General features: G+C 43.3%; 2 protein-coding genes across 4 annotated transcripts; one reads left to right on the top strand and one right to left on the bottom strand.

The window, feature by feature from the left end:
* The first annotated feature begins 24,665 nt into the window (after positions 1-24,665).
* Positions 24,666-48,467, top strand: LOC115655317 (lysosomal acid lipase/cholesteryl ester hydrolase-like). 2 transcript variants are annotated; one of them, XM_030570630.1, is made up of 10 exons: positions 24,666-24,746; positions 24,925-25,019; positions 30,304-30,418; positions 31,516-31,714; positions 32,698-32,807; positions 34,837-34,973; positions 38,734-38,874; positions 41,348-41,419; positions 46,441-46,512; positions 48,146-48,467. In XM_030570630.1, the coding sequence occupies exons 2-10, from the start codon at positions 24,975-24,977 to the stop codon at positions 48,377-48,379; spliced, it is 1,125 nt and encodes a 374-aa protein (XP_030426490.1). In that variant the 5' UTR covers positions 24,666-24,746; positions 24,925-24,974; the 3' UTR covers positions 48,380-48,467. The 2 variants fall into 2 exon arrangements, with proteins under 2 accessions (XP_030426490.1, XP_030426488.1); XM_030570628.1 differs by having other exon boundaries at positions 24,675-24,746; positions 24,881-25,019.
* On the bottom strand, positions 24,688-69,350 carry ANKRD22 (ankyrin repeat domain 22). 2 transcript variants are annotated; one of them, XM_030570631.1, is made up of 7 exons: positions 69,153-69,350; positions 60,722-60,913; positions 58,725-58,832; positions 57,434-57,511; positions 54,050-54,148; positions 46,168-46,237; positions 24,688-24,784 (listed from the first exon to the last, which is right to left on the bottom strand). In XM_030570631.1, the coding sequence occupies exons 1-7, from the start codon at positions 69,171-69,173 to the stop codon at positions 24,762-24,764; spliced, it is 591 nt and encodes a 196-aa protein (XP_030426491.1). In that variant the 5' UTR covers positions 69,174-69,350; the 3' UTR covers positions 24,688-24,761. The 2 variants fall into 2 exon arrangements, with proteins under 2 accessions (XP_030426491.1, XP_030426492.1); XM_030570632.1 differs by lacking the exons at positions 24,688-24,784; positions 46,168-46,237 and adding an exon at positions 52,655-52,957.
* Positions 69,351-70,629: the final 1,279 nt, after the last annotated feature.

Here is a 70,629-nt window from a genome sequence, read left to right as displayed (position 1 = left end):
GGAAGAGGTGTCTGAGCTGATAGCTAAGAGTGAGCTATTGGTGTGGTGAGCAAAATAAGTTGTTTCCTGCTATTTGATTCCTCCTGTGCTCAGAGACATAGAACTTTGTACATTCATTGTAAATAAAAAGGAACTGCATCAAAGCAAATACTAGACTCCATTAATTTCTGCTTCTAACTGGGACATTCCTGGGGCCCAAAGCTTGACTAGCTGCTCAGGGTTGAAAAGGGCCAACAATATCATTAAGGGATCAGAAGTCTATTCCTCTCCTTTGTAGGCTGTTTCCTATGATGAATAAGATTTTTGTTGCTGATTTTCAGAGATGCTGAGTGTCCACTTCTTCGGTTGAAATTAGATGTTCAGCATCTCTGAAAATCAGGTGATGGATTTCCAAGAGGAATGATGCTCCAGCAGCTCTACTCAAGAATATTCAAATATTTTAGATTGTTTGCCGTCTAGCTGCTAGTTTAGGAAGATATTCTTCTTATAAACTGTCATAAACAGATAAGTAAGAGTTAATAGAACAAAAGTGCTTCATATCTCTTTTGCCTGAAAAGGGTTAACAAGAACAGTGAGCCTGGCTGTCACCTGACTAGAGGACCAATCAGAGGACAGGATACTTTCAAATCTTGAGGGAGGGAAGTTTGTGTGTGTGCTGTTAGTTTTTGGTGGTTGTTCACTCTGGGGGCTCAGAGGGACCAGACGTGCAACCAGGTTTCTCTCCAATCTCCCTGATACAGGTTCTTATAGATCCAGAATAGTGAGTACTAGGTAGATAAAGCGAGTTAGGCTTATGGTTGTTTTCTTTATTTGCAAATGTGTATTTGGTTGGAAGGAGTTTAAATTTATATTTTGCTGAAAAGATTTTAATTTGTACTTGAATACTTAGACTGGGAGGGTATTCCCAGTGTCTATAGCTGAAAGACCCTGTACTTATTCCATTTTTTAAATTTACAAAGGTAATTTTTACTCTTTTTTCTTTCTTTAATTAAAAGCTTTTCTTGTTTAAGAACCTGATTGTTTTTTTATTCTGGTGAGACCCCAGGGGACTGGGTCTGGATCCACCAGGGAATTGGTGGGGAGAAAGGAGGGAAGGGGGAGAGAGAGGTTAAATTTCTTGCTGTATTAGGATTACTTTCTCTCTCAGGGAGAGTCTGGGAGGGGGAGAGAGAAGGAGGGGGGAAGGTGAATTTTCCTCTCTATTTTAAGATTCAAGGAGTTTGAATCACAGTGATCTTTCAGGGTAACCCAGGGAGGGGAAGCCTGGGAGAGGCAACGGTGAGGGAAAGGCTTTACTTTCCTTGTGTTAAGATCCAGAGGGACTGGTCTTGGGGATCCCTGGGCAAGGTTTTGGGGGGACCAGAGTGTACCAGGCACTGGAATTCCTGGTTGGTGGCAGTGCTACAAGTACTAAGCTGGTAATTGAGCTTAGAGGAATTCATGCTGGTACCCCATCTTTTGGACGCTAAGGTTCAGAGTGGGGAATTATACCATGACACAGACAAAGGAGATTCTCCTCTAGCTTTGTTGAAAGCAGTCTGTGTTTATTGAAACAGAAAGTGCTGAATTTTATTGATGCCCAGAATTTTTATTTTATTTTTGCCCAGAAGCAAGATTTCATTAGTGCGTTGTGAATAATGCGTGAAGGCATCTGCAAAAACATGTTGGAACAGCAACCATTTAAATACAGGTTTTACTTAATCATTTTAGAGTACATAAGAAGTTAGGTTTAAGCAAGACTTGCACAATAAACATTGTAACTGCTTGTCTACAGGTCATTCACCATAAGAAATTGAGGGGAAGTGGGGTGAGTCATTGGTTTTTAGGGATCTGTCAGAATGATGATATGCTCAGCCCAAACCATTTTGCTGTGATGCGAGAAGTTTTGCTCAGGGTTGAAAAGGGCCAACAATATCATTAAGGGATAAGAAGTCTATTCCTCTCCTTTTTAAGCTGTTTCCTATGATAAATAAGATTTTTGTTGCTGATTTTCAGAGATGCTGAGTGTCCACCTCTCCCGTTGAAATTAGATGTTCAGCATCTCTGAAAATCAGGTGATGGATTTCCAGGAGGAATGATGCTCCAGCAGCTCTACTCAAGAATATTCAAATATTTTAGATTGTTTGCCATCTAGCAGCTAGTTTAGGAAGACATACTTCTTACAGACAAAGGAGATTCTCCTCTAGCTTTGTTGAAAGCAGTCTGTGTTTATTGAAACAGAAAGTGCTGAATTTTATTGATGCTGGTGAACATGCTGTTAAGTTGACAAATGTGAGTTCTGTACATGTGCAGCTACTGACTTTTATGGTGTGGATAGTAGATGGAGCAGAGAGCACAGAGGCTGTTATATGTAAATGCCCTGGCTGCCCAGGGAGACTGTGAATGACAACATGGGACACTTGAGATGTTTGTCCAGATCGAACTCACCTCACTTAAGAACTGAACTCTTTGTCTATCCAAGAGTATGCACCTTTGTTTTGCAGGTGAGAATTATTTCTGTGTTGAATGTGTCATTTTGATAGTGATTTGCATCAGAGTTTTTGCCCAGAAGCAAGATTTCATTAGTGCGTTGTGAATAATGCGTGAAGGCATCTGCAAAAACATGTTGGAACAGCAACCATTTAAATACAGGTTTTACTTAATCATTTTAGAGTACATAAGAAGTTAGGTTTAAGCAAGACTTGCACAATAAACATTGTAACTGCTAGTCCACAGATCAATCACCGTAAGAAATTGAGGGGAGGTGGGGTGAGTCATTGGTTTTTAGGGATCTGTCAGAAGGATGATATGCTCAGCCCAAACCATTTTGCTGTGATGCTTGTTTCCTATCGTGTGTGTGTGTGTGTGTGTGTGTGTGTGTGTGTGTGTGTGTGTGTGTGTGTGTGTGTGTGTGTGTGAGAGAGAGAGAATTTTTTTGGGGGGGTAGGGTTGGTGTTTGTTTTTAATCAAGTAGCAGATTAAATGCAGAAAAACAAAACTAAAAAGTTTGACCTTGTTAACTTGGATTTCACTGAAAGCAGATTTAGAAAGTTAAAAATAATCTATAAATAACACATTTTATTGTTAATTTTCCCATTGAATCCAGCACATGATTCGTGGTAGCTTATGATGGCAGTCAAAGACCTTGGAGAATTGGCTGAGTTGCTTCCTGTCCCCTCTTCCTGCAGGGCTCATATTTTGAGGTTACCGGGAACTGGAAGATTCTCAGTTACAGTGGGTTAGCTTGTTAAGATAAAGGGAAATTGTCTATTCTGGATAAACAGAAGTCAGTGGAGAGATCGGGGCAGGAGGGAAGAGAAGTAGTTAGTAAGTACTGTCCTGCACCTGGCTATTCTACCTGTTCAAGTTGACAACCTTCTTTTAATGTTTTGGTTGTTTGGTTCATGGGTAGGGGGTTGTTCTGGCTCTTTCCCCCCCATTTTGGGGAAGGGCAGAATATATAAAGAGCCTGTAATCTCTACCTAACTACCTGGAGCACTTAGGCAAGACTTACAAGCCAACCTCCCCATTACAATTTAGACTTGCTAACACTATTTCAACCAATCAGTGAAGGTCTGTTTCCTTGAGGAGCTGCTGCTGCTGCTGTTGTTGCATTAAATTGTGACTACTACAAATAGTTAGCAATGATCAATAGAAATAGTTGTAATTTAGTGACCTGCAGTCATCCTAATAGGTTTAAAACATTATAGTGATAAAATTATCGTAGTTTCTCTCAGTTTACATTAAGAAAAATTTGTCTGTACATTTCTTCAGTGATTATAGTGAGTTTTACTTGCTATCAACTTTCACTCTCAATTTCACATTTGTTTTATATCTTCATCAACCTAACATGGCACAGTCAAGCCCCAGTTCTGAAAAATGTTATTACTCCCAAGCCACTTTATCATGAGAAGGCCCCATTCTCTCTCATAGTCAAATTGAGAGGACCCCATGAACAAGCTATTTGATTCCTTTATGTAAACATGAATGATGACTTCTCTGTGCATTCTTTTTTTCCATATGACAGACCTTAACATGTTCTTTCACACCACAGCTTTGCACTGTGAGAAGCTGAAGATAGATCAGGTGACACGTTAGTACATTTCTTTTCTCCATGAACCTCAGAACATCCTTTCCCAATACACTGAAGCAGTGTAGACTCTTCGGGAAATTATCTGGTTTTAGAATTAATTACTCTAAGACAGAGGCTCTCTTTTTAGGCCTTGCCCAAGGGTATGTCTATACTGCAATAAAACACTCTCAGGTGGCCCATGTCAGCTGTCTTGGGCTCAGGCTGCGGGGCTATAAAGTTGCAGTACCGATGTTCAGGTGCAGGCTGGATCCCGGGCTCTGGGACCCTCAAGGGAGGGGTCTCTTGTCCTCCTTATTCAATAACCTCCGTGATACTCGAGAGACTGTGAATCCTTGTATGAAGGTTGGGATCTTGGTGGTTTTACTAGACTTCTTGATAGAATGTCAAATATAATTTATTTGGCCAATTTAAGGACACAATAGAATTTCAGAGATACACCTTTATTTCAATGCTTCCAAACTTTCATATTTTTACAGGTCAACAATTGATTAATGATCAGGCGCCTAGCAGGCTTTGGCATAATACCAGTTAATATAGCTAATGATAGCAGTAGCTCTTCTAAGATCTATACAACACTTTTGAAGGCTCAGAATCCCCAGCATGAAGGCAATAGAGATATTCAGGAATTGGATATTAATATCCTTGGTGAATTTAATTTTAAATCCTGAGGAAACATCTCAAGACAATTCTAAATCATCTTTATGTACTAACCATGTGGACACCAAATGCAAGCCATTACATAGAGAACCTAGTTGCCTCCACCTAGATTACATGACTGAGCTGAACTGAATCAGAGAGACGCCGTTCCCTGTAAGTCTGCTAATAGACCCTTTAAAAATATTGTGAGATTTTAGTTCCATACAAATCTGGTAAAAAGTGAGCAAATATGCAGATGGATTTTCCCATAGAACTAAAAATATCCATAGTCCTGTTGACAATGTCTTTCCTAAGAGGAGGGTAGTTCATCTTCTCTGTTTTTTTCTGATCACTGCAAGACATTCCTATGCTGTTCAGGATCATAATCCCTATGCTCCTTCTATGATCACTTGGTTAATTAAAATATGGTACATTCTTACTGCCCAAAGGAATAAAAATAATAATTATAATGTTACCTGGCCCCCTCAGAAATTGTTGCTGTAGATCATTTCCCTAATACCATGTATGAAATCCTGGGATTTTCATAGACAGAGCCACAATTTCATATCCTGTATCTTTTTATGGAATAATTTTATATCACTCTATAATTACATATTTTATCACTTATCTCTGTATGCTACTTTCAAAATCATAATTTGAAAATTTTTGCTTCTGAGACCATATCATGTTTTCATTGTTTTAATTACATCATCATTTCTTAGTGAATGTTTGGTAAAATCCATACAAAATAATCAGAAAAGTTTTTTTAAAATAATCCTAAAAGTTAGTATATGAAAATATACAACATAGAATCCATACAAAATAATCAGAAAAGTTTTTTTTAAATAATCCTAAAAGTCAGTATATGAAAATATACAACATGAAATCCCAACAGATTGATGCAGTCAGCCAGATAAGAATCGCAGCTAAGAGAGGACAGACTGTATTCCCCTCTCCACACACCCAATGAGCTGAAGGAAAAACAAATTTCATTATCATTTTGTTTTTACTTTTACATTACTATCTAATATGGCTTTAAACCATAGATGGGCAAACTACAGCCCGCGGGCCACATCCGGCCCGTGGGACCCTCCTGCCTGGCCCCTGAGCTCCTGGCCCAGAAGGCTCGCCCCTGACCCCTTCCCCTTTGTTCCCCCTCCCCTGCAGCCTCAGCTCACTGCACCACCAGCACAATGCTCTGGGCGGAGGGGCTGCGAGCTCCTGGGGCAGCGCAGCTGCAGAGCCCAGCCTGACCCAGGTGGCACGGTGGCAACGGCGTGGCTGGCTAGAGCCAGGCACTGCGGCTGTAGCACCGCCAGCCACCCGGTGCTCCAGGCAGTGCGGTAAGGGGGCAGGGAGCAGGGGGGGTTAGATAGAGGGCAGGGGAATTCAGGGGGGAAGTCAAGGAATGAGAGGAGGAGTTGGATGGGGCGGTGGGAGGCAGTCAGGGGAGGGGTTCCGGGGGCGGTTAGGGGATAGGGAGCTGGGGGTGGTGGATGGGGCAGGGGTTCTGGGGGGGAGTGGATGGGGGTGGGGCAGAGACGGGGTGGGAGCTGGGCCATGACCCCCTCCGCTAACCAGGCCTCCGTACAATTTGCAAAACCCAGTGCAGCCCTCAGGCCAAAAAGTTTGCCCGCCCCTGCCTTAAACACACCTACTACATGTGCTGGCAACACACAGCAATTGTGACTACTGGTCTTAAGTAATGAGTTCATTTTGATTACCTGTAACTGTTGCATGCTTCCCACAATGAATCAGTAGAGGTGAAGTCAGCCTGAGAGCTAGAGACGGAAGGAAGGACTGAGAGAACTAAAGCAAAGTTAAGTTTCTTGTATATGTGAGTTTGTGGTTTCTTTGTTTTGTCACCTATTTATGAATAAGAATAATCTGCAGGGAATACATAGTGTTTTTGTTTCTGATGCTGATTGTGAGTGTGTAATAAGAGCTCTCTGCTTGGTGATGTTGGCAAAGGAGATGTGTGTGTGTGAATTGCTACTTCTCCTGCTTGAAAGTGGTAAGAGAGATCAACAATTTCATCTACCTTGATTTATTTTTGTTTAAACCCTGAGAATTTCTCAGCATGCAGCTAAACTGGCAAAAAATGGACACACATTTTAACACTGGTAAAGTTGCTTTTGTGGTAACAAGTGGAAGATGTACTGTAAAGAGGGTTAGCATGTCCAGTTTTTGTGGTTATGCAGGCAGTCTAATGGTTTTTGTCTTTTGTGGTGGGTTTTTTGGGAACTTTACCATATAAGGAGATTATAGGATGGGAGATTCGGGCAGTAATCTGTAGAAGATGCCTTGTTTTATTTATTTATTTATTTATTTATTTGGCTCTTATTGAGAAATACTTATGAAGCCTGGATAGCAAGGGTCTTTTAGATCCCTACAGCATGGGTTTTAACGGCTGAGTAATGACAGTTCCGCTTGGGAATGGAGCTAAGAACCTTAATGTTTCTGTCAGTCAGTCACCTGGATAGTGCATGCATCTCTCAGAACTAGGTAAGTGATGGCGTGGGCCCAGAACTAGTGCTGCTTAGATATTCACTGACCCATTTCCTCCTCTAGTACTTCACTTAGAATTGCTTCGGAATTTTTGAAGTAACTTTTTCTTTGTCAGAAAATGCCAATTCATCAACACCAAAACTTTCTGCAGAAATGTACCTGTTTTGAGCAGGAGGTTTCTCAGGTCTAGGATGGAATTGCTGCGCAGGCATCTCTATACCCGCACCCCAGACTAGTGTAATGGAAATGTGCGCGACTGAGGTGCAATTCCCTGATCTCCCTGCTTCACGCCAGACAATTGAATCCAGATCGCTTACATCCCAGGTTAGTGCCCTAAGCACTAGGTATTTTGCAGTGGTGTCTCTTGCCCTTGTGTTTTCCCACGCAAAAAAAAAAAAAAAAATCAAATCAACAGGTCATAAGAACATACATAAGAACAGCCATTCTGTGTCAGACCAAAGGTGCATCTAGCCCAGTATCCTGTCTTCTGACAGTGGCCAATGCCAGGTGCCCCAGAGAGAATGAACAGAACAGGTAATCATCAAGTGATCCCCTGTCACCCGTTCCCAGCTTCTGGCAAACAGAGGCTAGGGACACCATCCCTGCCCATCCTGGCTAATAGCCATTGATGGACCTATCCTCCATGAACTTAACTAGTTCTTTTTTGAACCCTGTTATAGTCTTGGTCTTCACAACATCCTCTGGCAAGGAGTTCCACAGACTGACTGTGCATAGTGTGAAAAAATGCTTCCTTTGTTTGTTTTAAACCTGCTGCCTATTAATTTCATTTGGTGACCTCTGGTTCATGTGTTATAAGAAGGAGTAAATAACATTTACTTACTTACTTACTTACTTTCTCTACACCAGTCATGATTTTACAGACCTCAATCATATCCCCTCTTGTCTCTTTTTCAAGCTGAAAAGTCTGTCTTAGAATCTCTCCTCATACAGAAACCATTCCATACACCTAATCATTTTTGTTGATCTTTTCTGAACTTTTTCCAATTCCAATATATCTTTTCTGAGATGGGGTGACCACATCTACACGTAATATTTAAGATGTGGGTGTACCATGGATTTATATAGAGGCAATGTGATATTTTCTGTCTTATTATCTACCTCTTTCTTAATGATTCACAACATTCTGTTTGCTTTTTTATCTGCCAGTGCACATTAAAAATGGCCATACTGGGTCAGACGAAAGGTCGATCCAGCCCAGTATCCTCTCTACTGACAGTGACCAATGCCAGGTGTCCCAGAGGGAGTGAACCTAACAGGTAATGATCAATTGATCTCTCTCCTGCCATCCATCTCCACCCTCTGACAAACAGAGGCTAGGGACACCATTCCTTACTCATCTTGGCTAATAGCCATTAATGGACTTAACCTCCATGAATTTATCTAGTTCTCTTTTAAATCCTGTTATAGTCCTAGCCTTCACAACCTCCTCAGGCAAGGAGTTCCACAGGTTGACTGTGCGCTTTGTAAAGAACTTCCTTTTATTTGTTTTAAACCTGCTGTCCATTAATTTCATTTGGTGGCCCCTAGTTCTTATATTATGGGAACAAGTAAATAACTTTTCCTATTCACTTTCTCCATACCATTCATGATTTTATATACTCTATCACAGGCCTGCACAACTCATAAAGCCCAGCGAGGGCCATATTACTCCAAAGAAAACAGCTGAGGGCCGACCCCCCTCCCAGCCCCCTGAACTCCCCAGCGCCACCAAGCTCCCCCAAACACAACACCCCCCCAGCGCTGCTTGATAATATGTTATAGCAGGCCTCTAAGGTAGTATAATTAAGGTACAAGAAAAATGTCTTTTTGCTAGAAGTAGAATAAGATCTTCCCCCAACTTTGTAATCAATTGCCCTGTTGACTGAATGAGGTGTGAATGAGGAAGACGTGGAAAGCAGCACCTCCAGACAGCTGTAACTCTTGGAGAGGAGATGGGAGCCAGACCAGCAGAACAGGTCAGCCACTGACTCCTTGCTTACCTCCTCAGGCCTCCACTCCACCCCGGCTCGCCTACTCACCCACCGTCACTGCCCGCCCACTTGCCTCCTCAGCCCCCCCACCCCCTTGGCTCACCTATTCGCCCCCCGCCACTGCCCACCCACTCACCTCTTCAGCCCCCCACCCCCGGCTTGCCTCCTCAGCCCCCACTGCCCCAGTTCGCCTCCTCACCCCCTGCCCACCCACCTCTTCAGCCCCCCTCCCTCACCTACCGCTTGCCTACTCACCCACCGCGGGCCGCACAGTGAGCCCACGCGGGCTGCATGCGGCTCCCCGGGCCGCATGTTGTGCAGGCCTGCTCTATCATATCCCCCCTTAGTCTCCTCTTTTCCAAACTGAAAAGTCCTAGTCTCTTTAATCTCTCCTCATATAGGACCTGTTCCAAACCCGTAATCATTTTAGTTGCCCTTCTGTGAACCTTTTCTAATGCCAGTATATCTTTTTTGAGATGAGACCACATCTGTATGCAGTATTCAAGATGTGGGCATACCATGGATTTATATAAGGGCAATAAGATATTCGCTGTCTTATTCTCTATCCCTTTTATAATGATTCCTAACATCCTGTTTGCTTTTTTGACTGTCACTACACACTGTGTGGATGTCTCCAGAGAACTATCTATGATAACTCCAAGATCTCTTTCCTGATTTCTTGTAGCTAAATTAGTCCCCATCATATTGTATGTATAGTTGTTTTTTTTTTCCAATGTGCATTATTTTACGTTTATCCACATTAAATTTCATTTGCCATTTTGTTGCCCAATCACTTAATTTTGTGAGATCTTTTTGAAGTTCTTCACAGTCTGCTTTGGTCTTAACTATCTTGAGCAGTTTAATATCATCTGCAGACTTTATCACCTCACTTTTTACTCTTTTCTCCAGATCATGTATGAATAACTTGAAAAGGATTGGTCCTAGTATTGACCCTTCGGGAACACCATTAGTTACCCCCTCTCCATTCTGCAAATTTACCATTTATTCCTACCCTTTGTTTCCTGTCTTTTAACCAGTTCTCAATTCATGAAAGGATCTTCCTTCTTATCCCATGACAACTCAATTTACATAAGAGCCTTTGGTGAGGGACCTTGTCAAAGGCTTTCTGGAAATCTAAGTACACTATGTCCACTGGATCCCCCTTTGTCCACATGTTTGTTGACCCCTTCAAAGAACTCTAATAGATTACTAAAACATGAATTCCCTTTACAGAAACCATGTTGACTTTTGCCCAACAATTTATGTTCTTCTATGGGTCTGATAATTTTATTCTTTACCATTGTTTCAACTAATTTGCCAGGTACTGACATTAGACTTAGATTTGTCACCTAGAAAGAATGGCTCAGATTTGGGAATCTCCCTCACATCCTCAGCCGTGAAGACCGATGAAAAGAATTCTTTCAGTTTCTCTGCAATGGCTTTATCATCCTGGAGTGCTCCTTTAGCATCTCAATCGTCCAGTGGCCCCACTGGTTGTTTAGTAAGCTTCCTACTTCTGATGTATTTAAAAAAAGTTTTGCTATTACTTTTTGAGTCTTTATCTAGCTGTTTTTCAAACTCTTCCTAATAATATTTTTACACTTCATTTGCCAGAGTTTATGCTCCTTTCTATTTTCCTTAGTAGGATTTAACTTCCACTTTTTAAAGAATGCCTTTTTGCCTCTCACTGCTTTTTACTTTGTTGTTTAGCCATGGTGGCATTTTTTTGGTTTTCTTACATTGTTTTTTAATTTGGGGCATATAATTAAGTTGAGCCTTTGTTATGGTGTCAGGGATTTCACTTTTGGTACTGTACCTTTTAATTTCTGTTTAACTAAACCCAGGTCTACACTAGCTGGGGGGAGGGGGGTTGACCTAAGATATGCAACTTCAGCTATGCGAATAGGTCCCCCGTCGACTCCTCTTCCGCCTTTCGCAAGCTAGACGTGATAAATCGACCCCTGATAGACCTGCCCTAACTTCCTCATTTTTGTGTACTCTCCCTTTTAGAAATTAAATGCTACAGCGTTGGGCTTCTGTGGTGTTTTCCCTACCACAGGGATGTTAAATTTAATTATATTATGGTCATTATTACCAAGCAGTCAAGCTATAATCACTTATTGGACCAGATCGTGTGCTCCACTTAGGACTAAATTAAGAATTGCTTCTCCTCTTGTGGATTCCAGGACTAGCTTCTCCAAGAAGCAGTTATTTAAGGTATTGAGAAAGGTCTTGGTTTCATTCCTTGTTGTAATGGAAACAAATTTCAAAACCTCAACATTTTTCACAAAATGAAAATCTTGTTTCCATTCACATTGCGGTACATGGGATGCTCAGCCACAATTCAGTTTATTTCAGAATGTGCCCATTCCTTGTGCCTCTGGATTACAGTTTTTATAGTGTGTAAACAGATTTCATGGGGTTCTTTACAGCTGCACTCACTGAGCTGGTACTAGTGTGCTGGTTGGTGTCCTCACTGAGTACATGTATGCACCCCCTATCTTGGATGGACTGTCATGAGTTCCTAGAAAGGTTTTACCCAGAAGATGGAGGACAGCTGTCCCAAGGTTTTATTTCCAAAATGTTAGGAGTGGTCTCTGTGTGTTTGTGTGGTGGTCTTTTGTTTGATTTTTAATATAACTTGTTTCAGTCAATGCCCTGTGTGCCTTACAAATAAAATTCTGGGTGTTTTTGTTGGATTATTAAGGTGATTCTTGCTGATCCTCTGTGTGCTTGGTTAAAGAAATCTCTGCTGTACACCAAGGGCCCAAGTAATATTAGTTTACATTATTATTGTGCAAATGTAATTATAATTTCTATCAACTTTTAGCAAAATATGAACCAAGCGAACAGCAGAGCCAGACCCAGATGGAATTATTTCATTTAATGAGGGCATCAGTAGTAGGGCGTTGTAAGGAGGCCACCTTGATTTATTTATTCATGTGATCTTCCAGACTCATATTGTTGAGTCTTTGTTCCTGCAACTGGTAGGAGCGATGGCAGGTTAGTCCATTCAATACTGTGTATCTGATTTAAAAGGCAATCCAGAGCAGTGTATTGAGGTTTCCAGCATGTCAGCAAGGCAAAACAGTAATAGGATGAGCATTAAGGAAAATCTCTGTCTGTGGGGAAGGACTAATTCAGCCTCCTCAGGCCTGGTCTACACTAAACGTTTAAACCAATTTTAGCAGCGTTAAACCGATTTAACGCTGTACCCATCCACACAATGAGGCCCTTTATATCGATATAAAGGGCTCTTTAAATTGGTTTCTGTACTCCTCCCCAACAAGAGGAGTAGCGCTAAAATTGGTATTACCATATCGGATTAGGGTTAGTGTGGCCGCAAATCGACGGTATTGGCCTCTGGGCGGTATCCCACAGTGCTCCACTGTGACCGCTCTGGACAGCAATCTGAACTCGGATGCAGAGGCCAGGTAGGTAGGAAAAGCCCCGTGAACTTTTGAATTGCATTTCCTGTTTGCCCAGCGTGGAGCTCTGATCAGCACAGGTGGCCAAGCAGTCCCAAATCCAAAAAGAGCTCCAGCGTGGACCATACGGCAGATACTGGATCTGATTGCTGTATGCGGAGACAAATCTGTTCTATCAGAGCTCTGTTACAGAAGACGAAATGCCAAAGCATGTGAAAAAAATCTCAAGTCCATGATACAGAGTCTACAGCACACTGCTGCGTGACAAGCGTAACAGAAAGCCAAAGAATCAAATGGATGCTCATGGAGGGACGGAGGGGGTCCTGCAGTCCCTAGCAGTCTCCGAAAAGTATTTGCATTCTTAGCTGAGCTCCCAATGCCTGTAGGGTCAAACACATTGTCCAGGGTGGCTCAGGGAATAGCTCGTCAATTTACTCCTTCCCCCCCCCGTGAAAGAAAAGGGGGAAAAAATCGTTTCTTGACTTTTTTCAATGTCACCCTATGTCTACTGAATGCTGCTGGTAGACGCGATGCTGCAGCAGTGAACAGCAGTATCCACTCCTCTCCCCTCCCCGGTGGCAGACGGTACAATATGACTGATATCCGTTGTCACCATCAGCCCGTGAGTGCTTCTGGCTGGCCTCAGGTGAGGCTGGCCGGGGGCGCCTGAGTAAAAATAGGAATGATTCCCGGTCATTCCCAGTCGGTGGTACAGAATGGCTGGTAACTGTCCTCATCATAGCAACTGGGGGCTGAGCTTCATCAGCCCCCCCCTTTCATGTGTAAAGAAAAGATTCTGTACTGCCTGGACTATCATAGCAGTGGGATGCTGGGCTCCTCTCCCCTGCACCATTTAATGTCCTGCCTGGACTATCATAGCAGCTGGAGGCTGCCTCCCCGCCATTTTATCTCAGTAACAAGTCAGTGTTTCTTATTCCTGCATTCTTTATTACTTCATCACACAAATGGGGGGGACACTGCCACAGTAGCCCAGGAAGGTTTGGGGAGGAGGGAAGCAACGGGTGGGGTTGCTGCAAGGACACCCCCTAGAATGCCATGCAGCTCATCATTTCTGCGGGATCTGACACAGAGCAGCTGTGCTTTCTGGTTCTCTGATACACTGATTCTCTAGTACACTTGCCCCATATTCTAGGCAGGACTGACTCTATTTTTAGATACCATAAAGGAGAGAATGACCTGGGGGTTCATTCCGATTTTTGTCTTTGCGCCTCAGGCCGACCTCAGCCAGGGGCACCCATGACAGCAGCAGACAGTACAGAACGACAAATAACCGTCATCCCATTGCCAATTTACAATGGCGCAGCAGATAGTACAGAACAACTGATAACGGTCTCTGCTGTCAGGCAAAGGCAAATGAATGCTGCTGTGAAGCGCTGCAGTATCGCCTCTGTCAGCAGCATCCAGTACACATACGGTGACAGTAAAAAAAAGCTGAACGGGCTCCATGGTTGCCGTGCTATGGCATCTGCCAGGGCAATCCAGGGAAAAAGGGCGCGAAATGATTGTCTGCCGTTGCTTTCCCGGAGGAATGACTGACGACATTTACCCAGAACCACCCGCAACAATGATTTTTGCCCCATCAGGCACTGGGATCTCAACCCAGAATTCCAAGGGGCGGGGGAGACTGTGGGAACTATGGGATAGCTACGGAATAGCTACCCACAGTGCAACACTCCAGAAATCGACGCTAGCCTCGGACCATGGACGCACACCGCCAAATTAACGTGCTTAGTGTGGCCGCGTGCACTTTACTTTATACAATCTGTTTTACAAAACCGGTTTATGTAAAATCGGAATAATCCCGTAGTGTAGATGGACCCTCAGTCTCTCCAGCTGGGCCCCACAGTTAGGCAGAAAGAAGTTGGGACATCAGCAGAACCGCACAAGTTCTGCTACCAGAAAACACTCCACTCCCATAGAGAAGGAAACAGGATTTTCCCCTCAGAAATCACCATATAAATAAGCTAAAAGAGCACCAAAGAGTTAACAGTAACAGTATCCCATTACAGGATTCTGCTATTATATCTTTGCTGGTTATGCTGGTGTGGAGTGATTATTAGCGCTGATTGGGCATTTTTTGATTAAATATTTTTGTCTCAAACTTTGTTAGTTCAAGAGAGAGACCCCAGAATAGCCAATAACCTGATGGTTTGGACACTCATTTGGGCTGTAGGAGACATTGCTGCCTGATTCAGAGCAGGGACTTGAAACTGTTTCCTAACAGGATTGCCAACTTTCTAACTGCAGAAAACTGAACACTCTTGCCCTGCCCATTCCCCTAGGCCCTGTCCATACCCCATCCCTTTGCAAAGGCCCTGCCTCTTCTCCAGGGCCCTGCTCCCTGCTCACTTCATCTTCCCTCCCTCCATCGCTCACTTTCTCCCAAGCACGTTCACTCATTTTCACTGGGATGGGGCAGGATTTGCAGTGTGGGAGGGGCCTCAGGGCTGGGGCAGGGGGTTGGGGTGTGGAAGGAGGTGAGGGCTCCAGCTGGGGGGGTGGACTCTGGGGTGGGGCCAGGCATGAGGTGTTTGGGGTTCAGGAGGAGGCTCTGGGCTGGGGCCAAAGGGTTTGGAGTGTGGAAGGGGGCTTAGGGCTGTGGCATGGGGTTGGGGTACAAGAAGGGGGTACAGAGTGCAGACTCCAGGAGGGAGTTTGTTTGCGGGAGGTGGCTCCAAACTGGGGCAGGGGCTTGGGGTGTGTCATGGTGTAATTCCCCAATCTGAACCTTAGAGTCCAAAAGTTGGGGTACCAGCATGAATTCCTCTAAGCTCAATTACCAGTTTAGAACCTGTAGCGCTGCCACCAACCAGGAATTCCAGTGCCTGGTACACTCTGGTCCCCACAAAACCTTGCCCGGGGACCCCGAAGACCCAGACCCTCTGGATCTTAACACAAGGAAAGTAAACCCTTTCCCTCACCGTTGCCTCTCCCAGGCTTCCGCTCCCTGGGTTACCCTGGAAGATTACTGTGATTCAAACTCCTGGAATCACAACACAGAGAAATCAGGTTTGTTTTTCCCCCTTCTCTCCCCCCTCCTAGGCATTCCCTCCCTGGGCTATCCTGGAGAGATAGACAGATTCAAGCTCTGTGAATCTAAACAAAGGGATTCCCCCCTTCCCCCCTCCCTTCTTTCTCCCTGTCTCCCACCACTTTCCTGGTAAGTACAGACTCAATTCCCTTGAGCCTCAACAAGGGGAAAAAATCAAACAGGTCTTAAAAAGCAAAACTTTTAATAAAAAGAAAGAAAAAAAGTAAAAGTTGTCTCTGTAATTTAGATGGTAAAAGTTACAGGGTCTTTCAGCTTATAGACACTAGAGAGAAGCCTCCCTTCAGCAAAATACAATTTAAAATACTTCCAGCAAAATACACATTTGCAAATACAGAAAACAATCAAAAGACTATAACCGCCTTTCTACTTAATACTCACTATTCTGAATATATAAGAGACTGTAGCAGGGAGATTGGCAAGTAACCTGATTGCACGTCTAGTCCCTTTCAGGACCCAGAGAGAACAATGCAAAACCCAAAAAACACAGACAAAAGCTTCCCTCCACCGAGATTTTAAAGTATCTTGTTTCCTGATTGGTCCTCTGGTCAGGTGTTTTTGGTTCCTTGTTTGTTAACCCTTTACAGATAAAAGAGACATTAACCCTTAACTATCTGTTTATGACACACCCCCCAAATCGCAGACAGTGGGGAACCTCACTGGCTGTGATTTCTTCCTAGAACTTTAGAATAAACAGATTAATACAACACATGCACCTTTACATATACTACTAAGTATGTAAACTACAAGGCTTTCTACATTTCAAGGGCAAATTTTAACCAGTGGATTCTGGGAAACTTTCACGAGAGAGTGCATCAGCTATTTTGTTAGAAGCTCCTGAAATGTGTTGAATTTCAAAATCAAAATCTTGGAGACCTAAACTTGATCGAAGAAGTTTTTTGTCGTGCCCCTTGGCAGTATGAAGCCACTTTAGTGCCGCAGGGTCGGTTTGTAGCTGGAACCGCCGTCTCCAAACGTATGGGCATAGCTTTTCCAGGTGGTACACAATGGCGTAGCATTCCTTTTCACTGACTGACCAGTGGCTTTCCCTCTCAAACAGTTTCTTGCTGAGAAACACGACAGGATGGAAGTTGTGATCCGGTCCTTCCTGCATGAGAACTGCTCCTATACCACACTCAGATGCATCTGTGGTTACTAGGAATGGTTTGTCAGAGTCCGGGGCCCTTAGCACAGGATCAGATATGAGCGCCAGCTTAAGCTGGGTAAAGGCCTTCTGACACTTATTAGTCCACTTAACTGCATTCGGCTGGGTCTTTGGGGTCAGTGGGGCAGCGATTTGGCTGTAGTGTGGTACAAATTGCCTGTAATACCGGCCAAGCCTAAGAAGGATTGGACCTGTTCTTTGACTTTGGGACAGGCCACTTTTGGATAGCATCCACCTTGGCCTGTAGGGGATTTATGGTTCCTCGACCCACCTGATGTCCCAGGTAAGTCACTCTGTTTTGGCCTATTTGACACTTTTTGGCCTTAACAGTTAGTCCTGCCTGCCTGATGCGCTCAAAGACCTTTTCCAGGTGTTCTAGGTGTTCGGGCCAAGAGTCAGAAAAAATGGCCACATCATTGAGGTAGGCAACTGCACATTCTCCCAATCCTGCTAGTAGACCATCTACCAGCCTCTGGAAGGTGGCGGGTGCATTTCGCAGCCCGAAAGGAAGCACATTAAATTCATACACCCCCGCATGGGTGATGAATTCTGACCTCTCTTTGGCAGGTTCATCTAGCGGTACTTGCCAGTACCCCTTGGTTAAGTCTATTCTAGAGATGAACTGGGCACGTCCCAACTTCTCCAATAGCTCATTGGTGCGTGGCATTGGATAGTTGTCTGGACGAGTTACCGCATTTAGATTACGGTAGTCCACGCAAAAGCGTATTTCCCCATCTGGTTTGGGTACCAGAACCACTGGAGATGCCCAAGCACTGGTAGATGAGCGGATTATACCCATCTGTAGCATGTTCTGGATCTCCTGTTCTATAGCAGCTTGGGCATGAGGAGACACCCGGTAGGGTGGGGTTCTAATTGGGTGAGCATTACCTGTGTCAATGGAGTGGTATGCTCATTCAGTCCGTCCTACGGTGGCTGGAAACAATGGGGCGAAGCTAGTGCACAACTCCCTGATTTGTTGCCGCTGTAGACGTTCCAGGGTGGTGGAGAGGTTCACCTCTTCCTTGCCACCGTCACTTTTTCCTTTGTAGTAGACACCTTCCGGCCACTCAGTGTCATCTCCTCCCTGTGCTGTAAACTGGCAAACCTGTAAGTTTCTGGAATAAAAGGGCTTGAGAGAATTAACATGGTAAACTCTGGGCTTTAGGGAGGAATTGGGAAATGCTATGAGGTAGTTAACAGCTCCCAGGCGCTCTTGGACTGTGAATGGCCCTTCCCATGATGCTTCCATCTTATGGGCCTGTTGCGCCTTCAAGGCCATAACCTGGTCTCCTACCTTGAAGGAACGCTCCCTGGTATGTCTATCATACCAGGCCTTTTGTTCTTTTTGAGTATCCTTTAGGTTTTCTTTAGCAAGGGCTAAAGAATGTCGGAAGGTGTTTTGTAGGTTGCTTACAAAGTCTAGAATGTTAGTTCCTGGAGAAGGCGTAACCACCCCCCCTCCATTGCTGCCTCACCAACTGTAATGGCCCCTTAATCTCGTGGCCATACACAAGTTGAAACGGTGAAAACCCTAAACTGGGATGTGGTACAGCCCTGTGGGCAAAAAGCAACTGCTGCAACACTAGGTCCCAGTCATTGGAGTGTTCATTGACGAATTTACTTATCATGGCCCCCAAAAGTTCCATTAAACCTTTCCACCAGACCATTGGTTTGATGGTGGTAAGGGGTGGCAACTAACTGATTCACCCCATGAGTTTCCCACAGTTCTTTCATGGTTCCTGCTAGGAAATTAGATCTTGAATCTGTAAGGATGTCAGAGGGCCAACCTACTCTGGCAAAAATGTCTGTTAGGGCCTGGCACACAGCTTTAGCCCTGGTGTTGCCTAGAGCTACTGCTTCCGGCCATCGGGTAGCAAAGTCCACGAAAGTCAGTATGTACGGCATTCTTCTGCTAGCAGAGAGAAAAGAAAAGAAAAAAAATAATCTTACTGGCTTTTGGATTCCATCTTTCCCACACACTGCCACCATGTCATGGTATAATTCCCCAGTCTGAACCTTAGAGTCCAAAAGTTGGGGTACCAGCATGAATTCCTCTAAGCTTAATTACCAGCTTAGTACTTGTAAGTACTGCCACCAACCAGGAATTCCAGTGCCTAGTACACTCTGGTCCCCCCAAAACCTTGCCCAGGGACCAGTCCCTCTGGATCTTAACACAAGGAAAGTAAATCCTTTCCCTCACCGTTGCCTCTCCCAGGCTTCCCCTCCCTGGGTTACCCTGGAAGATTACTGTGATTCAAACTCCTTGAATCACAACATAGAGAAATCAGGTTTGTTTTTCCCCCCCTTTTCTCCCCCCTCCCAGGCGTTCCCTCCCTGGGCTACCTTGGAGAGATAGACAGATTCAAGCTCCATGAATCTAAACAAAGGGATTCTCCCCTTCCCCCCTCCCTTCTTTCTCCCTGTCTCCCACCACTTTCCTGGTAAGTACAGACTCAATTCCCTTGAGCCTCAACAAGGGGAAAAAATCAAACAGGTCTTAAAAAGCAAAACTTTTAATAAAAAGAAAGAAAAAAAGTAAAAGTTGTCTCTGTAATTTAGATGGTAAAAGTTACAGGGTCTTTCAGCTTATAGACACTAGAGAGAAGCCTCCCCCCAGCAAAATACAATTTAAAATACTTCCAGCAAAATACACATTTGCAAATACAGAAAACAATCAAAGGATTACAACTGCCTTTCTACTTAATACTCACTATTCTGAATATATAAGAGACTGTAGCAGGGAGATTGGCAAGAAACCTTGTTGCACGTCTATCCCTTTCAGGACCCAGAGGGAACAAAGCAAAACCCAAAAAACACAAACAAAGGCTTCCCTCCACCAAGATTTTAAAGAATCTTGTTTCCTGATTGGTCCTCTGGTCAGGTGTTTTTGGTTCCCTGTTTGTTAACTCTTTACAGGTAAAAGAGACATTAACCCTTAACTATCTGTTTATGACAGGGTGTGTGAAGGAGTTCGGGGTGTAGGCTCTGGGTGGCGCTGACCTCAGGCGGTTCCTGGGAAATGGAGACATGTCCCTTCACTCCTAGGCAGAGGGGCAGCCTGGGGGGGTCTGCATGCTTCTCACCCCCACAGGTGCCACCCCTGCAACTCCCATTGGCCATGATTCCCAACCAATGGGAGCTGCAGAGCCAGCGCTCAATGTGGGGGCAGTGCCTGGAGACCCCATGGCTGCCCCTCCACCTAGGAGCAGTGTTGAAGGGACCTAGGAGCTGGAGGGATAAGCTGGCTGCTTCCTGAGAGCTGTGCAGAGCTGAGCAGGGAGCCAGCCAGACCTGTTGCACCATCAAGCGGACTTTTAATAGCCTGGTCAGCAGCCTGGTCCCTTTTTGACCAGGGAATCATCCTACCCACTGGTTGGCTGTCTAAGGTGTGTCTCTTCCCTCTGTTTTTTAGCAAAAAGTTTCAGGTCTCTTTTTGTTGTTGTTGTTGTTGTTCCAATGTGGATTGAAAACAAATTCTGAAACCTCATTTATTTATTTATTTATTATTTTCTTTTTTGTAAAACAGATTTTTTTTCCCTCACACTCTTTATTGATTATAGAATAAATATGATGGTGGAGCTGTTTCCTGTTATACATCTTGAAGTCCAAGGTGCCCCCAACTGCATATATAGAGACCCTGCACTAGGCATGTATAAATCCTAAGAAATAATATAGTCATGGATTAGTACGTTTTTTTAAAATTTATTTACATTGCCCAACATTGTCTCTGAAATAAGAAGGACTGGTGCTGCAGGGTTGAGATAGCACTTGTATATTCTTTGCTCACAGAACAGTGGTCTACATGGGATTCCTTTCCAATCTTGGAGGAACTCACATGGCAGCTTGGGATACGTGCTGGTGCCAAGGGTTAGGCCATTTGCTGTTTTACAGCTCTTTTATTCCAGTCTAGCTTCTTGGTGGCTCAGGAAGACATTGCTGCTTCAGCACATTTGGAAAGTTATCCTGATACACGAGAGTGTCTTTCAAAGATTAGCTTATGTGGAAACTGTGTTGCACATCTCCTCCCCACCCCCACGACATGTCTTACTAGACTGATTTCCCACTGGGAGTGGCTTTGTCGAGTGTTGCCAGCTCTCATGGGTACTGCAATATTTCGTGTTTTGCATCTTGAATTAAAAAATTGCAAAAGAATCCTATCTTTGGTGTAAAAAAAGGAATTTTCTACCCTTCATGGTTGTGGAGAAAAACTTGAAAACATGAATCAAGTGCACCCAGGGCTCGGAAACTAGGAGGTAAATAAAAAGAACTCCACATTTACCGTTTTTTTAAATAATCTCATGCTTTTTAATAATCTTGCAACGTTAGGGCCTTGAGTCATGATTTTTGAAAGCTTGGGGTCGGGCGGCTAGTGTTTGGCCTCCTGCCACTCACTCATTGCAGTCCCCCTCTCCCCATTCACTCAGCCTTCCCCCTCACTGCTCTCCAGTTCCACCTACATTTCCTCTCCCTCGCTTGCCCTACCCCAGTTGCTCAGTTTAACATGTTGATGCTTTTTGTACTATACATTATTGTCATAAACAGATAGCTAAGGGTTAATGTCTCTTACACCTGGAAAGAAGTACCTGAAACACTTGACTAGAGGACCAATCAGGAAACCAGACTTTTTCAGATCTGGGTGGAGGGAAGTTTGTGTGGGAGTCCTTTGTTCTTGGTTCTCCTGCCTGTCCCTCTCGGCTATGGGAAGGATTTTTCTATTTCCTGCTTTCTAATCTTCTGTTTCCAAGTTGTGAGTACAAAGATAGGTTTGTTTTTTTGTATTTACATGTATGTAGTTGCTGGAGTGTTTTGAATTGTATTCTTTTTGAATAAGGCTATTTATTCATATTTCTTTTAAGCAATTGACCCTGTATTTGTCACCTTAATACAGAGAGACCATTTTTATGTTTTTTTTTCTTTTTACATAAAGCTTTCTTTTTAAGACCTGTTGGAGTTTTTCTTTAGTGGGAAGCTCCAGGGAATTGAGTCTGTGCTCACCAGGGAATTGGTGGGAGGAAGAAGTCAGGGGGAAATCTGTGTGTGTTAGATTTACTAGCCTGACTTTGCATTCCCTCTGGGTGAGGGGGGAAGAGAGATTAGCTCTCGGTACTTCTGTTTTCCAAGGCTGGAAACGGGGAGGGTGGAATCCCTCTGTTTAGATTCACGGAGTTTGCTTCTGTTTATCTCTCCAGGAACCCAGGGAGGGAATACCTGGAAGGGAGAAGGGAAAGGAAATGGTTTATTCCCCTTTGTTGTGAGACTCAAGGAATTTGGGTCTTGGGGTCCCCAGGGAAGGTTTTTGGGGGGACCAGAGTGCCCCAAAACACTCTAATTTTTTGGGTGGTGGCAGCTTTACCAGGTCCAAGCTGGTAACTAAGCTTGGAGGTTTTCATGCTAACCCCCATATTTTGGACGCTAAGGTCCAAATCTGGGACTAGGTTATGATAATTATACAATAGGGGGGTGTGGGAGGTGAAGGGCCTCATCAGTCAGAAGAGTGATTCTGTTTTTCACTGGCTAGCCTAGCTGAGGGATTCCTTCTGCTGCGCTGATGCTGGAGCAACTCAGCTAAAGCACTGGAACCAGGGGAGGGCAGATCACTTTTAAAAGAGGGTGGGCTTTTGGAAAACTTGCCTCTCTCACTAACAGAAGTTGGTTCAATAAAATATATTATTGCCTCACTCACCTTCATGGGTGGCAGGTATAATTGTCCAGGGGGGACCACCTCGTCTCTCTAAAAGGACACAACTCGTATAGAACTCATCACACATCATTTCAGTGTGAAACAAGGAATCACGTTGAAATCAGAGTTGTTGGATGATACCTCTATGAACTCTACCGTACCACAAATACAACTACACAGCCTGTTCAGTAATCAATGAAAAGTCCCTTCAAAGAGACTCATTTGTTTTCCAGATAAAAGAAATGGAAAGTAAAATTTAAGGAAAGAAGCTTGTCTTGGTGTTGAAAGCAGAGCTAGAAATGTGAAGCTCTGGCATTCTATTAATGACCGCACGCCCCCCCCCCATCACAGACTTGCAATGTCTCATTTAAGACTTGATTTCAAGGGGAGTCTTTCCATTGATTTAAAAAGACAGCAGATGGGGCCTTAATTAGCACGTGCCTCAGTTTATCCATCCAAAAAACAGGGATAAGAATACTTACCTGTCTCACAGGAGTTTGTATAAATTCATTGGTTTTGGTTAGGTGCTTTGAGGTCATCAGATGGAAAGTGCTTAGCAGTTCAATTTTGCAAGTGTTTTTTACCATTCCAAAACCTTTATGCTTCATTCATGCAGTATGTACTCCTCCTGGATCACAGGAGAAGTTCAGTTTGGGACTTTAGTGGACAACTCCTCTCACTGTGTGACGCTACAGCAAGTTGCCAGAAACTATGGGGGGGGGGGTAGAGGAGCAGGCCCACACCCCCATCATCCTTTTTCAAAGTAGGGGGTGGGAGGGCTAGACAAAGACACAGGTAGGCCAGCCAACCTTATGCTCTGTGTGCAGTCAATCAGTGTGCTGCAGGGAGGGCTGGATCACTTGTGGCAGCAGGCACCCTATGCTGTCCTGTCCTCAGGGCCAGGGCGGCTGGGCGGCTGAGGCTGAGCAATAAATGGCCAGGAGGCATGGATCCCTGTCCACCTAGGCCAGAGCCCTTCAGAGTATTCCCACGGTAAGCAGTGGGCAATTAGTTTTTTTCACTTGTTCAAATTATGTGCTGGGCAGGGCAGGGGGAGTACTTGGCTGGGGGAGGTGCAGAGAGCTCGACTGAGGGGAGCCGGGGGGAGAGGGGTATGGAGGTAAGGAGGGGGGGGCAGAGGGAGGAGGGTTGTGGTGGCAGGGAGGAGAGGAGGCATTGATAGGATAAGACTCAGCTCTTTTCAGTGGATGGGAGATTACATTTGCCTGGTGGCCAGTTTCTCATGAGAATGTGGCTGGGGATTTGGTTCCTTCACCCCTGGGGATATAGGGACTGTTGGTCTGGTACATAAAGCTGGCACAACCATGCTGCCTCAGTGGGACTTTTTGCCTTCCTGGTTCTGTGAGCTAAGTGGGTATTATTATTGTTAAAGTAGCAGCCAGCCTTTTACTGCTAAGATTCATCTCTAGCAGCAGCAACCACTCCTCTTGGCAGTTCTTATTCATTGCCTGAGGTGCTTACTGCTGTTGAAACAATAAACACAGGAAGCACTCAAGCTTTGTGTGAAGAAGTGAAAATGAGGTGACAGCCTTTGCAGTCTGATTCCAGCCATTTTCTTCCTGGCAGGGTGCAAATGCCAGCTGAAAGTGAGGCCTGACACCTTGTTTTACTGTGTAAAGCAAGGACAGAGATTTCTCAATTAGCTTTAACTGCTGCTTACCATTCATTATATGTTCCCCAGGATCAATGACAAGGGCTCGGGGCATTTGAAAAGGCTGTTTTGCAGGCTGCCTGCCTGTCAGAATATATCAAAAAACCTGTGACTGACATTTTTTTACTCTCAAGTTTAGTGCTTTTAATTAGGTACCTTCTGCATGTTCAGTCTTCACAAACACCATCTGGCACACAGTGAAAAACATGCTCCATTTTCTTTAAAAAGAAATTGCAGAAAAGTGGAAGAGTTTTTTCAAACATAATTTGCTTGGGTTCAGGGATTTGTCTGGAAGGGGATGTATATGTGGCGAGTGAGGATAGGGGGTGAGCAGGGAAGGGGCAGGGCCTGGGCGGGGCAGGGGGCAGGGCCTGGGGCAAAGCAAGGGTGGAATATGGGCAGGGCCACAGGCAGAAAAGGCAGGCTTGGGAGCTACTGCCTCCCCAAGCGGAAGTTTTACCCACCTTCCAAGCTTTCACACATTCCCTCAGGCCAGGGAGCTGAGTCAGCTGTTCCTTGTGCAGGTATTTAATTCTAGATCAGACTCTTGGCTTTTTTCTTGCTATAAAAGTAAATAGTGCCATTTTTTTTAAAGCAGAGAGATATGCAGTATGTTCATAGCATTCTTATTAACAGATAAATGAATTGTTTCATACAGGCCTAAGATGCAGCTGTTTATTATGTTGGCATATTTGTTCCAAGGAATTAGATATTCAGAACTCATAGGATGGAACACTAAACATGGAGAAGAAATGCTAAAGAAGATTACTGTGGATCCAGAATGCTTTATGAATGTTGTAAGTTATGTAATTTTCTTTCTATTTAAATTATGGATTGCATTATTTCTAATACAACATCATTGATAACAGTCTGCATACCAAATTAATTTTATTCGAGTCCAGTTCACAATGAGTACAAACTATGGTCATGTGTCCTGCAGATGTACCTTGCATAAAATCACATAATAAGACAGCATGTTAGATTGGTGCTACTACTACCTTATCTTTGGCTGAAAGGACAGGTAAATAGTTGCTTTAGTGCACTGGAGTCAAGACTCCTGAATTCTGTACCCAGCTCTACTACTGATTCGCATTGTCTATGAGCAGTGTGCTTAAGGCCTGATCCAGCTCCTACTGAAATCAGTGGGAGTCTCTCCATGTAAGGGGAAAAAAATCATAGGCAGGAGTTGTAGATCAAGCTGGATGAGCAAGCATCTCAGAGAGGTGATTAAGAAAAAGCAGAAAGCCTACAAGGAGTGGAAGATGGGAGGGATCAGCAAGGAAAGCTACCTTAGTGAGGTCAGAACATGTAGGGATGAAGTGAGAAAGGCTAAAAGCCATGTAGAGTTGGACCTTGCAAAAGAAATTAAAACCAATAGTAAAAGGTTCTATAGCCATATAAATAAGAAGAAAACAAAGAAAGGAGAAGTGGGACTGCTAAACACTGAGGATGGAATGGGGTTAAGGATAATCTAGGCACGGCCCAAGATCTAAATAAATACTTTGCCTCAGTCTTTAATAAGGCTAATGAGGAGCTTAGGGATAATGGTAGGATGACAAATGGAAATGAGGATATGGAGGTGGATATTACCACATCCGAGGTAAAAGACAAACTCGAACAGCTTAATGGGACAAAATTAGAGGGCCCAGATAATCTTCATCCAAGAATATTAAAGGAACTGGCACATGAAATTGAAAGACCATTAGCAAGAATTTTTAATGAATGAGTAAACTCAGGGGTTGTACCATATGACTGGAGAATTGCTAACATAGTTCCTATTTTTAAGAAAGGGAAAAAAAGTGATCCGAGTAACTATAGGCCTGTTAGTTTGACATCTGTAGTATGAAAGGTCTTGGAAAAAAATTTGAAGGGGAAAGTAGTTGAGGACATTGAGGTCAATGGTAAGTGGGACAAAATACAACATGGTTTTACAAAAGGTAGATCGTGCCAGACCAACCTGATCTTCTTCTTTAAGAAGGTAACAGAGTTTTTAGACAAAGGAAACGCAGTGGATCTAATTTACCTCAATTTCAGTAATGCATTTGACATGGTTCCACATGGGGAATTATTAGTTAAATTGGAAAAGATGGGGATCAATATGAAAATTGAAAGGTGGATAAGGAACTGGTTAAAGGAGAGACTACAACGGGTCGTACTGAAAGGTGAACTGTCAGGCTGGAAGGAGGTTACTAGTGGAGTTCCTCAGGGATCAGTTTTGGGGCCAATCTTATTTAACTTTTTTATTACTGACTTTGGCACAAAACGTGGGAATGTGCTAATAAAGTTTGCAGATGATACAGAGCTGGGAGGTATTGCTAACACGGAGAAGGACCGGGATATCATACTGGAAGATCTGGGTGACCTTGTAAACTGGAGTAATAGTAATAGGATGAAATTTAATAGTGAAAAGTACAAGGTCATGCATTTAGGCATTAATAACAAGAATTTTAGTTATAAATTGGGGACACATCAGTTGGAAGTAACAGAGGAGGAGAAGAAGGACCTCGGAGTATTGGTTGATCACAGGATGACTATGAGCCGCCAATGTGATATGGCTGTTAAAAAAGCTAATGCAGTTTTAGGATGCATCAGGAGGTGTTAGTACCATTATACAAGGTACTGGTGAGACCTCATCTGGAATACTGTGTGCAGTTCTGGTCTCCCATGTTTAAGAAGGATGAATTCAAACTGGAACAGGTTCAGAGACGGGCTACTAGGATGATCCGAGGAATGGAAAACCTGTCTTATGAAAGGAGACTCAAAGAGCTTGGCTTGTTTAGCCTAACCAAAAGAAGGCTGAGGCGGGATATGATGGCTCTTTATAAATATATCAGAGGGATTAATATTAGGGAGGGAGAGGAATTATTTAAGTTTAGTACCAATGTGGGCACAAGAACAACTGGATATAAACTGGACACTAGGAAGTTTAGACTTGAAATTAGACGAAGGGTTCTAATCATCAGAGGAGTGAAGTTCTGGAACAGCCTTCCAAAGGGAGTAGTGGGGGCAAAAGACATATCTGGCTTTAAGACTTAGCTTGATAAGTTTATGGAGGGGATGGTATGATGGGATAGCTTAATTTTGGCAATTAATCAAAGATCAGTTGCCAAATTATCAGCAGGTAAATATGCCCCATGATCTCTGAAGGGATGTTAGATGGGATGGGATCTGAGTTACTACAGAGAATTCTTTCCTGGGTGCTGTCTGGTGAGTCTTGCCCACATGCTCAGCGTTTAACTGATCGCCATATTTGGGGTCGGGAGGGAATTTTCCTTCAGGGCAGATTGGCAGAGGCCCTGGAGGTTTTTCGCCTTCCTCTGCAGCGTGGGGCATGGGTCACTTGCTGGAGGATTCTCTCCAGCTTGAGGTCTTTAAACCACAATTTGAGGACTTCAGTAACTCAGACATAGGTTAGGGGTTTGTTATAGAAGTGGATGGGTGAGATTGTATGGCCTGCATTGTGCAGGAGGTCAGACCAGATGATCATAATGGTCCCTTCTGACCTTAAAGTCTATGAGTATATGAACAAACATATGCTGCTGTAAGCCATAGTCAGTTATTTAGAGAGTGTTAATACTGTGGTGATGATAGCTTCCTCTGACAAGGGTTGGTATTTGTGGGAATTGCAGGGGGCTGAGAAGGGGGTTGAATGAGAGGAGGTGCCTGGTACACTAGGACAGGAAAGGAATTTCAGGACCTCGATACTTGGCACTGAGGATTTTGCCCACCAGATGGAGAGTATTTTCCAATCTACATGTTCCCCTGTAACAACATGGATGCTCACTACAGCATCTAGGAAGTTAAATATCTTCCCTCAAAAACTGGGTTTTGACAATACAGGCTACCTTCAACTACAAACCTGCTGTCTGCATCATTTTTAAATTGTTCCAGGTTAAAGTGGACAGTTTTATGAGTAAGTTGTTACATTATTTTTCAAGTTAAAAGACCATGCATATCTTGCAAAAGTGTTATTATGCACTGTAACATTAAGGGAGCATCTTTAACTCTAAGCTTTTAAAGCTATATAGAAAGCTTGCATAAAGAGACAAATATATCCATGTTCTGCTGCTTGTCTCATTTTAAAAGTAGGATGTTGCTTCCCAGCATCCAGGGAAACTGTTCTTCTCTCATTTTTCAAGAGGATTATGAATGAAGAGGGAATGAATTGTCTATTAGTCAGGCTATTGCACTATTCACTTTTTTTTACTATACATTTTTTTGGCTCTTTATCCACAAATCCAGCTAACACGGCATTGTTTGAAAATAAGCCCTGTACTGAAAAGCATTTCTGCTAATAGGTTGCTGAATGTTCAATAGATACAATCAAATAGTAGAAAAAAGTATCTGGTGAATATATCACTTAACCAATTTTATAAATAATCGAAATATATTAGCTGACTAGTATTGGACCATCTCTGGTGCTGATCGAATACCACAAAAAGATTCAACTATTCAGATGTCCAAAAGGGTGAAATTAATCAGAAAAGAACATATTAGTCTAATTCTGTTCAACCAGCTGTATCATTTAATCCTTAGCCAATTCCCTAATCCATTTAGTACTTAGATACCAGCACTATGGTGATGACTACTCCTGAAAAATCTAAAATATATATAATCAATATTTTCTTGATTTCAATGTTTGAGTTTAACTGATAGTCTAATCCTAGAGATTAAGTGTAGAATGGATTGTAATTCTTCATAATTTTTAGGGATGCAGCATTGAAATCTGACTCTTTTATATAGTCTAGAGCAGTAGTCTCCAACCTTTTTACGCCCAAAATCACTTCTTGCATTTAAGGGTAACCCAGGATCTACCCCGCCCCTTCCCTGAGGTCCCTCTTTCCCCAAAGCCCCACTCCTCCCACTCCATCCCCCCCCACTCCATCACTCACTCTCCCGCACCCTCGCTCACTTTCACTGGACTGGGGTAGGGGTTGGGGTTCAGGAGGGGGTGTGGGCTCTGGGCTGGGGCTGAGGGGTTTGCAGTATGGGAGGGGGCTCTGGGCTGAGCCTAGGGCAGGGAGTTGGGGTACAAGAGGGGGTGAGGGGTGCAGCACTGGGAAGGAGTTTGGGTGCAGGAGAGGACTCTAGGCTGGGGCAAATTGTTGGGATGCCAGAGGGCTACAGGATCCTGGCTCTCTGAGGGGGGTTGGACTGGGGCTTGGGGTACAGGAGGAGGTTCAGGAGGTTCCAGAACGGGGTTCAGGGCTGGGGGTTGGGATGTGACCTCCTGCCAGGCAGCACTTACCTCCGGCAGCTGCCGGTTGGTGGTGTAGCATGGCTGTCACTAAGGCAGGGTCCCTGCCTACCCCAGCCCCATGACACTCCCAGAAGGGGCCAACCCATCCCTGCAGCTCCGGGGGGACTGGGCGGGTGGCATGAGGCTCTGCGTGCTGCCCCTCTCTGCAAGAACCACCCTCGCAGCTCCCATTGGCCACAGTTCCCCGTTTCCAGCCAATAGGCGCTGCGGGGGCAGTGCTTGCTGGCAGGAGCAGCACACAAAGGGAGACTCCTGCCCTCCACTCCCATCCCCAGGGCTGCAGGGCCGTGCTGGCTGCTTCCAGGAGCAGTGTTGGGCCGGAGCAGACAGGGAGTCTGCCTTAGCAGCAGTCCCAATGTGTTGCCAGAGATTGTGTCAACTGAGAGATCCTCTAGGATCGACCAGTCGACTGTGATCGACTGGTTGTTGACCACTGGTGTAAAGGCTGCACTACCCAGGTGAATTACAGGTGTCCTTCTATGGTGATGTTACAGCATATTGCATCAACAGCTTTTCCTGGCCATCTCTTTCCCCTGGGGTTAAAGGGAGGGCTCAGAGCTTTTCTGTGCGTCAGCGATCGCTTTCGGGCCTTTACCAGCTAGTATAATTAGAACCCTGGGAAATGAACTAGTCCTCAGCAGCCCTGGGAACTGGAAGAGCACAAAGGTGGCACCTTCTTCCTGTCCCCACTTGTGCAACAGCTTGAGTGGACACGTGGATTGGGACCAACGTTTCCTCCAAGAGATCTCAGTGCGCACACATGTGAAAAATGGATATTATATATATATATATATTACAAGCCTTTATTTGGCTCTCTGCAGACTGAAATTATCAGGTATCATGGATACCCCAGTGAGGAATATGAAGTTATAACAGAAGATGGGTATATCCTTAGCGTTAACAGAATTCCTGGTGGGAAGCACAGTGAGAACACAGGTATGATTTATTTGTATGAAGTATGGAAAGGTTGGTGGGCCAAGTTTCTAAAAACAGTCCCCTAATTTGCACTCGAGTATATGCAGCTGCATGTTTCATGGTTTTGAATTACGGCAAACTGTTTTGGATTCATTAGCTCATGTGGTCGGCTTCTGGAGAGCCTGGTTGTCCAGGTTCCATGGCTCTGGGTCTCCTGGCTATGTGGAATATCCCAGGGCTTTCAGGCTGCCTGCCACATGATTGGAAGCTTGGGAGCCCTGGTTCTTTGCTATAGAGGTGGAGGCTCTCAGATCTTTCAGGTTCTCTGCTGTGGAGTTGGAAGCATGCAAGCCCAAGCGGGACTAGGGAGGACTAGGAGCCTAGAAGCCCTAAGAGCTGAACCAAGAGTCTTGGAGATTGGGCTTTCAAGCTCACTTTCTTTCAAAAATATCTGGATTACTTTAAAATGTTTAGTTTCAGAACATTTGGAAATTCTGTCTTTTTGTTCTGAAATAGATTGAAATTTGTTCAGAACTTTGCAGGGAATAGAAATTCCGTCTTTTGACCAGCTCTAGCTGCGACACAAAAATTATACATAACTAAAACTAAAAACAACACTGCATGTCTATTCAAGAGTCACCACCAGGTAACACCTGCCAAAGTGTCATGTTACTTAAGCTCTAGTTGCTTTGTTGCCTCTCTATAAGTCACACAAATTTGCCATTCTGATTTCAAAAGCTCTAAAATACTTCATAGACAGAAAGTACCGATGTATAACTCCTATTCTTGGAATCCACACATGAAGAGTAACAATGTGGGCAAAGAGCATATCCTAGAGCTTTAGATTTCTTGCAAAAGGGGTATAAAAAGTGTCACCGTCCAGTGGGAAATCGCCAAAGAGGTGATTTTGAGCTCTTATTATTCTTTCTCTATCTATCCACTTTTAATCAAAACAGCATGAAAAACCCAGTCATGTTCCATTTCTATTCTATGTTTTGGTTTTTGCCATTTCAGTGAGACTTTTATAAAATAAGGTCCTGTTAAAGCAAACTCTGTAACACTATCTTCATCATCGTGTAGCTACTGCCATGTCCTAATAAAATGTTCTTCCTTTTCAGGGCAAAAGCCAGTAGTGTTTTTGCAACATCCACTCCTAGGAGATGCTACCCACTGGATTTCAAACCTGGACAACAACAGCCTGGGCTTCATACTAGCAGATGCTGGCTTTGATGTTTGGATGGGAAATGGCAGAGGGAACACTTGGTCTACAAAACACAAGACACTTAAACCTGATCAACAGAAGTTCTGGGAGTTCAGGTAGAGTGAATTATTGAGAACTACCAAAAATGGAACTGGCTGGCTCCTTGGAGACTGGCTGGGCTGGGGGATGGATAATGGGATAGGGGAGTCCTTCCATTTCACATTATTAGTTCATACCTAGCCCAGATTGGTAGTGACCCAAGGAGTGGGAGGTGGCCTACAATGACAAGCAGGGTGGACAAGATGATAAATGCACAGGGGCTGATGTGTGGGAGACAAATGGTGGGGAGGGGTTGAAGGAGTAAGGGAAGGGTGTGGTTAAGGGAGGTGGATACTGAGGTGAGTTGGGGAGGAGGAAGAAAAGGAAGATAAGCACACTGGACAGTGACAGTGAGATTGGGCAGCTGAAGGGCTGCAGTGATAGGAGAGAGCCAGGATAAAGTGGCATGGGCAACCCACGGCAATAAAGCAAATGAGGAAAAAAAACACCTTTTCAGAATCCAAGTATCAGAACTGGTATGAGACTGAAGGGTTCTCCTGTCTGTAGCTCCTCATGGGCATGGGGAAAGGCCCACGGCTTTGTGCTCTGGCACATCCCACTAATCTTAGGTCTCCTGAGCAGACATGCTTCTGCCTTGATCTCTGGAGACAGAGCTGCCTTGCTGTCTGAAGGGAGGCAAAGAACTCAAACTTTGAAATGGTTTGACTTAATAATTGAACAGTTCCTGTTTTACTTAACTAACAAACTTGAGATTTATTAATGCGCATTCTAATGTAGTTGGGACGAATGGTCCCTCTAATTTTTGACAGGCCATGTGCACAAAAAATTTCTTCTGTGCAATTTTTTGGAAGGCTGTGTGTGCAAAAAATGTCTTCTGTGCAAATTGTGCTTCTGTGCAAATTTTTGTGTGTGCAGTGTTTCGCCGTGTGCGCAGGGTTTAGGATCTGTGTGCACGTGCACACGCGCACAGCTTAGAGGGAACAGTGGCTGGGACTATTGTAATTAATGCATGTAAGCCTTTTGTGTTTCCTCTCTGTAGTTTTGATGAGATGGGTAAATATGACATTACAGCAGTTCTCTACTTTGCCATGAATAAAACGGGACAAAAGCAGCTGTACTATGTTGCCCATTCAGAAGGCACGACGTTAGGTACGTGAAAGAATGCAAGCTGGTGTATCATAGCATCCTATTTACATCCCCACAGGATAGTGAAAGCAGGATATGCACTTTGGTTATTGACTCCCTTTCTCAAAAGTTAAAGGTAGAAATACTGTCTAAACTGAAATTGTCACTGTTTGGATAACTTTTCTCAGAACAGTTTTTGTTTGTCTGAACTAAGCAAACAAATTGGTTCCTGACATCCTTTTAGACTTCTTTGGTAAGGTTTGTTGATATCAAAACCTATTATTTAGCAGGTGGTCAGCTTGCCTGGTGTCTTTGCTTATTATAGTTTTGCCAACTCCTGCAAATTTATCACGTCTCACAATATTTGTTGCCAGCTCCTGGAGTCAATGCTATTACATGAGAAGCTCAGCTTTCATGATTAAAAAAAAATAAAAAAAATACTTTTCTAACCCTCATGTTTTGGAGAAAGGATTAAAAACACAACCTCTTGCAGCTCAAACACCAGAAGGCAAATAAAAAAAACCCTAAACATTATTTAACTTCAAGCCAATCTTTTTATTTTAGTGGGGCCTGATGCAGGATTTTGTGTGTTTGGTGTTGTGTGCTTGGTCTGATATTTAAAAACAAATTGCTGGTATATAGCCACCAAATCAATATTTACAAATTGTTTACTGTGCATACCATCAGTACAGAAAGTCAACTCAGTCCCTAGTGTATGAATGCAATGAGGGACTTGATTCATTTACAGTTGCTTGAGGGTTCCTGTTTACCTATAGGATCTATTGGTGACAGTGGGATGGGGATATAGGCTTGTATGCCATGTTGCACCATTGCCATTTGAAAAAGGGAAAATAGTTTGGGAAAAGACGAAAAAAATGGTGGTTGGGAGCAGGAAGTGTGTTACCATTTCTTTTCATAATATCTCTTTCCCCTTTTCCTCCTCCAGTAAGAACATTCTTAGGATCTTCAGACAAAAATGATAAAACATACATTTAGGCTGGGATTTTCAAGGGTATAAACAGGAGTTGGGTGCTTAACTCCCTTAGGCACCTTTGAAAATCCTAGCCTTAGAATACAAATAGTACTATACATCTTCTGTACATCAGCATTCTTAAGGCCATTTTAATTGCTCTTTAAAACACTGTGGAATTGTGTGCATACTCACAGTATAGTGTGTTTCTTTTTTATCTGAACATTTGCCTGCCCTTGTGAATTTAAGTAACAGTTTTAATAGTCTTGTAAAGATAGTTTTGTATGTGAACAATTAAATAATCTGCAAGTTATATGTTATATAGGTAGGGTCTCTGCTCTAAGGGTTAAATGTAAAAAAAATCGAATGCAAATCCAAACCTCATAAGAATTATATTACAATACTATTGTAAATTTACAACCATATACAGAGTGCTTTAGAAACAGAGCATCATAAAACTCTGAAAATATTTTATGGAAATTTTGGAAACTTGATAGGAAAGATTCTGGAATCATCAAGAAATCTGGTTAATAGAAAATTTGGTTCTACATCAAAATGAGTTGAAACTATAACCTGGCTTATGACCACCTGAATCCATCTGAACAATACCCCAAACTTATTTTTTCCCAATGAAGACTAAATGGAGATTTAGGATGAACATTTTACTGTGATAATACAGAATCATAGGGATGTAAGGGACCTCGAGAAGTCATCAAGTCCAGTCCCCTACACTGAGGCAGAACCAAGTAAACTTAGATCATCCCTGACAGGTATTTGTTCAATCAGTTCTTATGAACCTCCAGTGATGGGGATTCCACAAGCTCCCTTGGAAGCCTATTCCAGAGCTCAACAACCCTTACAGTTAGGAAGTTTTTCCTAATATCAAACCTAAATCTCCCTTGCTTCAAATTCAGCCCATTACTTTTTGTCCTACTTCAGTGGGCCTGGAGAACAATTATATGGCATTTGAATAGATAAAAGGCTACTTATAATTTTTAACCTTCAGTTTGCTGCATGGTAATGATTTATTTTAATTATGGATGATTGCTTTGCAATAATACAAAATAATTTGTATTTTCTCAGGTTTTGTAGCATTTTCCAGTAGGCCAGACTTGGCTCAAAGAATAAAAATGTTCTTTGCCTTGGGGCCAGTAGCCACAATTACATTTGCCAAAAGCCCTGTGATAAAGCTTGGGAGGCTCCCTGAAACACTACTCAAGGTATGTCATTCCCACACCTGTAGGGCCAGATTGTTGGCTTCAACTCCACCTGATCTGCTCTGCCTGAAAGGAATAGCCAAGGATTCATCCAACAGAGGGGAATCCTTGGGTGGTGCAGAGCTGCCGCGTATCCCGTGCTCCCTTTCTACTGGGGGGCATATCAGGGGACTGGGAAGTAAACTCAGCGCAGCTGAAAATCTGGCCCTGAATATTTGATTGTTCAAATATTTCTATGATGGGCTTGGAGCTGCTCTACAATGATTTATGAATATTGCATGTTGGCCTGGTTATTCGGATGTTGGTTGACTATATTGGTTTAACTCAACAAGAGTCTGTGTGGAAAAACAGGCAGGAAAGAAAAGAATGACTCAAGACAATTCACCCCTCAAACACTCAAGAGTTGTTAGGAGACAGTGGCAATCCTATTGCCTCTGAGGATTTTACTTCAATCGTCTTCTGAGCCTAGAAGAACAAAAGAACTATAGCAGTTTTAAAGAGAGCGGTGGTAGGGGAACAAGGACCTTACCAGGGCCAGCCGGGGGTGGGGGGAAGTGGGGCAATTTGCCCCTAACCCCACAGGGGCCCCCACGAGAATGTCAGAGGCCCCGCCTCTGCCTTCCTCCACTACCCGGCGCCTCAGCACGCTACATCCAGGAGCAGCCCTGGACAGAGCTAAAGTGGCATGGCTGGGGCAGGGCCTGAGGCTCCTTCCTCTCGGAGCCATGTGGTAAGGGGCCAGGGCTGCAAGCTCCGGTCCCGCCGGAGCCGCGCTGCTGCAGCACTGTCCAGGGCTGCTGTTGGACGTGGTGTGCTGAGGCTCCGGGAGAGGGGGGTAGGTGGGGGTAGGCAGCATGGTAAGGTAAAGTCATGACAATTTCTTAGAATTCTATTTCCCTGTTTATGGAGGGAGGTAAAAGTTACACAGGGATGGCTGTTCCTGGGGCCCCATGAGAACTGCCCCCTTTGGCCAGCATGTACATACATACTAACTCAATGTATACTAGTATTCTATATGCAAAGCAAACCTGAGAATTATCAGATTGGAAGTGATTTCAAAGGAATCACTACCACAGTGCTAGTGTGGGCTTGAAGACTATCATGGAAGTGCTGGTTGTGGTCAGGGCCGGCTCCAGGATTTTTGCTGTTCCAAGCAGTGGGGCAAAAAAAAGCCACAATCGCAATCCGCAGCTCCACCACTGCCTCTTCAGTGTTTGGTGGCAATTTGGTGGATGGTCCTTCGCTCTGAGAGGGAGTGAGGGATCCGCTGCCGAATTGCTGCCAAAGACCTGGACGTGCCGCCCCTCTCCATTGGCTGCCCCAAGCAGCTGCTTGCTGGGCTGGTGCCTGGAGCTGGCTGTGGTTGTGGTTCTGTAGTTAAGACTGAGTTGAGATTTAAATTTAAAGCTGGAATTCAAACACTTTGCTACAGATGAAGAATGCAGAATATCCTCCTCAAAATGAGAGCTCGTATTTTTTGAGTACAGTATAAATTTTCTGATAATTTAAAAGTAAATCCTTTAATTTTGAGTTTAAAATTAATATTTGTCCCAAATGATCTTAATAATAGAATAATGCAGACACTTCAGACTTCCCAGATAGTTTAAAAAAAAATCACTGAAATCTCATAACCTCATTGAAGCTGGTGGCTACAGTGTGTCGTCTCTCACCCCCCCGCCCCCACATCATTTAAGATAATAGAAACGAGGGCTGGCTCCAGGCACCAGCTTAGCAAGCAGGTGCTTGGGGTGGCCACTCTGGAGCCGGGCGACACCTTCAGGTATTCGGCAACAATTTGGCGGAGGGTCCCTCACTCCTGCTCGGAGCAAAGGACCTCCTGCTGAATTGCCACAGATCGCGATAGCGGCTTTTTTTTTTTTGGCTGCTTGGGGCGGCAAAATCCCTGGAGCCAGCCCTGATAGAAACAGTTAAGCTCTGTTGTGAAGTAATAGTGTGCTCTACCCAAAACACACCCGGTCACTCAGGAATTTGAACTTGTGTGTGAGAGAGAGAGAGAGAGGCATACAGAAACAAATAGAGAAGAAAGCTTCAGACACAGGCTGGACAAGCATGGCATGTGGCCCCAAGAGAAATCTAGACGAAGTTTTTGGAGGGAGTGATGGCGAAAAGGGGCTTGTGGCTATGAGTAAGGAGACTATCTCCTGCTGTTTTGGTTCTCTTGTGTTTAGAGAAACAGAACTTTTCATATTCTTTGTAAATAAACTAGATTGAATCAAAGCTCCTTGACTCTATCATAAACTTCTCTCAAATTTTTGCTAACCACCTGGATCAAAAGGGGTTGTGTGGTCCTTTAAGAAATGTAGCATCTGAGTCAGGTTGCTTTTCTTCTAAATGCTCTTAATAACAGAATAATGCAAACTCTTCAGACTTTTCGTATAGTTAAAATTATTGCAATCTCTTACACTGGCTACATTTGAAGACCTTTTTTAGGATAATTGGTCATTTTTTGCCATAATTCATCCTAACTGAAAATTTCTCCTTTAGCAGAGGCTGACTAATTTTCTGCTTCACAGCATGACGGGAAGCTGGGATGTATGGTGCAGAGGAATGAGGGGAGGAGCAAAAGGAGGAGGGGAAATAGTGTGGGTGTGTGCCTACAGAGGAATGTAGATAACCCAGTGTGGATGACAATGGCCATTATGCCCTGGCTGCTTTCTGCTGCTCCAGAGAAAGAGCAGTCAGACGCTATCAATGACGTTAAAATGTTAAAATAAAGATGTAAGGTTGATAATTCATTCTTAAAGTTGGTAGAAATGTATATAATAATATTTTCTTTGGTTTTCTTGTGTGTGTTCATGTGTGAAATATTTAACAACTTTAAAAAACCAAGGAAATTCCTAGATAAAAACTTGTTAACCTGGAGTTATGTTGAGAGGACATATTGGTAGCTTAAGGTAAAAACATTATAAGGATGCTGCAATTATCCCATAAGCAAGCTTTACAAACTATAAGTCCCATTCCCTCTACCTCCCCACCTCAAAAATTGTACAATGTGTCTTAAAAATCAATATAATCTAATCTGGGAAAACAAACACTATTATGGACGAACTATAAATACATAGTTATTGCATGGCATCACTATGTGGCAGAGTAGTTTGTGTGCCTTAAATTTGCATTTCTGTACCTTAACATGTTTGGATTTCTCTAAAGTGTAGCGTGAATTCTGAATTTCCTGGACTTGAAAATCTTGTTGGGGATAATTACATCTCTGAAACGTTTTTACCTTTAAATTATTGCTCTCAGCCTTAACTCCAGTTTAGTATAATTTTTTTTCTGAGAATTCTATCTGATTAATTATATTGTTAGGGCATAGTAGAGAAGCTTGTATTCGGTTTGTGCTGTATCTGTTCTCTGGCTAAAGAACATCAGACTCCAGGGCTCTGTGTCTCACATGCTCCTTTAGAACTAGAGGAATGAGAGGATACAGAATAAAACTTTGCTGACTTGCATATAGTGAGTGTTAGTGGCAATGAAGAAGACTGCTATATTCTGTAATCAGGCTTACAACCAATTGAAATATATTCTGAAACAGAGATCATTGACTTGGGAATGGTTAGAGAATTTCCTTCATGATTATCACTTAGGAAACTAAGAAAAGTCAGGATTAGGGCTGAAGTATTACAGAATGGCAGAGGGTTTCATCAAGCTCTGAATACTTAGCACATATTCGAGACTAAGGTGGCAACACATCTGTATGAAATGGAACTGTAATGAGACAGCAACTGAATAATTTTCTTTTCAGACTGTATTTGGAACTAAAGGACTCTTTCATCAGAATAAACATATGAAAAAGCCTCTTATCCTATTATGTACCACGCTGAATAAGTTTTGTGCATGTTTCCTCTCTTCTTTGGCTGGTCGTAATGAGCAAAATTTAAATATGGTAAGTATGGACCAGACTATTTAAAACAAATAATGCTCAAATAATTTCTGAGGTAAATAGTGTTTGTGCCCTGTGTGTGTGTGTCACATAGCTACTTTCACGTGGGGAAATATATGCCTAGTACTTGGCCTAACTCAGTGATGTTTTGAGGGAATAAGAGCTTCTTGGTGACTTTGACCAATGCCCAGGTGGCTTTTAACTAGTGATGGGATCAACTAGAACACTAGGTTCAAACTTACCAAAACATGTTGGGGTGAGAGTCTGAATCCAGTCCTGGATCCAGATTTCACACATGTCCCTATCTCGTTGATACAAGCCCCTGGGTCTGAACACCACTTACCCAACAGCAAGGTATTAAAGATCCAGAGCCAATTTGGCAGTTGGGCCATTCTCTAATTTTAACCCATGAATGACATGTCCATAATACTTGCTCTCTTTTCTTAATCTAAGATTCATTTTACCTTTATCCTGTTTATCCCTGGGCTCATTCTTGCCCTCATACTATGTGGCCATGCAGGAGGAGGAGGAGGGAAGAAGTACTCCATCCCCTTCCGCTTGTTTGGCATTTTAGTCTTGCTTGGATCATGTGTGTAAGGCACAAGGGTAAGAAGGTGTTTGGGTCTGCATGCCAATGCTTTCTTCCCTTCATGAGCTAGAGATTAAGGAGGTGTGTGGAGTGGGTGGAACCATAGTTCCATGCTCCATCCCTGCATATACCAGCCAGCTGAGCTGTATCGGGGCAGGGGAAGGGCAAATGTACTGTGCCTTGAAGGAAGCAGGAAAAAAATGTACCTCTTCAAAGTTTACTGTAACTAAACTCATGTAAAGAATGAAACAATCTTCTCTCACCATAAGGCTAATAATCAGAATGTATCAGACTATGAGAAGAAGTAGCACTCCATTTCCCAGAGGTACTGCTGACATTAATTGGAAGCTTGTTTTAGTCTAAATAGAAACTGTGGGCCATATCCTGCCATTGATTATTCAGTAGCGCTCTTTGTAGATTTCTGTAGGGGCTTCTGTTCAGAAATGGGTGGTATGGCATGGCTTGAAGTCTGCAAATTGATTTGGATTCACCATCTTTGTCCTCCTTTGCTTTTTGTTAGACAAAGATTAAACAATTAATTAAAGAAGTTTTATCTAACTGTAAGAAAATATCCAGTTTTTTTAAATCAGTGACAGTATGTCAGGTTTTTCTAACAACTGAGAATCATGGTAGTGTCTTAAAGCAAAATTATAAAATAAAGCCTACCAAGGTCTGTCTCTGACCTAAAACATTTCATAAGTTCAATATAAAAAATTAACCACAGAAAGATGTTATAGCAATTTAAAACAGCAAGTTCAGGAAAGGGCTAGCCTTTCTAAATGGTGAAGTTAAACAATTAATTATTTTTCTGACATTGGGTGACTCTCGATCAGAAACAAATTTGATGGAAAATATGAGTTATTGTCTCACAATATTAAGTAATTGTCTTTGAGTGTACTAATATAGCAATATATATATATACACGTAAAAATTACTTTTCTTCCTTATTTGTGGAAAAAAGTAAAACACATAGTTGATTAAGTCTTAGTTATTAAATATATATGGGATTTTTTATGAGGTCAGGCATGTACTTGTTTTGAAAACTCTAGTTTTTATATTCATTTAAAATTATTTTTATCACAGAAACTGTGTTTATTCAGTAATAGTGACTTCACATAACAGGGATTCCCTCTAGGGGCCAAAAATGCCACCTGTAAATTCTTAGCATTAAGCCAATTATTTTGTAGACTTGTTCATAAGTTCCCTGTTTTTATATTTTAAGGGTAATGTGTTCTAATCTTTTTTCATTGAGTGGTGAAACTGGTGCTTTCTAGCTTTAGAAACCTGGGAGTGGGGGTTTGCCTTCTTAAAGCAATGTGTGGCATGGGTCACTTGCTGGTATAAATTAGCCCTGGTTTATGCTGGGGGGGGGATTGATCTAAGTTACGCAACTTCAGCTACGTGAATAATGTAGCTGAAGTCGACGTACTTAAATCTACTCACCGCGGTGTCTTCACTGCGGTGAATTGACTGCTGCCACCCCCCATCAACTCTGCCTGTGCCTCTCATGCTGGTGAGTACAGGAGTCAACAGGAGAATGCTTGTGGGTCGATTTATCATGACTAGTCTAAACGCGATAAATTGACCCCCCTCGGATCGATCACTGCCTGCTGATCCGGCAGGAAGTATAGACAAACCCTTAGAGTAAATGTGGATGGATTCTCTTGTAACTTGCAGTCTTTAAACCCTGATTTGAGGACTTCAGAAACTCAGCTAGAGGTTTTTGGTCTATTACAGGAGCGGGGTGGGTGAGGTTCTGTACCCAATAACGTGCAGGAGGTCAGATGAGATGCTCATGATGGTCCGTTTTGGTCTTAAAGTCTGTGAGTATGAGTCTAACCAAATGGATCCCACACTGATAACAATTAGTAAATGTTTTCTTTTCAGAGTCGGTTAGCCATGTACGTCGGACATTCACCTGCTGGAACATCTGTGCAGAATATCTTACATTGGCGTCAGGTATTTCTCAGCTTTTGACTTGTAACTGCTATGTATTTTATGTAGAATAAGGGTATGTCTACACTATGAGATTATTCCGATTTTACATAAACCGGTTTTGTAAAACAGATTGTATAAAGTCAAGTGCATGCAGCCACACTAAGCACATTAATTCGGTGGTGTGCATCCATAGTCTGAGGCTAGCATCGATTTCTGGAGCGTTGCACTGTGGGAAGCTATCCTGTAGCTATCCCGTAGTTCCCGCAGTCTCCCCCGCCCATTGGAATTCTGAGTTGAGACCCCAATGCATGATGGTGCAAAAACAGTGTCGCGGGTGATTCTGGGTAAGTGTCATCACTCATTCCTTCCTCTGGGAAAGCAACGGTAGACAATCATTTCGTGCCCTTTTTCCCAGGATTGCCCTGGCAGACGCCATAGCACGGCAACCATGGAGTCCGTTCAGCTTTTTTTTACTGTCACCGTATGTCTACTGGATGTTGCTAACAGAGGCGGCGGTACTGCAGCACTACACAGCAGCATTCATTTGCCTTTGCAAGAGACAGTTATCAGTTGTCCCGTACTGTCTGCCATGCCATTGTAAATTGGCAATGAAATGACAGTTATCAGTCATCTGTACTGTCTGCTGCTGTCATGGGTGCTCCTGGCTGAGGTCGGCCGGGGGTGCAAAGACAAAAATGGGAATGACTCCCTGAGTCAATTCCTCCTTTATGGTATCTAAAAATAGAGTCAGTCCAGCCTAGAATATGGTGCAAGTGTACTAGAGAACCAGAGAACCAGAGAGCACAGCCACTCCGTGTCAGATCCCGCAGAAATGATGAGCTACATGCCATTCTAGGGGGTGCCCCTGCAACAACCCCACCTGTTGCTTCCCTGCTCCCCCAACCCTCCTGGGCTACCGTTGCAGTGTCCCCCCATTTGTGTGATTAAGTAATAAAGAATGCACTGACTTGTTAGTGAGATAAAATGAGGGGGAGGCAGCCTCCAGCTGCTATGATAGTCCAGGCAGTACAGAATCTTTTCTTTACTCATGAAAGGAAGGTGGCTGATGGAGCTCAGCCCCAGTTGCTATGATGAAGACGGTTACCAGCCGTTTTGTACCATCGACTGGGAGTGACTGGGAGTCATTCCTATTTTTACCCAGGCGCCCCCAGCCGACCTCATCTGAGGCCAGCCAGGAGCACTCACAGGCTGATGATGATGACGGAGAACAATCATATTGTACCGTCTGCCACCAGGGAGGGGAGGGGGGAGGATACTGTTGTTCACTACCGCAGCATTGTGTCTATCAGCAGCATGCAGTAGACATAGGGTGACATTGAAAAAAGTCAAGAAACGATTTTTTTCCCTTTTCTTTCACGGGAGTGAATGGGGGTAAATTAATGAGCTATACCCTGCACCACCCCGGACAATGTGTTTGACCCTACAGCCATTGGGAGCTCAGCCAAGAATGCAAATACTTTTCGGAGACTGCTGGAGACTGTGGAATAGCTGGAGTCCTCAGTACCCCCCCCCTCCCTCCATGAGCGTCCATTTGATTCTTTGGCTTTCCGTTACGCTTGTCACGCAGCACTGTGCTGTGGACTCTGTATCATAGCCTGGAGATTTTTTTCAAATGCTTTAGCATTTTGTCTTCTGTAATGGAGCTCTGATAGGACAGATTTGTCTCTCCATACAGCGGTCAGGTCCAGTATCTCCCGTACGGTCCATGCTGGAGCTCTTTTTGGATTTGGGACTGCATCGCCACCCGTGCTGATCAGAGCTCCACTCTGGGCAAACAGGAAATGCAATTAAAACATTCGCGGGGCTTTTCCTGTCTACCGGGCCACTGCGTCCGAGTGCAGCTTGCTGTCCAGAGCAGTCACAATGGTACACTTTGGGATACCGCCCGGAGGCCAATACCGTCGATTTGCGGCCATACTAACCCTAATCCGATATGGTAATACCGATTTCAGCGCTACTCCTCTTGTCGGGGAGGAGTACAGAAACCGGTTTAAAGAGCCCTTTATATCGATATAAAGGGCCTCGTTGTGTGGACGGGTGCAGCATTAAATCGGTTTAACGCTGCTCAAATCGGTTTAAAGGCGTAGTGTAGACCAGGCCTAAGTGTATTTGATACTCTGAAACAAAGTCAGGGCTACTGTGCTAGGCCTAGATCCATAAAGGTATGTAGGTGCCTGAGACTCAGTGTTAGGCTCCTCTGTGATCCACAGAACTCCTGCTTAGCTGCTGCCTGATCCTGTAGGTGTCTAAACTCACTCAGCACCTAAGTCTTCAGTGTGAAAGTTCCTTATGCACGTATGCTGCTGTCTCTGGATATGAGTATAACTTCCTCATTCTAGGTCCCAGGTGCCTATCTCCCATGTAAGCTCCAGAGTGAGCCACAAATGGGGAAGATGTTCACCTACCTGTCTTGCCTGCAGGGCCTGATCCAGTGTACAAGCTCAGAGGCTGCCTGTTGGATCAGGTTCTGTTCCAAAACTGGGTGAAGAGGTAGTGCCCACCTTCTAACTCAGTGGTTGGAACATTCACTCGGGCCAGATCGGGGTGGAAAGGCTTTAAACAGAAGAGTGCTCTAATGGCTGGGCAATGGGTTAGTCTGATGCGGGTCTCTCTCAATCTCTCCTGTTGAAGTTCTTCCCATGAAAGTCATTGGAGCAGGAGAGTGGATCCTCAATCTCCCACCTCACAGCTGCTTGCTCTAACCACCAGGCCACAGAGTTATTCTCACTCTCTTTGTGCCTGCCTTTAAGTAGTTATCCATAGTGGAACAGCTTCAACAGGAGAGACTGAGAGAGCCCCCATTAGATATCCTATAACTCAGTGGTTAGAGAACCCTCCTGAGAGGTAGGGGACCCCATTGAAATGCTCCTGCCCCCTCAGGCAGAGGGAGGAACTGAACCTGGGGCTCCCACATTGCAAGTGAGTCGCCTTTCCAAAGTTATACAGTGGGCATCACCACCTGCTAGGTTTGGTGTGGAACAAAGCAGGCACCTCACATTCTCACAAGAAATGACTTAGGCACCTAAGCTACCTGATTCCAGGCAGTGGCTTCCCAGCTGTGAATCGCAGGCAGAGATCGGCTGGATTTAGGTGTCTATCTCTGAGAGAAAAGCCAGGCTTAGAACACACCTCTTCCATCAGCATCTTCCATTGGCTAATTGAGGCGGCTCTCTGGCTAATGTACTGGCTTTTATGGATCACATTCTTAGAAGTCTGCTCCTCACATACCTTGCATAGGAGCAGAAGATGCATAACTCAGGCTACATGGTTCATGGTGATGTTCCAGTGATTTTCTAGGAACTTAACACTTAGGCATTACATCACCCAAGTTTCTTTGTGGATCCAGACCTTAGAGACTTGCGCAACTTGTCTTATCACAAATTATCATTTACTTTTGCTAGACAGAGTATTGTTTATTACAACGATTTTTACAAAAGCCTTAACCCCTTGATATCAGGTACTGATATTTCTTCATGACACATTATGCATTTAGGAATTGGACATTAGGGTCAGGAGCTTGCAGGCTTAGGTTTTTTTTATAGTTGAAAACATTTTTATTTGAAAGCTATATAAGTGAAATAGAGCATATTCCATGTAATTTGAAGGTGTTAAGGTCCAAGGTGTCGAATTCCCACTGATTTCAAATATCTGTAAAAATCTGATCCCAAGTCACTTGTGAAAATGAGACTTAGGGTTCCTATGTCACTTAGGTGCTTAAATTTTTTTTACCCCAGCTCTCACCATTACCTGACTGGGATTGATCGTGTACCAGTTGGAAGTGAATGGTGCAGGATCCAGCCCATTATGCATAGAACAAAGCTGGCATATTCTAAAGATTTTGATCTGAAACTGTTAATAAATATTCTTGTTTTCCTCTATTACAAATAATAGAGTTCAGGTGTAATGTACAGTGCTCCTTATGTGATCTTTGACTTTTCATCAAAAATTACCATCAGCTGGAATACCATTAATATACATTACCAGAATTTAAATCTTAAACCTAAAAGGAAGAGGTAACAACATTGCTGTAGGATCAAACTGATAATTTCTTGAATTTTCTCTTAAAAATGGCAAAATCTTTTTAAACAATCTCCATAAGGTCAGTAAGAACTTAAATGGGTCAGTACAAGGAATTTTGATAAAATCGTGTTACAGATCTTGTCTCCCAAATAGAAATACAAACAGTTAGTGACCTTGCCTAATCAAAGAGGCCATGGTTCTGCCACCCTTATTTCATTGAGTCGTAGTACCTTACTATGTGAGTAGTCTCCCTGATTTCAACTGAGCCCAGAATAGTCAAGCAATTATCACAAATGGCTGGTTCACCACCCTTAGGATAAAAATTGTTTTCCTGCATTCTTTTTAGATTAAGATGCAAAATATGCCCCTCTGTGGGGGACAGCAGCTGTAACTTCCTACATGCTTATACAATGCTTAGCGCCAAGGGCCTCTGACCTGGCTAGCCTCTAGGCACTACTGCAATATAAATGTTAATATACAAATTGCATACATATCTATCTAACTAACTGAAAATAGCCAAGAGTGGTAAACACAATGGGCCTGATTCTGATCTCACTTACATTAGGTGTAAACCTGGAGTAACTGAGGTCAGTGGAGTTACTCCATATTTACATCAATGGTTCAAATTTCTCTCAGGTGTAATAACTGGAGTCACACAATTGGAGTAACACAAAGGAACAATCTGGCCTACTGTTTGGTTCCTTAAAGTCCTTCAATTCAATACTTACATGGGAAGGAGATTTCTGATAGCAGTTGGCTCTTTAATCTAGTGGACAGAGGTGTAATATGAGCCAATAACTGGAAATTGAAGAGAGAGACACTTAGGTTAGAAATAAAGTACACGTTTCTAAAAGTGAGGGTAGTTAACCACCAGAACAGCGTGAGAGCAACATTTGGCTCAAAGTTTTAACAGGATGAAAGATGCTGTATTCTGCCCTCTATCCCCTGAGCTATCCAGACTTTCACTATAGTTATAACTCTTTATATTATATAATTAATAGGTATTGTATTCAAAGCAATTGCAAGCTTATGACTATGGCTCTAAGGAAAAGAACACGGAGAAATACAATCAGGTAGGTTAACATACATTACTAACATACTTGTTGAAAAATGCTGTGAGCTTTGAAGAAACATAGAAAAAATTGAGGACTGGAAACCCCAATTTTTAGTACTATAAAAGAAAATTTCTATAAGATGTGTAATGGTACCTTACATCAGTAAGGTTAAAAAGTATATATCAATAGATTGTGTTTGGATAGTTGTGGGTGAGACTGTGGGGAAAGGTGATTTTATGCATATATGTGGACATGTCCAATTATTAAAGGTTACGATACATAACCAAATATTACAAATGGATGGAGATTTATTACCAAATGATTCTTTGATAATTCTCCTGGGAATTTCCAGTGGGAATGGTCACAGGCAAAGGAATGAATCTCTGACCTGCTAGTAGCTGCTAGATTATTGGCAGTGTCATATTGGGAAAGGCAAAATTAGAGGATGGTTCAAAACACAAAACAAAACAAAATCCTAGAGATGAGAGGATTATTATTACGGAGAAATTAGTGCGTCAAGTATGCATACAACAACACTCATACTACATTCACTCACAAAACACCCATCTGATTTGGCAATTCTTTAATAAATGTAATAGACTTGCGTTGGATTGTTAACAAATAAGACAGAATTGTCCTTCAGTTGAAGGAAATCCCCAGAAATCACATGCCTTGAGTTGTTCATCCTCTAAAATGGTAATACTCTGCCATATAGAAGTGTCTTTTGATGCTATCCTTGCATATTGCATCTTTAACAGAAAGGGAAGAATCCATTTTGGCTGTGGCAATGATACTTCCTAAATATACCATTTAAAACCAAAGCAATGTAAAGCACGCATCCTTTGCTATCAAAGGTCAATTTAAAAGAATGTGTGTGTGTGTGTAATTACAGGGAGGAAGGACAATCAGACAATCAAGGCAATTGAATCAGACTAAAGAGACCCAAATTCCATTTCTGGCTCTGTCACAGATTTCCTGTATGATCTTGAGCAATGCACTTAATGTCTCCCTCTACTCCAATTTCCCACTGGTAAATTGAGATTATGAATAATACTTCCTTATAGGATTGCTAAAATGAATTAATTAAGGTTTGTGAGGTACTGTGATTGTGAGTACCAAAGAAAAGCCCTATGAATAAAAAAAAAGTGGTCTAAAATGTCCCATTTTAAATAGCAATAAGCTGCAACAGTCTGATTTATGGACAAATGGAGCATAAGAAATAAAATGGCTTGTATTTTGCTCAATGCATCGCAGTCCTATAAGATGTGAACAGAATGCTAGGATATATTAAGATGATACAAATAGATTTTCTTACAAAAGATATAACATGAACCAATGTACTTTAACATCTGTATAAACATGGTTATCAATCTTTTGAAATTGATCACTCTAATTGTAAGGTTTATCCCTAATTCAGATATCAAATTGCTGGAGAATTTTCATTCATGTATTATGCAAAAATCCAGGAATAGGGTTGTTGCAATTAACAGGATGAAAAAGGGACTAAGAAAGCAGGTTTTAATATTACTATTTTTATTTTAGCAGATTGTGAAAGCAGGAAAATAGGCCTCTATCTCTCCAGAATTTGTTTGTTAAAAAATTGGCATAGCTTTACAGGTTTTCATTTCTAATCTATTTCCCTTTTTGCCAGACTACCCCTCCTATATACAAGATAGAAGAACTGAAAATGCCCATTGCTGTTTGGAGCGGTGGACATGACTTGTTTGCAGACCCAAAGGACGTGGCCGCATTACTTGGTCGAATTACTAATCTCGTTTACCATAAGCATTTTCCTGAATGGCAGCATCTAGATTTTATCTGGGGTCTTGATGCAGCTAAGCGCATGTATGTGAAGATCATTGAGCTGATGAAGAAGTATCCCTGAAGCCACACAGTGGTTCCTGAGGTTGAATGATCTGATCCTTCTATTGTGCTCAGCCAGGGCCGACTCTAGCCATTTCGCCGCCCCAAGCACGGCGGCATGCCACGGGGGGCGCTCTGCCGCTCGCCGGTCCGGCGGCTCCGGTGGACTTCCCGCAAGCGTCCCTGCGGAGGATCGGCTGGTCCTGCCGCTCCAGTGGAGCATCCGCAGGCACGCCTGCGGGAGGCCCACCAGAGCTGCCTGCCACCCTCTCGGCAACCGGCAGAGCGCCCCCTGCAGCATGCTGCCCCAAGCACGCGCTTGGCGCGCTATGGCCTGGAGCCCTGTGCTCAGCAATAGGGATGGTTTTCTTTCCTTAAAGTTATTAATCATGGGATTAGTAAAGGCTTTATGGTGACTGGCTTGTATTTTACTACATTTGTCACTCTACTGTATTTTCCAACTTGCTGGTGAATTTCAATAAATAGGGAACTACCTCAGTAAGCTAAGATACAATTCCAAGAGGAATCTGTTTTGAAGCTACAAAGGCATTCATGTACATACCCCATGTAATACTGCAGGGAATCGCTTTCTTTGAAATGTTTTAATCTCTGGCATATAGCCTATCAGTGGGTGATTCATGACAGTCATCCAGTCCCAGACAATAGCATTTCTTTAATCACTTTTTAAAAGCATGGTGGAAAGCGGAAAGCTTTTAAAGAGATTGTGAAAGTTCTTAGGTTAAAAAAAAATTGACTTTGGCACTTGAAAATGATTCCCTTCATAGCCCCTGATGAACTTATTCAACTTCTCTTTCAAGTTTCCTATTTGCAAAATGGGAATAATAGCCTACCCTGTAAGCATGTAGTGAGAATTAATTTGTTAATGTTTGTAAAGCACTTTAGGGATCAAAAGATCACAAGTGCTAAGTTTTATTAGCTTACATTGAAAGATTTATTTCAGCTTTCCAGGTATTCATAAACGTTTCCATCCAATCCACGCTGTAGCAAGAGTCATGCTAAAAATTCAGATACTCTATTTCCATGAGCAGCTTTGATGTGGTAATTACTAACCAGCAGGCACAAACTGAAATACGTGTTACTGTCTAGGCTTAGCTAATTACCAGGAGTGAGTTCCTTTAGTCAGTAATGCAGCTGCAAGCAAGCTGTGAGCAGACTCAGCTGTTTGGTTCTTTCAAGTGAGTGACGTTATTGGTTCTGTTTCCAGTTCTTTCAGTTAAAAATTTCATATACTTCTGTTTTGTTGCCCTGGATGATTCTTTCAGTGGGTTTAAGATGCTGAAAAATTAAATCTGTTCCAGCCCATGTGTACTCCTGTCTTAAAAACATTGCAGGGAGACTGTGGGGCTTTTTATATTATTAACAGCAAGAAACTGGGAGGTTATGGTATGATTAACTTGGAAAACATGCAACAGGTACATAATCAAGGCAATACATCATGTGTACTTATTCTTTGAGTTATGATTTCTGATTTAAGATGTTGTTGTTAATAAATACACCAAGAGATGATTGAGTTTTTTATGTCCCTAGGTTAGCTGTGTTAGTATTAATTGTTTGATCTAATATAAGAATGCAAGTTCTCTTATTGCATAGCCAATAGTTTCTGGACTGGTGGAGATGAGGAGGGATGTTCTATCAAAAGGGGTATCTCAGCCTCAACAAGAGTTAGGTGTTTAAAAAAGCCTTGATTACTGTTATGACATTAAAGAATTAATTGTCATTTTATTCTCATGATTTTGAAGCCAATCTCATGCCTCTTTGGGTGTCTAATTTGAGATTTTTGAACATGCAGAGGTGGCGATAGCGAAAACATCATTCCATAAGTGTGATTTTAAATGAAATGATTGAGGAAAGGGACAGATATTTTTCATTTTAAGATTTAAGATTTTTGTTGGTTAGTTGTTTTTACTAAAGATGAGTGAGAGGGAGACACACAGACGATACAGCAGCCAGAAGTAATATCAAGGCCTCCACAGTATTGCAAACATAGAGGAAAATAGTCACAAGCCAAAAAAATTACATCCATACTTTTTCTTGAATTTACACTGGACTTCCAAAATAATAGCAAATATCACCTGCTTTTCTTTCTTTATTAGAAATGGTATTTGTCTGCCTTTTGGCCACTGTCTTCTCTAGCTCAGCCCCACACCTGTCAGCTCTCATGCAATCATGTTAGGCTGGCAAACATTTTCCTTTCATTTACATTTCTTAGCGAGGCATCTAGGCTGCTCTGTGGAAGTTGCTTCTCTTAAAGTCTCCCAGAGGGCAATCCTATCAGGCAGATATGGACAAAACCTGTATTTAGACCCTCTGCTCATGTAATCAGGCCCTAACCCACCTTGCTCTGGCCTGCATCTCTAACCTTACCGCGTATCACATTCCCCTCTCTAGGCCCCCAGTAATGCCAGTATTCACTCCCATTATGGTCTCCCCTCCCACTACCACCTCGTTGTTCAAGAATGTCCTTTTTCTCAAATGTATGTCAAACAAAATATGCTTCTATTCCCTCACCTGAAGGTATAAGGGGTAAGCTGGGTCGGCTCCAGGCACCAGCAAAACAAGCAGGTGCTTGGGGCGGCACATTTCTAGGAGTGGCATTCTGATGCCGGCCATCATAGGTGCTGACTCTGGGGCATGGGGAAAAAGTGCCCCCGCCGCCCCAGCTCGCCACCACCACTCCACTTCTCCCCCCTCCCTCCCAGGCTTGCTGCGTGCAAAACAGCTGTTTCGCACAGCAAGGCTGGGAGAGAGGAGAAGCTGAGTGGTGGGTGCTCCGGGGAGGCAGTGGTGATGGAGCGGAGGTGAGCCGAAGCGAGGAGTGGTTCCTCTACCCCCCCATTACTTCCTGTGCCCCTCCACCCTAGCTCACCTCTGCTCCCCTGAACACACCGCCATTCCCCTTCTCCGCCCTCCCTCACTTGAGGGGAAGGCAAATTTTTTTTTGCTTGGTGTGGCAAAAATCCTAGAGCCAGCCCTAGGGGTATGGCAGGGGATGAAAGGGATGTGGAAGAACTCCAGTCTGCCATAGCAACCCTCCATTGATTTTCCATTAAGGACCCTAGGCTGGTGAAATTTGGAGCTACCCAGGAGTAGCTTTAAGCATCATTGGCACTGACCCAGACCCGAGAACCAGGAAGCTGTAAGCAGCTCCCTGATGCCACCCTGCTCCTCCTGCACTGTCTCACTGGCACAGGAGAGAGGCTGTCCCTTTATTTCTTTACTTGGGAGGATTAGATTTTACTTGTCCATTTTCCCCTTCAAAAAGCACCAAAGGGACAAAAATGGAAGTTCTGTGTTGTCGCATGTCTGGAGGGAGGGAGAGCTTTAAAGTTTTGTTGTGAGATGGATCAGCTACTCCTTCCCCCTCACCCCAACAGCTGATTCTGATCAAAGGGAGATCAGGTGGTAAAACTTAGTTATTGGGGAAGAGCTGGGGATGTCTATATAGAGATGGATAAGCACAAGTGAAAGGGAGCCCCAGAGGAGAGGAGTTTCTGTTCTCTGATAGCAGCCTGAAAGATGGCTGAGAAAGCGACAGGTGAGAAGAGAAAACAGGCTATTGCCTAGGAGAACTGGAGGTAGAAGACCAGATGAGCAGCTGCAGCAGCCTGCCTGTCTGAACCCGAGTGAGGGGAGGAATGTGTCAGCCCCTGGATGGAGGTGTCATTGGAGAAAAATTATAGTAACTGAGACATACATATGAGGGAGAGGTGGCCTGCTGACCCCAGCCAGGCTGAAGGTTGGATTATTTTCTTATGTTTGGTTAGACTTTGATAAAAGACTGAAGCCCTGGAAAGGGCTAGACTCTAAAGTGGACTGGCCAGAGGGTCAGCTCACTCTTACAGCTAGACTGGGCCAAACAATAGTGGCGGAGACTGAGGTAGTGTTGCTGCATCATTGCATCCAGCCATAAGAGGGGCGTCCTGGATTGGCAGCTTTGCTCCACATGACAGAATGCCTGAAGAATCATGCTATGTCTTCCATCATTAGCTGTGAAAATTTAGAAAGGAAAAACTACAAACGTAATATATTGGGCTTGCAGACCACTGGTGACAACTGTCTTGTGGTCAGAAATATCCAGCAATCTATTAAAAACCAATATGAAATTTAAATAATTTTTTTTTCTGAATCCGTTGTGAATCATGTCTTCTATAGCCCTCAAATTTCAAATATTTTTTTTACTTTTTAAAATTCCCTGCTACTGTAAGTAAGGGGATAAGTTGAGGAAAACACATGAACATTATAAATCAACAGAATAAAAATAAGACAACTCCTTCCAGGCACACCACATGGCTATATATTTTATATGTTGTATGTACTGACTGCATACCAGTAGATACAACTTAGATAATGTTTTCACCCCAGTACAGTACATGACTGCAGAAAACATCAGATCTTAAACAAAAACAATGTCTCCATGGCATCCTTGTACAACAGGGAGTGCCCAGATAAGTAGATTTTTTTTTTCATGCCTAACACCCTTAACATCATCCCATTAAGGACTAGGATGCCTTCTTTAACACACATATTCAATGTTGGTGAACTTTAATCTTCTCGCTATATCCAGTGGAGATTCCCCATTCTGAAAGAAATAGACAAAACATGCCGTGATAATAGTCATGGAAGCAGGTACTTGAGTGTGAGTATGTCTGTATTGCAATCAGAGGTGGGAGTGCGGCATGTGTAGAAACACCTGTGGTAGTGTTAATCTACTTAGTACCAATCCCAGCAGTAGTGAAGCTGTATCAGCACATACTTCAGTACAGGTTAGTTCTCTAAGTACCCAGGGTCCACAGCAGGCTGGTACAGCCCATGCTGAAGTCTGAACTGCCGCAGTTTTGTTGCTATTGTTACTCCCACTAACTAGATTAAAGCCAGCTTGAGCATGTCTACATGGGCTTCAGTCACACCTCTGACAGCAGTGCAGACATACCCTGAGAGCCTCACTGGACAGATCAGCCAGTTTGTGTTCACCTATGTGGTTTGTATTGTCTGATCCACACTGATAAGAATCCCCAGCACTTAGAGGTCTCAAAATGAACTGAGTCTGATCCTGCTCCCCATCAGTCAGTGAGTCAGGGACTTTATTTCAATCACACCAAAATCCATTCTGTTATTCAATGTGGCTGATGTCAAAAGTCTGTGTCAAAGCAATAGTAAATGAAGGGGCTGCAGTGTTGCCAAGATACTTACCTGTCTCTGGTATGTGGTGAGAAATCAGTTCTTACCTTTGACATTTGATTAGTGATGGATGAGCCTCCCTTGGGAATGGAAGTTGCTGATTCAACCCCTTACACTGGCGTAACCTAGTGTGCAAGGCTCCCAGCAGCCCTGGGGAGGGTACCCACATATCTCATTCCACCAGGGGGCCTGCAATCAGCCATCATAACTGGAAGTGGGCAGTGCTGGACCAGCAGGGGCATGGCCAAGACCCCTAGGAGATGCACTGATTCAATACATCCCCCAAGCAGCTTGCACAGCTCCAACCATGCACTATTTACAGTTTAAAGCTGCTCTCCCCCCAGGAAAGCAGTGGGGCAAATATTTCTTTGTCCTTCCCTAGAAATGAATCCACTCCTCGGGAGCAATGCACTCTGCATTCTCCTGTGCCAGCCACCTGATTTCTGGGAGCTTAGCAGGGCAATGCTCACAGACACAGCTATTACCTCCTTACCTTATTCTTTATTGAAGGGTCTGCATGGGCTTCAAGTAGTAGAGGAACAACTGACTGATTTTTCATTTCACAGGCATAGTGAAGGGCTGTGCTACCAGCCTGAAAGTAAACAGAATCCAGGTACAGTTTACTTTTGCCACACTTTAAGCAGAAATTTTAGACACACATTCATCTGTCATTTCATCAGCCCACCTGCCAATGATATTTGTATATTGGAAGTTGTTTTTTCTGTTTCTTGAAAAAGGACGATATGCAGCCATATGTGATATGGGGCAGAAGGCACTTAATGTGATGGAGTGACAAGATTGATTGTTTTACTGTTTACCAGAGATGGGTCTATGCCACAAAATAAGAATCTAGATACAGGCCCAGACTTCAGTCTCCTCAAAGCTTGAGAATGTAAAGATTGAGGGATCTGGCTCCGGGTGCATTGCTATCCTAAAGCACATCTGCCTACCCACCAGGCTGCACAACCCTCCCTCCCCCACCCCCAGCATGGTACAACTCCTCATCCTCTCCACAACCTGCTAATGCAGACCAATTCCTAAATGTGTACAGCTTTGTTACAGCAAAGCTTAAGCTGCATGCTAGTAAACATATCTAGGCAGTAGCCTGGGTAGAGGAGAATCATTGCATGTTTGTGTCCAGTCCTGTGAATTTAGCAGGCTTTTCTTTTTAAACTATTTCTGTATTTATAAAATTTTAACAGTTTTACAAATCCTAGTCCTGTAAATATCCAAGACAATACAATAATCATTACAACAATTAGAGATACATTACACAGTAGTCATTGGATCTCTATTTAGCAGGGTGTTACCATGTTAACGAGTGAGAATCTTTACCCCTGATATGCCATTTCTGTGATTTTATTAAATTGAGTGAAATCTCTGATTACACACTTAACAGACCAGGTATGTCTATCAAATATGAACATTCAAAAAAATTGGACAGGTATCTTGTTTTTTTCCAGGTGAATGTATTATCTAGACATGTTTACTAGCATCCAATGTAAGCTTCATAGATTTTTAAAAATTGAGTTGTACGACATGCTGGAAGACAGTTCTGGGTCAATGTGGAGGAAAGAGAAAGAGATTATTTTCTGCACCCAGAGACCCTGATGGATGTAGGTGTATACCAGGTAGTCTCTAGATGAGACCAGGAGGGAAAAGAAGCCACTCAGTGCCCTCTGAAGGCTAAGAGGTTGTAGGGATCAGACTATTCCCCCTCCTCCAGAACAGAACAATGGCAAAGTTGGACGTGCCCTTAACTCATAAACTGCACCAGAGCAGGTCCATGGATGTTTGTGAAGCCAGGTTGATGGTTCACATGTAGGACTAGAACTTGAACCCACCCTGACTTTGGATGAATAAGGGGTTCTAGCCCAGCTGTTCATACAGTTTCTCATACCACGACATCACTCAGAATAGTCACAAAGTCTAACCACCCCCAACCTAGGGAATCAGCTCCTTTCTGGTACAGTCCACACCTACTGGCAAAGTTGATAGTCCCAGTTCCACACACACACAATCCTTCCATCACCTCTGCTGAATTACAGCATGTTCACTCCACTGAAGGCTGATTGGTGACTGAACTCAGGTATGTGGCAATGTGACACTTAATTATTCCCCAGCATTTGACAGAGGCCATGTCTACATCTAAAATTTTGCAGCGCTGGTTGTTACAGCTGTATTAGTACAGCTGTATAGGGCCAGCGCTGCAGAGTGGCCACACTTACAGCAACCAGCGCTGCAAGTGGTGTTAGATGTGGCCACACTGCAGCGCTGTTGGGCGGCTTCAAGGGGGGTTCGGGGAACGAGAGAGCAAACCGGGAAAGGAGACCAGCTTCGCTGCGGTTTGCTCTCGCGTTCCCCGAACCACCCAGCAAACCTCAGGGAAGGAGACCTGCTTGCTCGGGGTTCGGGGAACGAGAGAGCAAACCGGGAAAGGAGACCAGCTTCACCGCGGTTTGCTCTCGCGTTCCCCGAACCACCCAGCAAACCTCAGGGAAGGAGACCTGCTTGCTCGGGGGTTCGGGGAACGAGAGAGCAAACCAGGGAAGGAGACCAGCTTCGCCGCGGTTTGCTCTCGCGTTCCCCGAACCACCCTGCAAACCGCAGGGAAGGAGACCTGCTGGTTCGGGGAACGAGAGAGCAAACCGGGAAAGGAGACCAGCTTCGCCGCGGTTTGCTCTCGCGTTCCCCGAACCACCCAGCAAACCTCAGGGAAGGAGACCTGCTTGCTCGGGGTTCGGGGAACGAGAGAGCAAACCGGGAAAGGAGACCAGGTTCGCCGCGGTTTGCTCTCGCGTTCCCCGAACCACCCTGCAAACCGCAGGGAAGGAGACCTGCTGGTTCGGGGAACGAGAGAGCAAACCGGGAAAGGAGACCAGCTTCGCCGCGGTTTGCTCTCGCGTTCCCCGAACCACCCAGCAAACCTCAGGGAAGGAGACCTGCTTGCTCGGGGTTCGGGGAACGCGAGAGCAAACCGGGAAAGGAGACCAGCTTCGCCGCGGTTTGCTCTCGCGTTCCCCGAACCACCCAGCAAACTTCAGGGAAGGAGACCTGCTTGCTCGGGAGTTCGGGGAACGAGAGAGCAAACCGGGAAAGGAGACCAGCTTCGCCGCGGTTTGCTCTCGCGTTCCCGGAACCACCCAGCAAACCTCAGGGAAGGAGACCTGCTTGCTCGGGGTTCGGGGAACGCGAGAGCAAGCCGGGGAAGGAGACCAGCTTGATTACCAGAGGCTTCCTCAGGTATGCTGGGATACCTGCTTATTCCACGGAGGTCAAGAAAAGCGCTGGTAAGTGTCTATACTTGATTACCAGCGCTGGATCACCAGCGCTGGATCCTCTACACCCGAGACAAAACGGGAGTATGGCCAGCGCTGCAAACAGGGAGTTGCAGCGCTGGTGGTGCCCTGCAGATGTGTACACCTCCTAAGTTGCAGCACTGTAACTCCCTCACCAGCGCTGCAACTTTCTGATGTAGACAAGCCCAGAGACTCTACCACAGCAGTAAAGAGGCTGACAGTCAAATGTAACACACCAGGGTAAGGGGAGTGTGTCTAACATTTCACATTTGTTTTGGATGCTGTGTTTAGAGCAATGGTAATTAAGAATCTAGAGGCAAAAAGAATAACTGAATTGAATAAAATCCAAGTTGGGCTGCCAAGAGGGAGAAAATTGTGTACTTTGAATTTTAGGGTGAAATTTGCTAAAGGGCAACAGTGAGCCACAATGCCAGAAAAGCTTAACACATCAAAACAACCTTTCCTGGGCTGATCTTCCTCTGAAGCATCACACTATTTCTAGTAGCTTCTAAAAGCTACTTTTTCTAAATTAACTAAATGAATGTTGAATACACCACACCAGTGAGTGACCCACTTACATAGTCTGTAGCATTAACATCTGTGCCAGCTCGAAGTAACATCTTGATTAGGTTTTCGTTCTGCTTAGTTTTTGATACCTGTTAAACACATAGAAGTCCAACCCAGTTGGAAAATTAATTCAGGTAACACATGTTACTAAGCAGATTTGGGCTAGCTCTAAGCATTCTACTCAAAATAATGGAAATGCCCTATTTGTGCAGTATGCTTACATTTGACACTACTATCTCAGCAGTATATCAGCTATATTCAGAGCCAAATCCTGAAGTCCTTATACATTTTTAGTTCTTACTCAGTCCTTAATTTGAAAATCACAGCCCAGGATTATTTTGTGTATATTCATAACTCTGGATGAGCTATAGTACAGGATCCTGCCTGCAATAGCTAATTTGATAGGTAGGTATCACAGGCTGGCTGGCCCTTTAAGGGGAGTCAAGCCCTACCTTGCCTGGCATGATCAACTACCCTCTCAGCTGACCCTGACTGGCTAGGGATCAGATGGGCATGTTCAATTATTAAATCCAGCTGGGGAGGGGTCATGGGAGACTTACAAATGATCAGAGAAGTCAATCAAGAGTGGAGTGGTCTGGGAGACTAGGAAAATAGTTCTCAGAGTTGCTACTTGATAGAGACCCGAGGACAAGTAAAGAGAGACAGACTCCTTCTCCCAACAGAGAGCCTAAGGTAAGCCTATAAGCTGCAGAAGCTATGGAAAGAGGCTGGGGAGTCAGTCTGCCTATAGGGTGTCCTCAGCAGGAGCAGACTTAAGGATCCTGTACCACAGATATAAGCCAGATAAGAAGGCAGAGTGGGAGGTCCTGTGTTTCCTTGTGAACTTTATTAATAAACCCATATCTCAAGAAAGGCTTTCATATGTCAAGTAATATTCTATGTCAAAGTTATTGGACAGTCAAAGAAGGAGACGGTGAAACAGCAGCTCGCTAAGGTAGCAGTGGTATGCTGTGATGCTTTTAGTAAGGCATGTAATTCTACATTTGCATGCCTGTGGTGATCCAAAATGGCTTCCTTCATGTGGCTTGGCCTTGTATATATGGGGCATGTGAGGTCATTCTGTGCAGAGGATGCTTTTTTGTTCTATAATGTGCAGTGGGGAGCTAAATGGAATTGGCCTGCAGGCTGCCAGTTAGGCCATGGTTTTTGTGACTTCTGGGACATGTGATGTATGCCTTGTATACACAGATGACATGCCACTGCGAGGAAGTCAATATACCTACAGTGGGTCTTATGATGGAAAAATGTAAGGTAAGTCTTTCTGGTTTAGTTTGTACTCACCATGATAAGATAGCCAATAAGCAGAATGGGCATTAGGATGATAATGAGCAGGTAGTCAAGGAAACTAAACCGTTTTCTCACAGCATAATGCAAACATGTGCGGTCTTTCTAAACAGAAAAGAATTCTTATTAGCGTTAGATGCACAATTATTCCCCTTGTGTATTTCACAGCTTTCTGACTGGTTATATATCTAGAGCATTTCTTTTTCATTAGTGTTGAAACAAGGACATGGGTATCTTGCTCAACTGAGTGAAATACACTTCAGCTGCCCAAAGCCACAGCCCCTGAGCTTCACAGGGGCACAGTGTGCATGGGACTGGGGTCTGAAATTGACATCTCCAGTCCTGGGCCAGGTTAGGGAGAATGTGGGGGGCAGAGGGAAGAGTGCACTGTAGTTCCCATGTTGCTGTTACTGAAGCCTGTGGGGGCAGAACAGCAAGAATAGCCCCCACTGTTAAGTGTGCTATTAACTGTTAATTTGTGTCATTCAAAATCCCATTGGCTCTCCCCTAGTCACAGAGGGTAATGAGGCAGATGTCGAGTGAGGCTGTGAAGGAGGACGTAGGAGGTGTTTGGAATAAGCAGCCAAGCAGAGCTGCTTCAGAGGCAAGGACAGCTCCCCATGCCCTCAGGAGGCAGAGAAGCTTCTGGATGGGGTGGGGGAGAGCAGCAAGAACCTGGCAGCTCTGCTCCCTCTTCCTTGCCTGTGAAAAATGTATTGGTTAGCTCCTCCTCTGTAATGCTGCAACAGCAGGCCTGAGAAGGGAGATAAGAGGGCTCCCTTGGAATTGCCATCCCTCCTGGCCTGAGGGGGGAAGAGAGACACAGACAGACATTGTCATAGTATAATTCCCAAATCTTGACCTTAGCGTCCAAAATATGGGTACTAGCATGAATTCCCGTAAGCTTAATTACCAGCTTAGATCTGATAGGCTGCCACCAATCAGGACTTAGGTAGAGCGCCTGATAGATTCTGGTCTCCCCATACCCTTCCCTGGGGACCCCCAAGACCCAGATTCCTTGAGTCTCACAACAAAGGGAAATAAACCATTCCCTCCCCCCTCTTTACCTCCTCTCAGATCTTTCCCGCCCTGGGTACACTAGGAGATCACCGTGATTCAACTCCATGAATCTAACACAAAGAGGAAATTTACCTTTCCCTCCCTCAGGGCAATACAGATTCAAGCTCCTTGAATGTGACACAAAGAGGAAACTTATCCTTCCCTCCCCTCTGCTCTCTTTCCCTTCTCCCCACCAATTCCTTGGTGTACACAGACTCAGTTCCTTTGAGCCTTAAGTAGGAGAAAAAAATCAACAGATCTTAAAGCAAAGCTTTTAATAAAAAAGAAAGAAAAAAGTAAAAGGTTTATCTCTGCAATTTAGATGGTAAAAAGTTACAGGGTCTTTCAACTTATAAACAATAGAAAGAAACTTTCTCCAGCAGAAACACAATTTAAGCTACTTCCAGCAAGTACACACATGCAAATAAGAAAAACAAATTAAAAAGACTATAACTGCCTTTTTTCTTACTCACAATTCTGAATAGATAAGAGACTGTAACAGGGAGATTGGCAGAGACCTGGTTGCACCTCTAGTCCCATCCAGGACCCAGAGAGAACAAAGCCAAACCCCACAAACAAAGGCTTCCCTCCACACAAGATTTGAAAGTATCTTGTCTCCTGATTGGTCCTCTGGTCAGGTGTTGCAGGTCACTGTTTGTTAACCCTTTACAGGTGAAAGAGACATTAACCCTTAGCTATCTGTTTATGACAGACATGCACACAAACGTCCCCTGGACTTGCCTTCCTACCAGGCCTGGGAAGGTATGAAGAGCCTCCAAAGCTGCAGGAGGAGCAGACATGGAGTGGGGGAGCAAGACGAGTGAAGAACTGTGCTGTGGATGCAAACACTTCCCTCCACTCCTAATTGCAAAATGTAATCAGATGTTATTAATGAAAAGAGGGAATTTCTGGGACACTTGGCTATTGCCACTCACCTTGTTTCTGACGTTCACATCAGCGTTCCATTTCAAAAGGTAACTGACTATTCTGTTGTGTCCCTGTCTGCAGGCACAGATTAGGGGTGTGTCTCCACCACAGCTGTCTTGAATGTTTAAAAAATTGCTATCCTCTTCCAGCAGCAGTTGAACTTGATTGAAGTCATTATCATAAGCTGCCTGGCAAATGGGCTGAGGAAAAGAGAGGAGGAAATGTTAGTGACCCAGGCATTATAGGCCTCAGCCTACCAAGAGCCAAGTACTTCCCACTAGGTGAAGTGAGGGACCTCACATCTGCTTCAATGGGAGCTAGCAGGACTCTCAATTCCCACTTTCTGGGAAGCACTTGGGGAAACCTTGTGCACAAAAATTCAGAAAGAGAACTAAGTTTGGGCCCAGTTCAACTCTCCTAGAATGGAAAGCGTCAAGATTCCCATGGGCTGCAATAGGAGTTGGATCACTCCCCTAATGTAGACACACATCAGTGGGAGGTCAGGATTTAGAAGAGTAGGAAATAATGTATAATATTGCAAATCAACACTGTAAACTCTTGCATCAGGAAAAAAGGGTTAAAATTCCTCAAAAGACCCTATTGTACAATTGCTTATTTAAGTGTGTGTATTCACACACACACACACACACACACACAGAGTGACTACTTTTTAGCATCTTGAAGGATATTAGGCCATTTTATAGGATCATTTAAATTACTAGCATTCTAGGTGATCAAGTGATGTTGGTTTAAATGGTTTCTCTAACTTTGGCTGACTCATTATGAGAGTATGTTGGTGGTCTCCTTCTCCAGGAGAATAGAAAGAAAGATTAAAAGGGTTGGTTAATTTAAGGCCTAGCCTACATTTAGAACTTAGATTGTCATAGCTATGGCATTCTGGGGTGTGAAAAATCCACACTTGTATGAGCACTGTAGCTACATGAACCTAATCCCTGCCCAAGTGTAGCTGCAGCTATGTCGTCGGAAGAATGCTTTCATACTGTCATATGGGGAAGTGGTGTTCCTGAGGCAATTAATAAAAACCCCTTCCACCACTGTAAGCTGAGCCCATACTACCGGGTTATGCCAGCATAGCTACAGGTCTGTATTGTAGACATGGACTGACCTTGATAGTGCTTTAGGCTATAAAGGAATTCAAACGGATGTTGCAGTGATAGCTACATTCCACCAGATGGTGCCAGGAGATAAATCACAGTGCAAATATGCCTATTTCAATGTAACGCTCTAATGGACCAGGAGAGGAACGCATCAGATTTGGCAATACTGCAATAAACCAAGCTATTAATTGCTATACATGTAGCTGGAAGGTGATGCTCCAGGAGGAACTGAAAACTATTGCTGTAATTCAGTAATTTCTAAATTCCCCTTTTTGGTGGTTTTGCTTCTGTTTATGTCAGACATTTTGTTTCTCTAATTAAAAAAAAAAAGACTACTTTAGCCATGCAAAGAGTCCATTGACTTCATTGGAGCTAATTACCATAGTAAACACTAAGAGTTCAATCCTGAAAAATGCTGCACCCCAATCCACTAACCCACCTAAGCAGGTGCTTACTTTCACATACAGTGAGCAATCCCATTGATCAGAACTGCTGAGTAAGAAGGTACAGGTTTTTACATAGTAACTTTTTTAAGAATAGAGCCACACTTCAGGTTAAAATAAAAACTTTTTTAAAAAGAACACAAGAAAGGATCACTTCACTTCTGTAAATATTGGTCAAGAAGCTTAAATATAAGGAACAGTTTCTTGTTGGAATATATTGGACTTTTTTCTTTTAGCAATCCCAATACAATGAATAGACTTGAATGCTGGTATTGAAATGACACCATGTTAAACTACACTAGGGAACTTTTAGTGTGCTCCAGCAGGTCTAGTGGAACAATTAGCGTGCAACAGATTAGTGTGCTTCAGAAATCATATCCCTGCAGCATGCATTGCTGCTCTGTATAGACTTGCCCTGAGAATACCTCATTTTTTTGTAGTCTAGAAAAGAGCAGGTCTTAGGTAGGAATCTTCCCGACATCCTTAACAGTGAAGACTTATGTAGAAAAGTCATTTAGTTTCACAGCAATGTCCTTGTCTTCCTTAACTGCTCCCTTTAATTAAGTGATCCAGTGGACCTAAAGTTCTGTCATAACTTTCTTCCTTCTGATATACTTAAAGAATCTCATATGTTTATTTTACCCCTTTTGCTGTTTACTCTTCAAAATCCATTTAGGCCCTTCTAATTTCCCTACTAATATTAGGGTGACCAGATGGGATGAAGAAAATATTGGGACACATGGGGTGAGGGGGAGCAAAAAAATAAGAAAAAAAAAAAGCAGAGTGCAAAATATTGGGACAAATTGCGTCCTGACGAAACATCAATTGGGACGCAGGACAAACGCCTAAATATCGTGACATCTGGTCACCGTAACTAATATTGCCTGCTCTAGTTTATGCTACTGTTTATTGCCTTCACTAGGGTCAGATTTCCAAATTTAGAAAGATTTCAGTTTGGCTTGAATAGCCTGTCAAACCTTGGAAGTTAGCCATAATGTTTTAGTCCTTGCCTGCCTTGTTCATTTTTTTTTATTTGGCAGTTCAACATGCCTTCTAAGACTCTGTTATTGTTTTTGTAAGCAGCACCATGCCACCTCCAGACATTTTATTTTTAACTTTATGGCTTTTTTGACTAAAATTCTCCTTTTAGTGAAATCTTCCTTTCTAAACTTGTCACTTTTCGGTACCCTACCTCCTCTTGGATGTTGAACCCAATTGTGTCCTGGCTGCTATAATTTTGTGGCTTAACTAGTCACTTCTTGAATTAGCTCATGTGTGTTGTTTAAGACTTACTCAAGACTACCCTTTCCTCTTGAATGTTCGAGAGCTAGCTGTCCTAAAAAACCATCACTTATCATAGAGAAATTGTTTTTGCAGACACTATCCTGTTGTACTATTTGACTAGTTTAAAACTGGGTAGTTGAAGTCTCTCATTTAGAAGAGGACAAATAAGATAAAAGTGACAAATAAAGTATGACTGGGCCAGGGACTTAAACCAAAAAAAAGGGTCTGGCTGGGTTAGAGTGCAGGTTCTCAGGGTCAGGACATATTCTTGGTACTCTTGCTTTACAATGTTACTACATAAAACACTTCAGGCTTATTTAAGGTCCACTTCTACTTTGTCTCGGACCTTGTAAATTTCAGCTGCAGCTGTTTCCAAAAAGAATGGAGAGTGCCCTAGATAAGGTGAACACCACAAGGAAGTAATTTCCCTCGAGTAGGGAGGTCTGTGCTGTGACAGATATGACAATATCCTGAACAAATCTTATGGCATTAAGGTTAGTATTACTGAAGTAAATCCAATGGTTTTGGGGTCCACTATATTAAAAAGGAAATTGTTTGTTATTGTGAGATTGTATCTAATGTTGGGTATGCTAACTCTGGTTATCATCCCTTTGAAGCCACCCCCTGGAGAGGATTCTATATACTGGATTCTCCAGGGACCAATGGACAAAGGATTTGTGCACCATTAGCATTAGCCTGGTTATAAACAGCCTCAGGGCTTTCTTCCTGATCCAGCAAATGGACAGGACCTCCAAGGAGGGTGCCAATTGTTAGGGAAGGGTTGGAGGAACTGAGCCTACTGAAGGCACATAAGACACTGTTCTTCTGAATGGAACCTGTGATTAACTTGAAACCATAAAGAAACCACTTGTGTGAGGTTTTGAAGGACAGCTTCTGTCAGAGCCCATGTTAGGGTTGAGGAGATCTCTGGTAAGCTTATTTGCATGAGTATAGTTTCATTTATTGTTTTTCTCTGTAATGCTTTTACCTTAAGAATAAAATAGGCTTGCATAGGAAGTGTATGTGGTAACGAGCAGTTACACTTAATGCTTTGAAGAGAGAGTTCACAAGCCTGCTTGGGTGGAGTCTCTTGCTGAGAACAACACGGTAAAGGCAGGGAACTATTCAGCCTGGAGATATCCAGGCAGACAGGAGAGAGATGCATGTCTCGAAGAGAAGTGACAGCCAGAGAGCATTCTCAGAAATTGCAAGTGACTGATGTCCTGTGTTAACAGAAAAAAAAAATAAATCAAAAAGCAGGGATAACTGCAAGTTGTTGAAGACTAATAACAGTTAACAGCAGGTATTAGTCTTAGAGGAAAAGCTAGTGACTTAGCAGACAGACAGTTTTATCCTCTTACACCTAGAAGACTAATCTGCCTTCGGATTGAGGCACACTAGTTGAACGTGATGAACCTTGTATTACTGCTGCTTTTGAGAAATGACTTCAGTTTGCTGGGTTCTTGGTATGATGACTCTGAGCAGTACTAAGTTAAGATGAACCTATATAGGCAAAAGGCCACAATCACAGCTCTGGGAGAATGCCGGTCTGTTTTGCAAAGAAGAGCAGTGGCTGGTGTTTGGGGACAATTTCTAGGAAGCTTTAGGAAAACTCCACCGATCTGCATGACCAGAATGCTGAGTTGTAGGTTCAGATCACAGAATTCAAAAGACAACTGGCTGATTGAAAGAGGAACTACAAGCCACTTTGGTGAAGGTGGAAAAGGAAGCAACCCAGAAGAATATGGCCCAGAAGGTAATCAGTAAGATGGAATCTCAGGTCACTGAACTTCAGAGAGACTTGGGGTTAGATTCACAAAAACTTAAACATGGTGGCACTCCGTGTTGCCATGACTAACTTTTAGGACCCTGGAAATATCACTGGGATTCACAACACCTGAGTTAAGCTCCCTATACAGTGAATGGGGAGAGACAGGCACCTCAGAATGGGATTTACAAAAGCCAGCACACTATGTGGCCCTTGTCTAAGCTAGGCAATGGGAGATGCCAAGCCAAGGGATGTGTTAAGCCTGGGCCTCCCTCCACTTGGGAATCTCAGCTGCAAACCCTGTCTTGATGTTAAGCATCTACACCATTTTAACATAAAGCAAGAAAAGGGGGACCTTCCTCAAACTTTTAGCCCAGTGGTTAGGATGGTAGTACTCCCCCGAGCCATAGTGTGTAAACTTGCCTATAGGGCCCTGATCCAGTGGGCCAGATCTGAGCATGCCTACTATATTGGGCCTTATAGGCAATGTAGGCAAAGGAATGCCTGTCTTCCCCAAGCTTGTGCATCGTTCTGGGCTTAAGCATCCAGGTGCCTGGTGTGGGACTTCGGTGCACATACTCAGAGGCAGAAATATAAGCACTTAGGAAATTTTCACTGCAAAGATTTACTGAGTTTAGAGGCCTGTAGAGTTCAGGAACATCTGAACAGGGGTTTTGTGAATCCCAATTGGACCTGATTGTGTGATTTAGGCCTAAAGTGGCAGTTAGTTTCCTAAATTCCTTTGTGAATCTAGCCCTTAGAGTCTGAGTGGCCAGGATCAAAGCAGAAACCCAGAAGGGGAGCTGTAGATACTGAAAACATCCACAAGACACACTAGACTCCACTGTTGCACAACAGGAGCTCAGATCAAAGCAGGATCTGAAGACCATGGATAATGAGGCAGAGGCATTCACAAGCTGCGACCCTGTGAAGGAGCTAAGTTGTACTCCCTCTGCCCCTCTCCTTAAGATAGGTGTCCCCGAACTCTCTTCCTTGGAGCTGAAGCGGTAACTTAGGTCAGTTTACAGTCTCAACTAGTTTCCCCTCCAGCTGGTCCTTTTTCCCCAATCGATGCTTTCACCCTTGGCTTAGGAGGGTTCAGCAGGCAGATCATCCTCTCCTGAGGGAAGAGACAGAATATAAAGTCATCTTCCCAGAGCTTGTCCCAACTGACTGGGACCAAGGGGAACCCTGCCCACCCCTACTCTACAAAGTTCCTGGTCCCAGGCCCTTAAAGGAGCAGTAGCCTGGATTTCCCCCAAGCCTTAACTAGTCCTCTGGGACCACAGTCCTCTCTCCCAACACTACCTTCTGCCTTCTCTAGGTCTTCATCCACTCTAAAAAGTCCCAGAACTTAAAGGGGGACAAAACAGAACTGATGTTGACTGACCCTTGCATCTAAGAGAGGCAAGAAAGGAGAAAGTGCTTTTCTCTAAAATAGCAGAAGTCCTTACACAAGGACATGATATTTGATCCAGATGCATATTTGGGAGGGGTGCCTGTGTGTTTCAAGGGCAGGCAGCATTCTACAGAGTGGCCTGTTCTCTGCTTCTATGAGGTCTGCAGTGACTTATGACTTCCTTCCATTTGTTGTGGAAACCTGTAAGAGTAGTGCAGAGGTAGACAACAGTCAGCACAGATCCTGCCACAGGAACAGGAATAAGCTAAAAAGGGGAGCATAGATCCTCAAGAGCTTGATCCAAAGGCCACTGAAGTCAGCGGGAGTCTGTCCATGGACTTACTGGGTATTGCATCAAGCTCTCAACAAATTGAGCTTCTCTAACCAAAAATACTAATGACAGTATGACAGATTTTGCTCATCAATCTTAAAGCATTTGGTTAGATCAGTATGTGGTAGTACTGGAGCTGATCTCTAACTTATGAATACTGGATTTTGATCTGGATATTGGGATGTTTACTGCATGAATGTATTGGCTTAGCCTAATAGGGTGCTGTCAGGTAAAAACAAGCAGGAAGCAAAATAAAAATGGCTGCAGATAAGCCACCCCTTGGCAAACACTTGGGGGTTGTTCTGAGACAATGCCATTAAAAGAAACAGGCCTGGAACTATAGTTCTTTAGATCTCCTCATATCAGTTTAAAAATGGACTGACTCTGAAAGGAGGAGGTAGTTGTTGGGCAGGTGTTCTGACAACCCATATGTGTGCACATACCTTCCAGGGGTGTTTGAAGAAGGCTACCATCAAGGGTAAGAACAATGTGCCTGTAGACATGTTTATTTTAAATTATTCCCCCCCCCCGTTATCCTTTGTTCCTACTGTGATCAATAAGTACGTTGATTGATTTAAGAAGGTTGATCTGATGACTATATATACACCACTAGTCATGGACTCCTGAAGGGAAAAGTCACAGGTGCTGAGCTCAGTTGGACTTGCTGGGTAAGCACAGTTGACGCATGGGGTGCTGTATCCCAGAGTCTCATTTAAGAGTGAGAGAACTTGAGAATACTTCCCCTGGTCTGGAAAGGGCATGAGGCCTGTACTCAGAGAGGGGACAGCGGTACTGCTAGACTTGTAACTCTGACCCAGAGTACAGAAAATTAGTCTCTCAAAGTTGCATGGGATTTGTAAGAGTATTTCATAATTTCCATTTGCTCTTATAAAATGGAGTCACTTTTCACAAAGCATAGATACTGTGTTCCAGAAACTCCATTGCATTAACTTGTGCCTTAAAATCTAACTCAAGCTGACATGCCTATTCTACAAATTAGGTGAGAACCAATGTTGAAGCGAATAACTGGAAAATAAAATAATTATTTATACCATTTCTGGAAAAATCTGGCAGCATCTCAGCTGTCCAGAAATTATAACTTGTCACTCATTTACATCACTGTTCATTTATATTCATCATGTAGAAGCCCTACTTTGCAAAGAAAATTATTCCCTAAAAACACATTCTACTGGAAAAATGGCTAATGAATTTAGAATTGTTTATGAAAGAAATAATTACACTGACTCTGCTCTAATTAAACATCTTAAACTTTCAGTTTTTGATGTAAAAAGCACGAGAGTTCTGTCAGAGTAGTAAAGACTTTAAAAAGAAGTTGTTATAAATGTCTGTCTGCACCTTTGAAGTGGAATGAAGTCCAACCGGTTAGTTGGCTTATGAACATGTGGAACTGAACTATATATAAATTCAAGTGCCTCATACCCTTTCATTTGAAATAGCGCTTTACTTTTCTTAATGAAAACTTTATTGCTTTTCCACACGTAAATTTAGTTTTTGAGAAGCATGTACATTCTATGCTATATCCAGCGGGAGAAACCAATCGATTGTAATCAGAGTTTAGGGAGCAAAGTAGAGATTCAGCTCCTTGTCTGTAATTATGGAGAGCATTTGACCATGCATGTTATACAGCACTCTTGCTAAAATCAAGGCACCCTTCCTCCTCTGTCTCCCCATTACCGATGCTAAGGTGTGGGTGTGAGGAGAACTCTCTTCCATTCAGTAAAGAGAAATGGCCACTGGATTTGGCCCTTAAGGCGATAGTTTACTAACTGTGTTAAAACTAATCCAAAGTGGCCACTCAGTTGCATTGCCTAACATGTCAAACAGAACCCCAAACTGCTCTGCTCTGAATGCAGAGCTCTAGTATACTCTAACTTAGCTAGCACCTTCTTCTCTGAAAATGAAACAACCCATGAAATGTATGTATTTGTACAAAAAGTACCCTTAGCCACTGTAAAGTATTGTACTTTAGACAAGATGGGGGTTTTCAATTCCTAATATGAGCCTGTCAAGGAAACCTAAATCACTTATATAGACTTTCTACAGTTTCACATACTTCATAAGAAATGGCCACGTACCTCTGAATAAAGTATCCCCATGTCTGTTCTTTGGAGCTTGCCTGAAGTCCTTTGTAACTCACTTGACCAGCAGATTTTCTTGACTTTCAGTTGCTCTTGAGTTTGTTTAAAATTGATTAAATTTTAATCTCAAGAGTCCTTTAGTGGAGTGATTTGAGCCATGAACAATAGGTATCTGATCCTTTCCAAAGCTTCACTTGTTGTAAGTGCTTTCCTAATCAGGGAGTATGAAATGATGCCGTTTTCAAAAGCCCAACCCAGTGAGGTAAACGTGAGTGTGGGTTTACTGCAAGGCTGACACAAGCAGTACAAGTTACAACAGCTAGAAATATATTGCAATAGCAGGTTCCCTAAACAGAAAAGGTTAAACTAGCCACAGGGGAGAAGACAAATTGCACAAGAAAATGAATGAAGAAACGGGAGACTTCTAAAACAAGAATTTACAGAACTAGGTGTGAGATTATCACCCAAACAGTAAAAAATGGGACCCTAGAACATAACAGCTGTGACTGCAGAAAATGAGATTAAAGCTTTCAAGAGTGGTGTTAACATACCCATTGAAAGGGAAGTGCAGACTTGCTTTATCAGATAAATATGCTACCATTAGTACGCAATCTCAGAAACAATGAACCTAGTCTATCCACTGCTAAAATGGGATTTCCCTGTAGTACTTATTCCCCCTCCACTCCCAGTTTAATCTACATTTCTAGTTTTAATATGGTCCAACTCCCCAAGGACCTATTCTGTCATCTGGGCTGGATGCTTCTAGGGAAAACAGTGATCCACTGTTGCATCATGCTGAACATTGTATATGTGACAGTCTGCTCTTGGCCCAGTGAAGCATTCTATTATTGCCTACCTTGTACAGTATACGGGTGATGGTTCCCCCCCTCCACTCCCAGAAACATTGAAATCTTTGTCTTCTTTGTAAAATCTTTGCATTTGTTCATGCTAATGTCCATCAGGAAAGAACACCAGCAACAGCTCAGTTTATGAATAATTACAAACACTTAGCTAAAAAATCTTCATATCTGAAATATGTCCCATTCCAATCATTGTGGATATGAAATCCACTTCCTAGCACCATCTGGGCCCCCTTTTGAAAAAACTTATGAATGGGAGCAACTTGACACGAGTAGTCCTGTTGACTACAATTGGACCATTCATAATCGTATTTATTTGCAGGATTGTTTTTATATCCCCTAATCTCATTGCCTGCATTGAATCTTGTGTTTCATATAAAAAATACAAGCACATAAGTTAGTATCAATACAAACCATTTGTTTTTCTGACCCATTCCTTAATATTTTTAACATGAATAAAACAATGTGACACACTTAGTAGAGAACATATGTGGTATTCCAGAACAAAGATTTCAAAGGGAAAAGGAGAGAAAAACAAAATCATTTGTTGTCCAGTGCAGTATAAATTCAAACTGCAATACAAAAAGCGATGCTGAAGACTTAACTAGTGACTA

Source organism: Gopherus evgoodei, chromosome 7 (assembly GCF_007399415.2).
Source record: "Gopherus evgoodei ecotype Sinaloan lineage chromosome 7, rGopEvg1_v1.p, whole genome shotgun sequence".
NCBI lineage: Eukaryota > Metazoa > Chordata > Testudines > Testudinidae > Gopherus > Gopherus evgoodei.
Note: the sequence above shows the minus strand (reverse complement) of the source record. Positions and strands in the feature narration are given on the sequence as shown.

Coding starts and splice junctions, on each gene's coding strand:
- ANKRD22 (XM_030570631.1), bottom strand. CDS start 69,173: ATGGGGATACTTTATTCAGAG. Junction 60,914..69,152: donor TGGGGATACTTTATTCAGAG/GTACGTGGCCAT, acceptor TCTTTTCCTCAG/CCCATTTGCCAGGCAGCTTA. Junction 54,149..57,433: donor ATGTTAATGCTACAGACTAT/GTAAGTGGGTCA, acceptor GTTTACTTTCAG/GCTGGTAGCACAGCCCTTCA.
- LOC115655317 (XM_030570628.1), top strand. CDS start 24,888: ATGCAGCTGTTTATTATGTTGGCATATTTGTTCCAAGGAATTAGATAT. Junction 25,020..30,303: donor CAGAATGCTTTATGAATGTT/GTAAGTTATGTA, acceptor GGCTCTCTGCAG/ACTGAAATTATCAGGTATCA. Junction 31,715..32,697: donor CAGAAGTTCTGGGAGTTCAG/GTAGAGTGAATT, acceptor TCCTCTCTGTAG/TTTTGATGAGATGGGTAAAT.